Source organism: Spinacia oleracea, chromosome 3, assembly GCF_020520425.1.
Source record: "Spinacia oleracea cultivar Varoflay chromosome 3, BTI_SOV_V1, whole genome shotgun sequence".
Classification (NCBI taxonomy): Eukaryota; Viridiplantae; Streptophyta; class Magnoliopsida; order Caryophyllales; family Amaranthaceae; genus Spinacia; species Spinacia oleracea.
In genome coordinates, this window is record NC_079489.1 from 120,083,710 (window position 1) to 120,155,798 (window position 72,089).

Sequence of the window (72,089 nt, forward strand, 5' to 3'; positions counted from 1 at the left end):
AGTGACCACGAAGAAGGGATTTGGTGTGAGGATGAAAATAGTGGTGCAAATTGACCTAAAAAGCGTCCTTGTAGAGGTTGAATTGACTAACTTAATAAACCTACTTTTAGTATAAAATGCTTATATTTATCTTAATATAATGATTTGGTTATGTTGTTTACTGAAATTTGTATGTTTGTAGGTTGATGGCAAGAAAGAGAAATAAAGCAAGTGAGCCTTCTCTGAATGTGAGAATCGCAGGGGTCATACAGTAGTTGGAATAGTTGGAAAAGCAATTCGCAAGGGAGAAAAACTCTCCTTAGAATGGAACCGCAATAAAGTACCCGTTGGGGATAACAAGGACCTTTTCGCCTCTTATATTGGTGTAGTCGTTCGTGAGAGGGTGAATATCAATTATAGTGATTGGGTTGAAGTTCCCAAAGAAGTCCTTAATGCAGTTTATGAGAACATCACAGTAAGTTAATTTGTGTGCCTGCATCGAAGTTAATTTTTATTCTTTTAGCTTGTTTATGTAGATAACATATGTCCTGCTGATAATTTTGTCTTGATTCATGCAGAAGGGTTTCATTGTGCCTAAAGAACGTAGATCTTATGTGCTAAGGCGAGCTTCGATTCGGTGGAGATGTTTCAAGGCTAGATTAAGGAGTGATTTTCTGTATGACTCTAAGAATGTGATCATAAGGAGTCCACCATTGTTGTATGGATGGATTACACAAAATGATTGGGACAAATTCATTGCAACATTCACTGATCCTAAGTTCAAGGTAATCTTTTAATAATCCCTATCACTAATGCATAGTTACTAAACAACCGTAAAAGAAGAAATTTGCTCAGACTTGTATCTTTTAGTTTACTCATGAAACGATTGCAGTGATTTTTAGTATTATACTTGTATTTATGGGACTGTTTGCAACGAATTCAGTCTACTCATTCTCATTTTGTGATTCTACTCATTGTCAAACTGCTACCTTGATGTTGTCAGCTTCCGTTCTTCTACAGGTTCTCTTTTTGGAATTCAGACTGCATTATGTTGTGCTGTTCGTAATCTTCTCCTCCTGTTTGATCATGTACCTGTTTTCTGCATGTATTGGAAAGTGAATTCATGTGTAAATAACACATTTCTGGTGATTCGGATGGTGTTGTGAATCTTTCTAGTCATTTTTCTGATTAGAGGGTGATTAGGCTGTTGCTAATTTTTCATCGGTAGCATCTATGAAGTTGCTTGTTTTTTCTGGATTCTGGAAATTTCAACGATTGATTTTTTTACAATGTTGGATTCTTATGGTGTTTGGTTATGTTCTCTTAGGCTTGTGCTGGAATTTATTATCTTAATGATGTTTTTTTCTTTGTCAATTCTGTAGCCGGTGCCTTGTATTGATCATTTTGTTTTTACTATCTATATTATGAAGATTTTTACTCATTTTGTATGGAGATAGGTTGTGGTTCGATGACTTTCAATGATATGGGTCTTATTGGAGTTGGTGGCGCAGGATCTTGGTAAGAGATGTCTAGAACTGTTGATGCAGTTTCCCTTCCTGTCCTCTCCCTCCTGAAATATGGGTCTTATTAGGTTTACTTGCCTCATAATTGTTGGTGCTCAGAAACGTACGGTTGTTGGTGGCCTTGGGATGCGTTGTGGTTTACTCATAATTTTTTGTTGGGTAATTTGGCTTCGATTGGGTTGGAACATGATGGGGTGTTAGTTGCTTGTAGACTGTGTATCACAAACTTTATAGGTTGATTTTATAGCAGAAACTATGCAACTCTATTTGGTGTTTTTGATAGGGTGATACACTTTGGAGTTTGGACGTGAGTCAACTCTTGGGAGGCCATAAACATCACACTGAGGCCAGTTTGTTAAAAACCTTATTTTCCTGGCCAATTTCTAGCTTCTGCCTCTTGGTATGTGGACTTTTGGACTCTTCTTCCACTGAGGCCAGTGTTGATTTATTCTACTTTTTTTTTTCTTTTTATGCATTAGTTTGTGTTGCGAAAGAAATTGGCTTGGTTTAGTCGATTGGGTAGCTTAGGAGTAAGCGTTCTCATTCTGCTGGAGTCCTTAAAATTTCTATTCTATTATTTTGATTTTCCTTCAGTATTCCAAAGTTATTGGAGACGTTCTAGGTGTTGGCTTACTCGCAAAGTTTGATTGTAAAATTTTTAATTTGCTTTTTTGATTTGGCACTTCATGATATTTGCTTGAGCTGGTAACCGGGGGTGGACTGGTAGCGAACTGTCTTTTTCCCCCCCTTGTAGATGACAAAATTTGGTATTTGGGATGGTGTTATGCACTATTGATTGCGCTCATGTCTTTAGTCAGTAGAGTTTTTCATCTTTCCAAGCAACAATCACTTTCGTCAGAATTCGCATTTAACGACAAGAAAAAAGCTAGATAGAATTCAATAAAGTTAGGAGTGTTCTGTAGGTTGGTTCTGGTTCTTACACTCAAAATAAAATTGTTGCTACTTGCTGCTGTCTGACTCTTGCAGGGCTGCTATTGCTTTTTCCTGTCTCTTCCTGTGCCTCCTGTTATAGAACAGATGTATGAGTGGTTTGGTGGTATGATCCATTACAGTTACTTCTGTGCGAAGGCTGCTGCTGTCCCCTCATTGTCTTCTTGCTGTTTCATGTGTGTGTGTGTGTATAACTTGCAATATCTACTGGTTCTGAAACCTCTGACATCAGCAGTAACTAAAAGATACAAGTCTGGACAGCAAATTTCAGATGAATTTTGTGCACTAACTTTTATGTACATCATATTAACAGGAACTAAGTGACTTGAATCGAGAAAGAGAAAAAAGAGAATTACAACCAACCGAGGAGGTCGAAAGGGATACGTGTACTATGAAGAAGAGATTGTAAGTTTAGAATGATCGATCACAAATGACCTAACAATAAAAGACTTATATTATGTTCTTTTTATCATTAATAATCATGTATTGGTAGGCTGATAAACTTCAGAAACAAGAAGTCCAAGTCAAAGATATACCTCGACATTTGGTTTGGATAAGAGCTCAAGCAATTGTGAGAATATGTTTATATTTAAATTAAATAACTCATTTTCCTATAACAATTATGCTAACTTTATTTGGTTTCTTATTGTTAATGTCAGAAAGCATTAGAGGATCAACAAATCCAAGGAGAAATAGATGCCACGGGTCGAAATGATATCCTATCAAGAGCATTAATGACTCCCAAACATGGTGGTAGTGTTAGGGGCGTAGGATCGGGTGTTACAAATAAGCAGCACTTTGGGTAAAACAAACCAACACCACCAAGTCAAATGCGTCGCGAACTCAATGGTGTCAAATCAGAGTTAGCAACTGTGAAAAACACTCAGACTTTATTGTTGAATTACTTAATGTTTGTTGGTCAGGTCAACCAAGAACAATTGAAACAATTCGGTTTTTCAAATGATAAGTTAGCCATCGTTCTGAAAAAGAAGGTACAACTGAACAAGGACTTCAAGGTGCCCATTTCCAACTTGCCCCGAAACAAAATAAGTTTCAACAACAAGAAGTTCAAACTGAGACGTACCATGAGCCTGTGAATGAATATTTTTATGATCCCAACCAATTAAACACAACTGATCAAGGAATTCAAGGTGCCCACTTCCAACTTGCCTCAAAACAGAAAAAAGTTCAAGATCGAGAGATTCAAGTTGAGCCGTACCATGTTGCTTGGTCTGAACCCGAGAAATGAAATGTGGCTGAAGATGAGTATATATTTTGTAATGAACAAGTCAAGAGTGATCAACCATTTCCCCATGTAACATTAATTCTTTCATGCCTTTCCTTTTTTTTTGAGTCAGTGATAAACCAGACCAGAACCTGCTCATCCGCTTTCTCTAGTCTGCTCATTAACTTTATCTGGTCTTCTCATTCACATTCTTTGGTCAGCTAATTCACTTTCTGTTAACTGTTATCTGCTAATTCACTTTTTGTTATCTGTTTCTGTTTCAACTATTCACTGTTATCTGCTTATTCCTGTTTCATTGTTATCTTCACAACTGTTATATGCTTATTTCTGTTTCATTATCAAACTTGCTAGCTGCCAACTCTTAATGATGTGGACATAGGCAAACAACACAACTAAGGAAATCTCTAAGTTAGCTATGTGGGATTGGGATTCAAACTCCACTGTCTGGTGAAAACATTAACACTTAAGTTAACCACACTTGAATGACTTTGCAAAAAAAATAAGAACTTACATCCTCCATAACTTCTGTCTATAGAAAGGATGTCCAGGGTACGCAGATAGTAAACAAAAGGCTCTTGACCACTTCAAAAGATACTAGATTAAGAAATTAATTAAAACATCTCAACCACTGAAATCACCTTCAATATCAATATCAATCAATAGATTGATTAGAATCACATATTCACAGGAAAAAAAGAAAAGATTGGAAGCAGCAGTACAAGTAAACTACTATATCTGGACAGTGAGACTCACAACTAAACTATTCTAACAGCAGTTACAAACAATTACTTCAAGTGAGAAATTCTAAGCCACATACCTCTTATTTATATTTTCGACAAGCATCTTGTTGTTAACTCCCACAATATCATAAGGACTATCTGACTTCCCTGCCATTATTCTAGTAACCTGGTACAACAAATTGCACTGTGATAAGTTTGATGATCAACGAAAATATTCTGAACTAAGCTTATGTATTCTGAACTAATTCAAGATTTGACACAAAGTACCCGGTTTTCTAACTGCTCATTTTCTTTTTCTGGTTTATTCTCGTTAATTCAAGATATGTTTTCATTCTAAAGTGTTGATTAATATTGAGCGCCTCTATGACTAGGGTGTTGACAGTTTTTGTTCCTTGGCGATTGAGAATGACCAAGGCGTCCAAATAGTTGCAATAGGAACAGTGTATGTTGGGAAGGAAGGGGAAGTGGTCAAGAATCATTTTAAACCCGTGCCTAGTGGTCATTATCGAGTTTGTATTAAAGAAGATATCAACTCAAGTGCACCTTTGCCATGTCCCGAAGGGGAAACAAAATACGTTTGTCAAGGCCGGGATAGATTTTTTATTTGGCCTGCACATTTGGTTTTTCCGATAAAGAAGGTATATCGCCGAAATGTTATGTGTTTTATCTTACGATTATCTATATATAATATTTTATTCGACCTATAATTTTTACATACTTTTTCATATATGTTTTCTGTTATTGTATAACAAGGCTGATAAGAAAGTCACAGAGGAATTCACGACACCATCTCCACGCTCTCCATCATCACAATCATCATCCACTAGGAGGTATACGATCACTCCTGAAGATAGGTTAAAGTTGACGTCTAGTTTGATAAAAGTTTTCAAGGATGTAGCTATTGGAATGAAAAAGCGCGGAGAAGTCAAATCCCTCACAATCCCGGCTAGAGTGTTTCAAAATGAGCAAAGTATTAACCTTGATTATGAAGACATGCTTGATTGGTGCTTCCAAAGAGAGATAAGATCATCTCATTTTTCTATTTTAATGATGTAAGTGTGTTGTACCCTTTAGCATTTCAAGTAAATGTATATATTGGTTTTCGAAAAATGATGTTAATTGTTTTTTAATTTGCAAGGCATCTGAGTGAGATGGTTCAAGCACAAGGTATCTCCGGGCTATATGGATTTTGTGACTGCAAGTATCTATCCCAGCTAACAGATGTGGAAAAAGAGGATCATCGATGTGACTATTTGGCTAGGGTCTTTGTGTGCAATGATGGCAAAAATGTAAAACAAATATTCTTCGTGCCTTATATTGAGGAGTATGTCATTTGTTTAAATACTTGTACTAATTTTTAAATCAATATTGTGCAAAACAACCTCTAAAATCCAAAGTATATGAAATTATTTATGTTTTATATGTGTAGTCAGGAGTGGATATTAGTTGTTATTTGTCCATGGGTTGCATTGGTGCAATGGCTAGATCCGTCTGGAGCACAAACTGAACCTCCTAGATTTTCTCAAACAATAATCAACAGGTATGTTGTGCTAAATTACTTACTTTGTCATGTATTCTTCCTATCGTAAGTTTATTTACTTAACTAAACCTTTTACAATTACTTAGGGCAATCATCAAATTTAGCAAGGTACACCGAAAGGACATCACGAAAATAAAGACGAATCCTTTCATTATGTGGAAACAAATAGAGGTATTTACAATTTTGTAACACTATACATAGTTCGTTAATAAATTGTGTTATTAGGTGCTTAACTGATTTAATCTCTTTTGCGTAATAGTGCCCTCGTCAACCTCTAGGCTCCAAGGATAGTGGATATTGATCTAGGGGAAAACTAGGTCGTTTACTAGTCTCTCCTAATCAAACAAAAAACCTAAACTAACCACTAAACACAAGTAAAGCGGCAAGTAAGGGTCGAAATCCACAAGGACTAAGGTGCACTAATTTATGCTAATCGAACAACAAGCTAGGTCGGAATAGGGTTGGAAAAGTCAACTAACCAACTAAAACTAAACTAACTACCAAAGGACAAACATGGTCAAGGAATGAGATCAAACACCAACAATAATGAAACAAGTATACAAGAAACAATTAAGAATGATGATGCATAAGCAAAGTATGAATGATGCGTTGGTTAGAAATAGATCCCTAAATGACTCCCGCCTTGGATAAATTCTTAGAATAGTCAAATGCGAACTCCCGTCCTACACACAACTACCCTTAGGTCACAGTTAAGAACAAACCAAACAATATTCAACTTAGGTCACGATCCCTCGATTTTCCTAAAGTCAACTACCCCAAAATCTAAGTCATACACAAGTAGCTAATTTGCATACAACAAAGTTTGAGCATGCTCAAACAAACAATAATTTAATCATGCAACATCACCAAATTCAGACTCATTTACCCAAATCAATCATTGTTAGGTTTTCACTCAAACCCTAACCAATACACTACTCAATCAACATAAAAACAATAAATTTAAAGACTTTAATAACTAATAACATGATACTAAAAAAATAGAGCTCTTGCGCGGGTTCGAAGAGGAGACCTCCTCCTTCGACGCCATGGCAAACACACGCAAGCAAGCTAAGAAACACAACAATGGTGGAAGCAAGTCTAAGAATACGATGGCGACGGTCTCACTGAAGGTGCGACCCAATCCCAAGCTCGATACTGGGGCTGCAATGGCGGATTCCGATGACATCTCTGAGCATTCGACAAACCCAGAAAATCAATTTGATGATTTCAATCAGATTTTGACCCCAAAAGCAAGCCTGAGAGATTTGCAACAACAATCACAGATCAGAGGTGACTTTAATGTGTGGCTGAGCGGATTACACAGCGGTAAGGATGTTCGTACCCATTTTCGATCACATTCAAATATTGGCGGGAATAGCCATACTCTGTTAGATTCTTTGAATGACTGTGCTAATGAGACTGAACACAATGAGGTGCATGATAATGACAATGATGATAACACTGATTCTAATAATCAACCCCCAATTGTTCAAATTGATTTTGATGACATTAAAGATGAAATTGCCTATTGGGAGTCAGCTGTGATATGCTATGTGATTGGTGCTAATCCACCCCAGAATGTGATGGAGGGATATGTGAGAAAAATCTGGGGGAAATATGGAGTAGATAAAGTTTCACAGGTGGGGAAGGGAATCTATATGGTTCGATTCACAACAATGGAGAATTGCTCCAAAGTTTTGCAGGGAGGGTTTCAATTTTTTGATTCCAACCCATTAGTGGTGAAACCTTGGTCTGCTGATGTTAATTTCTGCAAAGAACCAATCAAGATACTGCCCATTTGGGTACAATTACATGGGTTGGATGTTAAGTACTGGGGTGAGAAGAGTTTAGGCAAGATTGTGGGTCAACTAGGGTCATTGATCAAAGTTGACCAAGCCGCAAAAAATAGGGAAAACTGATGTTTGCTAGGGTCTTGATTGAGGTTCAAGTTGATCAAGATTTCCCTACTGTGATCCACGTCAGGAATGAAATAGGAATCATGATCAATCAATCAGTCAGTTATGACTGGTTGCCTACCACTTGTTCTGTGTGTAAGGGAATGGGCCATACCCATGAACATTGTAATAAGAAACAAATTGGTCCTGTAAGGAGAGTTTGGGTGAAAAAAGCAATTCAACCTAGTGTTGTCCATGTTCCACCTCCTGTTGTACTAGGGGATGGGTTTGTTCAAGCTACCAAGTTCAGCAAGATCATTAGCAAGCAACTGAAGCCAGTGGTGATTACTAACTCTTTCCAAACTCTATCTGAATCTGAAACTGCAGATGATCATGAAGAGAGGGAGGTACAGGTTAATAATGGGAGACCATTAGACAGGGGGGTGACATCCCCTATGTATAATGGATAGAGTTCTTTTCTGGAATGTCAGAGGGCTAAACACTCACTCTAAACAGATTGCAGTGAGACAATTGATCCAATCTCACAACATCAAGTTGTTTAGCCTTCTGGAAACAAGGGTGAAAGCACCAAAAATGGGCAATATGTATCTCACAGTATGTCCTAATTGGTGTTTCACTACCAACTTAAGTTGTCATTACAATGGTAGAATAGTTCTTGCTTGAGATCCAGATGTTTTTCACATTGACATCATCCATATGGGAAGTCAGCTGATTCACACATGTATTACCCCAAGAAGCTCTGACAAGGGATTCTTTTGAACCTTCATCTATGGCTTCAATACTCCTACTGAGAGAGAGTCCATGTGGGCCTCCTTGACTTCTCTCTCCAACCTAAACCATCATCAAGCATGGTTAATAATGGGGGACTTTAACTCCATCATGGAAATGGAAGACAGGATTGGGGCACCAGTGAGACTTGCTGATATCAAGCCAATGAGGAACTGTATGGCCACCTGCAATCTCACACAGGTCAAAACAGTTGGGAGACAGTTTACATGGAACAACAAACAAGAAGGGGAGAATAGAGTTTTCTCTAGAATTTATAGAGTGTTATCCAACACTGCTTGGGATGACATGTTCCCTACTGCTGAAGCTATGTATTTGCCAGAGGGTAATTTTGACCATTGTCCAATGATCTTGAGCACCTTATCCACTTGCCAGTGAAAGAAACCTTTTAGGTTTTATAACATGTGGACTTCTTCCCCTGATTTCCTTCCCATAATAGAGAAGCACTGGCAAAAATATGTCTATGGGTGTCCCATGTTCAGGATAATCCAAAAACTCAAATGGATAAAACAGGATCTCAGGGTCCTCAACAAATCTGGTTATAATAACATTAAAGCAACCAAGATTCAGCTGCAACATCAGCTTGCTGATATTCAAAACAAGCTTCACACAGACCCTACAGATGCTTTGCTAGCTAAAGAAGAAAAAGCAATTGATGCTGCTTTCAGAACTGCTAAAGAGAATCACCTCTCTTTCCTACACCAAACATCTAAAGCTCATTGGCTTGAACAAGGAGATGAAAATAGCAGAGCCTTCTACCAGAGTATTAGGCAGAGAAGAAAATACAATACCATTCATTCTATCCAAACCTCTTCTAGAGAGTGGGTGAACTCAGTTGAGGGTGTTCAGAAGGCCTTTCTTGAGTTCTACAAAGATTTATTTATGACAAAACAAGAGTCTAGAACCTCCATCAAAAAGGAAATTATGGACAAAGGTCCAAGGCTTACTGAGGAACATGTCAACCAACTGCACTGCAACTTCACACTGAAAGATGTCAAAAGGGTATTGGATACCATTCCAAGTACTAAAGCTCCTGGTTTGGATGGTTTCAATAGCCATTTTTTCAAGAGTACCTGGGATATTATCAAAGATGATTTGCATGCTGCTATCAATGATTTCTTTCATACTGAGAAGATGCTAAAAGAGATTAATGTCACCTCCATCACCCTAGTGCCAAAGGTTAGTGTGCCTTCTTCTGTTGGTGATTTCAGACCAATAGCATGCTGTTCAGTGATCTACAAGTTCATCTCTAAGCTTCTATGTGAAAAATTAGGTAGTGTTCTACCTGATATCATCTCTACCAATCAAGGTGCATTTGTGTCAGGAAGATCCATCCTACACAATGTGCTTGTGTGCCAAGATATAGTCAAGATTTACAGGAAAAGTCAACTGCAAGCCAACTGTCTTATAAAATTGGACCTTAAAAAGGCCTATGATACTGTTGAATGGGAGTTTGTTGAAGAGATTCTTCTTGATCTTGGCTTCCCTACACACTTCATCAAGCTCATCATGACTTGTTTAACCACTACCCAATATTCTATTCTCCTTAATGGCTCACCTACTGGTCTGATTCACCCCAGGAGAGGTCTAAGGCAAGGGGACCCTTTATCTCTCTTTCTCTTCACTCTCTGTATGGAGTACTGTTCTAGAGCTATGCAAGTAGTTGGAGATCACCCCTCTTTCAGATTTCATTCTAGATGTAGGTATCTAAAGCTTAATCACTTATGCTTTGCAGATGACCTTCTCATGTTCTGCAAGGGAGAGCAGGAATCTGTTCAACTCATGCTGAATGGGTTTAGTGTTTTCTCTACCACCACTGGCCTCATGGTTAACCCCCATAAATCTTCTCTTTACTATTGTGGAATCCCAGAACACCAACTCTCCTCTTTTGCTCACTTGACTGGTTTCAAGATTGGATCTCTTCCTTTCAAGTACTTAGGTGTTCCAGTGAGCCCTTTGAAGCTAAAAGCTAGTGATTGTGATTCACTTATTGACAAGATGACTGCTAAAATCAAAACCTGGAGCTCTAGAAATCTCTCTTTTGCTGGTAGAGCTCTTCTGGTTAATACTGTCCTTATGAGTGTGACTGTGTATTGGGCTCAGATGTTTCTGTTCCCAAACGCTATCCTGAAAAGAATTAATACCATATGCAGATCCTTCCTGTGGTTTGGGAATTATGATGACAGCAGACCTGGTCCTGTGGCTTGGGACAAGCTTTGTCTCCCAAAAGCACAAGGGGGATTGGGTTTTAGAAACCTTCTGTTATGGAATCAAGCAGCTGTGGGAAAGTTGGCCTGGGCTGTCTCTAAAAAACAAGATAATCTGTGGGTGAGGTGGATCCATGCTGTTTATGTGAAAGATAAGAGTTGGGATGACTTCATTCCCCCTGCAGCTGCAAGTTGGGTTGTGAAGTTTGTTTGCAAGGTGAAGAACTACTACAACACCCATTTCCAGTCTCATCAATGGTTGAAGGCAACTAAATACTCTATCAAAGGAACCTACATTTCTCTGTGTCAACAAGTTGATAAAGTTCAGTGGCATTATTATGTGTGGAATAGACTTTCAGTGCCTAAACACAGATTTATTCTTTGGCTCACTGTGCTTGAGAGGCTGAAAACAAAAGACAGATTGTATAAGTTAAAGGTGGGGTCTGATGACCTTTGCCCCCTTTGTGGTTCAATGGCTGAAACTATCAACCATCTATTCTTTGAGTGTCACTTTGGTGCACACTGTAAAACTCAGATCATGAACTGGTTGGGGTTCCAAAACAGCAGGAACTCAGCAGCAGCTCTTCTCAAATGGATCCAAGATATGCTAAGAGCAAATTTCAGAAGGCAACTATGTACACTGCAGTAGCTTGCCTAGTTTATCACATTTGGAGGGCAAGGAACTCCTCAGTTTGGAATGCTCATGTTCCAGCTATCAAGCACACTGTCAACACTATTCAGTTTGAAGTAAAGAGTAGAATTTCAAACTTACTTAGCAAGAAAATTTGTAACAGAGATATGGTTTGGTTTGCTAGCCTTTAGAGGGTAGGGTCTACTTTGGCTAGGGGTGTCTAGCCTTTTATTGCTTTGGCTCCTGTTTGGCCTAGTTGGGCTTTCTGGTGCCTTGTTGTAAATGGTTGATTGATGTGCAATAAAATTATCACTTACTTGCCAAAAAAATAACATGATACTAAGAAAAACAACAACTAATTTAAAGATTTAATTATAAAACTAAACATGAAACTAATCTAATCAAGAAACATATAAAACAATAAATAAGACAACAAATGAAGAGAGAAAAGTAAGAAATTCTCATTGATTAATTGATGGAGATCTCCAAATCATTAATTCCCATCTTTGAATCATCGAAATCCATCTTCAACCCATTATTTCTCTCACTTTCTCTCTCCAAAAACTAACTAAAACCCTAAAAATTAGATAGAAGAAAATAAACTAATTATTTACATGGTCTTGTCATGACCTCAAAATTGGGTATTTATACTAAAAGTCTAAAATGAAAATAAAAGAGGAAAATTAAAAAGGGAAAAATAAAATCAGAAATTAATTAAAAGAAATAAGAAAAGAAAATGAAGAAAAGGAAATGAAAAAGAAAGGAAATGAAAAAGAAAAGAAAATAAGAAAAGAATTGGAAGAAAAGAAAATGAAAAAAAAGGAAATGAAAAAGAAAAGAAAATAAGAAAAGAAAAGGAAAAAGAGAAAGAAAAGGAGGAAAGTAAACCAAAATTCTTCTACCCGTGATTTCCTACATGGACCTACATAAATAAAATAAAGATAATAATAGTAAAAATATTAAATAAATAATAGAAAATAGGAATAAATTTAGAAAAATAAAATTGAACAATTAAAATAATTAAACTATAAAATTATAAAAACAAACAAATAAAGAAATTAAGGCCTAAAAACAAAGAAATGTCACTAATTACGCTAATTAAGCTTCAAAATATAAAATAAAATAAATAACGGCTAAAAATGATAAATTAGATAAATATATAATAAAATAAGCTAGAAAAATACCTAAAAACTACCCCTAGGAGTGACATAAATGTCACTCATTAGATATTATGTCTGTCGCTTCATGATCGAGACAATAGAGTCCAGACATATGATCATTCCTGACAAGGTATTTCTTCCGCTGCATGATTGTGTCTTTGAGCTGCTGGTTGTATTTCTTCTGCTGCTGCATGCATGATTTTGTGATGATTCTGTTGTGGCGTCTGTCCCTTCCTTCTTCTGGTATAAGTAATACATGACTGATCGAGACCTAGAATGTCTAATTGCTGGTTGGTTCCTTACTTGTCTTATATGACTTAGCTTAGAATTAGTAGTTCTCTTTACTTCTGTAGTAGCTAACATATCCCCAATAGTCAGTTGTGGTTTCAAGCTGAGTTTCTTTTGTTCATATCATATTTTAGCTAACATATCTCCAATAGTCAGTTTTGGTAATTTTGTGTCTATTAGAATAGTATTCAGTCGTGTATATCCCCAGAACATTAAGCATTCAAGGAAACGAAACAAAGAAAAAAGATGAATGCTAAAAGCCAATGCAAGCAAGATTTGGATTGTTGTACTGGTACTTTTGATAAAAGGCAATACAACAATCCAAATCTTGCTTTGTATTACTAATCTCCTTTTAGTGTTTGTATTGAGTGATATATCTGAAACCTCTAACGGGGCATTTGTATTACTAAATCAAATCAAGGCCCGCTAAGGTTGTTAATTGTATCATCCATCATCAACTCTAAACGGGTTCTGCCCAGCTTCCCCTTGCATATTGCCTTCGCCACTGCACTACAACTCAACTTTAAATAGGCATGTCTGTTAGCTACCCACAGGCCAAAGCGAGCAGCCATCGCTTCCCCAAGTCTTGCATCCCAGGTTGTCTCATGTCGTCTCACCCCACAGCCAACACCACCCCTTCACTTGACCTCACCACAGCCCCCGGCCCCACCCTTCCTCCAGCAAACACTGCAGCATCTACACTCACCTTCACATGCCCATATTCTGGGCTACACCACCCTGCCCTCGACGTTACACCGTTCAGATGACTTGCCTTGCCAAACACCGCACTGGCATATACTTTGCTGCAGGGTGTGAGGGGGTCGAAAAAGCACGAGGCTAATGCGTGACCTCGTCCCTCGTGGGTGTGACGATTCTTTTTATTCAATCAAGTGTAATTGGATTTCCTGTGAGTTTACACCCAATTGACTAGTAATATAGGAGTCGACATTCAGTTTTTAAGGACAATGAGAAAAACTGACAAAACCCGGTTATCGTGACATAAAGGGAGTGCAATTATGTTTGACCACGACGGCCGTAGGTTCCCTTATGATCTCTGGTGTGGGGATCTCTCAACATACACCCGCAAGGTAGAGATTGAGGGTTCGGGGGACTGTAACTACCGAGAGGAGTACTCGCTCGTCGATAACTCCAGAGGCAGGATATCCTTACTAGCTCAGCATAAATAATTGAAGGGACATGCGTTAACTATTAAACTAATCTGAGTTGATTTTAGCAATATGCAACATATAATACTAGATCGATCGTGATTATCTGATTTAAATAGTATTAAGGGACCTAGCATGATAATCCAATTTCCCAAAAATATTATATTTGTTAGGCGTGGTAGAACAATTAGATTTAGTTAGTTTAACAGTTCATAAAAAGGGCGAGGAAAGCAATTAAATCATCGAGAAGGGGCACATTACGACGCACCCTTGAGAGGTGCGTCACGGTTCTCAGAAAACTAACCACTTTGACTTTACTATTTCTCCTTTTTATTTAACGAATCTCAATTATGGGACAGGATACGTTCTGTTCGATTTATGGATCGATTGCGACAGAACGCGTGAACAATTTCGCAGCGTGAGGCTTAGGCTTATGGGTTGGAGTCAATACTCATAATATGAATTGTGTGTTCTTTTCACGTCGAATTTGGGGCTGTATTTATAGGGAAGAGTTCGTGGAAAGATAGAATTGCAGAGTTCTAATCCATAAAGAATTAGGAAAAAACACGTCCCAGGTAATTTCGGCGCCCAGCTCTGGGCGTCAAAGATTTCGGCGCCCAGGGCTGGGCGTTGATAATAGAGATCCATGCAATTTCAGCGCCCAGGGCTGGGCGTCAAAGATTTCGGCGCCCAGCTCTGGGCGTTGAAAGTGATGTCTGGGCCGAATTCTTTGTCAGATTTTGACTCTTAGAATCCGGATTGTTTGAGACTTGATCGAGTCTTTTAGTGCGTATTAATTTTATGACGGGATGAGTCTGGGCCCGCTACGAACTCTAGGCTCGTTAGGATTTTAATTAATACGTAACTAGAAATAGCAGGTTTCGGGTGAAACGAGAAGGGTGATTGAGATTCGTTATTTTATAGGAGATGCGTTGTCAAGTGGAGATTTATGTTTTCATCATCGAACCTTCCCTTTCGGGAATGGGGACAACTGTAGGTGTCTACAGTTAGCCCCCACTTTGACTGAGTCTTGGAGTAAGACGATGGTCAAAGTATTAGATGGAGTGCGTCGCACAAGCCATAGTGACCTGTTTTGGCGAGGGTCTCACGAGCCCCCGAGTGATAACATTTGACTCAAGGGTCATCACTTTGAAGTGTCGACATATCCCTCACGTGTCATTGGGATTTGTCAACTGATAGTATAGAAACTTCCTCACTTTGTCATTGGAAGGATCTAAAGGTGCGTAGAAACTCCCTCACTTTGTCATTGGGAGTAGCTACAGATGTTTTCGAAATCAAAGCTATAAAGTGTAATTGGGCCTGGCCAAGCCCAATCACGAGGTAAAAATGTTTTTAAAGATTCTCATTTTCAGGGCTAGCTAAACGAGAAAACCCCCTTGTTTTTATGGGACGTAAAACGAAGGAAAATCCAGCACATCGTTCTTTTTTGGAAAAACGGAAAACCAATCCTTTTAATTTTTGGAAAAAGGGAAAACCGAAAAAAGTTATCGCTGCAGCGACTAAGGACCTGCATGCTTAGTGACGCAGACCCCGCCGGCTAAAGATGGCGAGCCTGTCCGCTAAGGGTGGACACCCCGTCCGATAGAAGTGGACGAATCTGTTTTTGAAATTTGAAAATAAGGACCTACGCGGTTTGTGACGTAGACCCCGCCGGCTAAAGATAGCGAGCCTGTCCGCTAAGGTTGGACACCCCGTCCGATAGAAGTGGACGAATCTATTTTGAAATTTGTTTGTGCTTTTTGAAAATAAGGACCTACGCGGTTTATGACGTAGACCCCGCCGGCTAAAGATGGCGAGCCTGTCCGCTAAGGGTGGACACCCCGTCCGATAGAAGTGGACGAGGCTGTTTTGAAGTTCGTTTGTTTTTTTTGAAAATAAGGACCTACGCGGTTTGTGACGTAGACCCCGCCGGCTGACGATGGCGAGCCTATTTTGAATTTGAAGACTTTGATTTTCGAAAACTGAGGACCTGCGCGGCTAGTGACGCAGACCCCGCCCGCTGAGGGTGGGCGAGCCCTGTCCGCTGAGGGTGGACGTCCCTGAATTCGTTTTTTCGATTTGGGAACTCGCGTGGTTCGTGACGCGATCTTGCCAACTGAAGATGGGCAAGTTCTTATTTCTTTTGTTATTAGTGATTTCTTTTCAGAATTTCTTTTTATTCATTCTTGTAGGAGCGAATTCTTTCGAGGGATGCTCGGATTTAGTTGTAACCTGAATGTGGGTTGGCAACGTGTTTAGACGGACCATTGTCTTGTGGTCATCTTCCTTCATGGTTTTGAGCTAGTCCTTACGGCTCAATTTTGCCACTACCTGGGTCCTTGATTGGGGGACCATGTATAAGTATCAACGGCGACCTTTGTCTTGAGGTCGTAAACCGGTTCTTTTTCTCTTGAGATTATCCAAACACGGGACTTTGTACAGCGTAGTCTGGGAATATTGTTTTAACTTTGCATAATATATATTTTCTTTCGAGCCCCCAAGCATTCGTGCTTGACGGTCATTTCTTGTCAAAGAGGTTCCTTGGGGATACGCATTCTGTAATGTCCTTGATCGTGTTTGGGATTGTGCTCGTAAGTGCGAGCGACCTTTGTAGTGGTGTGCTACTCTTAACAAAGCCGTGAGGTGCGACTTTCAGTAAAGGAATCGGCAATTTTCAAGTCGAATAAATATGGCAGGGCACTATAGAAGTCAGAGCTGTTTTTTTGGGTCTGGAATCATTTTCGGCGCCCAGGCCTGGGCGTTGAAATAATCCACGCCCAGGTGGGGCGTTGTAAGTGTTGTTTGGGCTGGTCTTTTGATGACACGGTTGGCCTCTTGTTCATTCGTTTATTTCACTTGGAAGTTCTATGTATTCTCCTTTCTTTTGTTTTTTCTTTGTTTTTGGAACGTGATGATTTTCTTGAGAAGCCGTAGCCGATTGGTGGACTACGGTGCTTGTCGCTTTGGGGCGATTATTTTAAGGAACTGTTGCTCTTAAGGTGTACAGTTATTGCAATAGTTAGGCGAGTCTATATGGCCCGAGGAACATACCTTGAGGCGTAAGACTTTGACCGCTCTTTTGTTTTATATTTTTCCTTTTAAACGCGTTCGTGAATGTTCGATACTTAGAATGATGATATGTACGTGCGAACGAGCATTCATAGAATGGCCGTTGTGTGCGGTTCCATTAATCAGTTTTGCTTGAATCATTTTTTTTTTTGAGCAATGACTGATTTCGAATAGTTTGCTTAGAAGCTTAGTAGGGTTCAGGCCTATTCACGAGGTGGGCTCAAACATTGTGCCCTTTCGATTATTCAAACATTTGCTTCGAGATATTTTTTTTTATTATTTTGTTATGGTTGTTTCGTAGCTTGGAGCCCCCAAGTATGCATGTTGGGATGCTTCCTTTTGGCGTACGATTTTTGCAGGTTCTTTCGAGAAAGATGCCCTGGGGTTCCGCACGTGTAGGTGCGAGCTATCCCTTTCGTGGTAGGTAATATTTTGCTACCTTTAATCCTTAATGTAGAAGTCGTGTGGCTTGCATTTTGAATTTGGGCGATAAGTAGTCTTTGCCTCTTTTACACATACTCTTTGGTCGTGCCTACATTAGTGCAATATGCCTTACTCTCCTTTTTTTAGACTTGTGCCGTGGGAGGGTTGAACTTATGGTGCGACGTAGGCTTGTGTGGCCTAACCGCATGTATGAGAACATTCCTCCAGGTGTTGGGATATCATTATTATTTTTTTCATTGGAGTACTTCATCACGCCTCGTTCAGGTGCTCGAACAAGTGTAGCACCTTCTGCGTGGGTTTGCACGGCTTATTACTTCGTTCGATGCGCGGATTCATAGGTGTTTCTTTCTTATTTTTATATCTGGGCAAAATATGGCTAGCAGAAAGATTCAGCGCCCAGGCTGGGGCGTCAAAGATATCGGCGCCCAGCTCTGGGCGTTGAAAAAGGATTTCTGGGTATATTTTGACGGTTCTTATCCTTGATTTTTTTTTTCTTTCGCTTTTGCTTTGGAACGAGGTAGGCTGTGTAACGGGCGCTTATAGGGCGAGCGTTATGTGCAGTAGTTTGATCGGAGTTTTGGTGACTCGCGATTTTCAGTTACCCTTGTCAGTGGGGTGACTTTATATATTCTAAGTAGTGCTTAGAATTTGGGAGGGGTTGTAGCCATTCTAAGGTTCGTTTTACACGGTCAAAGCTTAGGATTGTGCCCCTATGACATATGTATAGCATTAGCGTCGAGAATTCGCGATGAAATCGTCATTTCGAGCATTTTTAGAGTGTTTTTCTCAAGCCCCCAATTGTAGCTACGGGATTGGCTTGGTGCTATAATGCTTTGCATACGTTTTTATGCATTCATGGTGACATGGATCATGAATAGTTTGAACCAGACTCGTTTAGTGCGAGGTACGTTCGAGTAGTGATTTTGCTACTTCTTTTGTAAATGTCGTATTGTGCGACATTGCCATGGTCAAGGTAGTCACATGTTGAAGTGTGCCTCGTCCAAAAGCTAGGTGCCTTTCTTTACCCATAATCATATTTAGAAATCTTTTTGACTCACTTGCAACATCGGGATAAACGCCGCATACTTAAATTAAACCAACGACTTTTTATTATGTTCGAAGAAGTCTTTGAAAATTATTTGGAAGTTATTTAAAATCCGAATCCTACTGTGTACAATCCGAGGTGTCCTAAGCAAGTTGATTTATAGAAGGGTTCGTACAGGATCACATGAGTGAATCAAAATACTGTTACGATTTTTGGAATGCTGTCTAAGGATTTGCTGGAAGCCAGGGTGCAAGCGTCAAGATATTACTTGTGCCCGTTTGGCATATGCTTTAGGCTTTTAGGGCCATCTTTTCCAGAATTGTGGGAACATAAACCGTTTTCAAATTGACTTAGATTTACTTGGTATATGTCTGTACAAAAGGTCAAGGTATACTTAGTTCTTTCCCTAGCTCTTTCATTTCAATTTTTTAGCCCCCAGTTGCTGTTATGTCTTCCCATTAATAATGCTTTCAGATTTCGATTTTAGATGCCCGTGTCATATGTCTGAGTAGGGTGAGCCTTGGTTAAGTGCCAAGTCTTATTGACAATGTCTGATTTTTTTTTCAAAGGGGATTAGCAAGCATTCTAAATACCATGAACGGGTGCCCTGAGTTCGAAGGAACAATGGGGCGACGCCGTAGAACAATCTTTTTCATTGCAAGCTTACTGCCTTTACTACTTGTTGGCGATTATGACTGTGTCTAGTGGTGAAAGAAGGTCTGTAAGCGAACGACTATGTCTAGTGGTGAAAGAAGGTCTTTAAGTGAGTTAGTTCGCTTTAAGGAGGGTCAAGTCGAGTAATTTAGAGGTCATGGACGCTTGCGCTAGCCCCCATTCGATTGAGGCAAAGCGATCTTTTGAGTCTTGGCTAAGTGCCTAGGAGTGTGAGTGCTCCTCCTGGCAAGGGTATGTGCCCTTATTATTTTTTGATGTGTGCTCGTTTTGGCATCTTGGTGACTTGAATTCTTTCTTTGACTTAAATTTTTTCTTTCGACTTGGATTGCAAGCAATTAAATTTCAATAAGGGACTCTATTTCTTATTCTTGTTATTCTATAGGCTATAACATTTTTGCAAATTGGTTGGACCGAATCATGGATTGCCTACGTATCCGCCTTAAATAGATTTAATTTGGAATCAGGTCTTGCGTAGTTCTTAGCCTAGAAAATGGTTTTTTAGAATGCCAATTTTAAACAAGTACGTTCTGAGGTGGAAACATATTATTTGAAACGGTAGAATAAGTGAAGTTTATTATTATTTTAATCTGCTGCCTTGCCGTTAGCCAAAAATTTATTTTATATTTTTTTTGAATACATGTATTTTTTGGTGGTACGTATATCTGAATACGTGTTGTACCCCTCCAAGTGTTCGTTATTTTTCCGTGCAGGTGCGGATAAAATGACGAGCACTTCTGAACAAAACTTGGCAGGCAGAGAGTTTCAACGCCCAGGCTGGGGCGTCAAAGTTTTCGGCGCCCAGGTGTGGGCGTTGGAAATGTTTTCTGGGCGGATCTTTTTTGGTGCGCTAAATGCTTCTTTTTCTTTTTAGACGAACTTTTAAACGCGCTTTGCAAAGTTTGCTTTTTTATTATTCATTATTGTTTTGTACTTTTCATTTGTCTTCTTTTTTTTACTCGTGACTCAAGACGGTTTGAAAAATGGGTTGAATGAGATAGGATAATTTGTATAGGTATTGGTCAAGCATGAGGATTATATCTGCTAGGACTCACAATTTGCAACCTCAAGCTAGTGTCACGAGTTTACATCAATCAAGGCCAATGAGTAGCATGGAGAAGGCTCAAGGGTATATCAACAGGATGTATCCACACAAGTTATATGGTCATTATGCTAATGGTGATGCAAGAGCAGGTTTGACGCAAGTGTCAATGGCCGTACGTGGTTTGCAGTTGATAACAAGTTCAAGAACAAGAGTCGAGGTAATGGTTTCTTGGGTTAAATGAGCTGAACAGGGCCCCTGAGCGAAGGCGTCTAAGAACATAAGGATTGGAAAGGGTGGACATCGTAGAACTTTATGTAGTTTTTGTGACATGATTTGGATTGGTTGACTCAATTCTTTTCCTTCGTTTACTTGGGTAAATTTCGCACTTCGGGAGGTACGGGCAAAGTATTTCATGGCTTGCTCTCTTCGCTCTCCCTTTTCTCTTTCTATTTTCTCTTTTTGCTTGGGATTTCTCCCCAACATAAATTTTTTTATTTGGGCTAAAAGGTAGATGGTTGTGGTCTTTGAGTTGCGAGGCGAGACTGAGTGAGCCTCGTTTGGTAGGCCTATAGTGGACCTTTAACTTTAGTGGGCCTAAGGTGGACCTTTAATTTTAGTAGGCCTAGGGTGGACCTTTAAATTGTCTTACTTTGCAAGCGTATTTAGTCGTTTCTTAAAATGTGCAAATAGCGTAGATTCAAAATGTTATTTTTACCTTATTGAAATTTAACGAAAGAATTACATCGAAAATAATTTTTGCTTCTTTTCAGATTCCAGTTTCTGGGATTTTATTGGAAGTTGTGATTTAGGCTCGAACTTTCATTAATCTTTCTGATTATAACCCGTGTATGAATACAAGGAGGTGGCCTAGACTCAAAATAATGACATGGCGTAAGCCTATAATACTTGACCAAGCGACTCTCAGACTTAGGCTAATTGGACCATAACTTTCGTTGGTTGACACTTTAGATTTTAACCCTTGGGTGTTTATTTTTCATGCGCCATTTTGCTTAATGTTGGCAAGGTAGTTAGTTGGGGAGATCAAATTTTGATTTATGCAAGACTAGAATCATTAGTGCGGCTTCTCTCTTAGTGTGTATTGCTTTACTCCAATGGTAGTCTTATGGCATGCCGATTTGGGTATTTTCATGGTTTGTCACGTTGCATTCATGGAAAATCTTTTAGTTCGTACTTTAGGAGTATTTCAAGGAGCGAGTGGCTCGAGAGGACTATGATAGTCGTGACCCAATGTGATCATAAGCCTTGAGGCCATTAATTCTTGCTAATGGTATTGACACCTTAGGTCCACTTTGGGGGTTGTGCGACTATGGGGGAATGATTTTCAGAATGTGACTGTTTCCATTTTGCAAATACTGTAATATATTCTTTTTATTGGTGAGAGAGAGTATTGAGGCCGTGGATTCTTAGCAAGGGATGACAATTACATGTGGGTGGTTATTGATTTAAATGTTAGGAAAGGAGACTCAATATGGTTTAACCTTTTAACTTGCAGAACTACACCAAGTATTAGGACCGATTCTATGGATAAGACAACTAAGACTTAGGATTTGGATTGTACTTTGGCATAGCCTAGTCTAGACTCGGATTTACTTTTTATTCGAACATTATTTTTCCTTAAAAACTTCATTTGAATATTATTTTTGAATACTTTGCCCATGTGACATTCATAATTATTAGCATGTTCGGTTTTGATGCCGAGCATTGTCGTCGTAGGAGGCCTAACAACGACACAAAGAGTTATTTATTTTTTTATAAGTCGCTTCTAGAATCGAGTGCTATTTCATACGCCCTCGTAGCAATTTTTTTTTTCACGAAAAGTTTTTTTTTGCTACGTATTTTCTTCATGCGTGGGCACCGAGGCTGTTGTGCTTGACCAAAAGGCCAGGCAGCAACTTCAGCGCCCATCTATGGGCGTGAGAAATTTCGGCGCCCAGCCAGGGGCGTTGAAAATGCGTCCCTGGCTGGTTCTCGTTTTCTGTTTGCGTCTACTTTTATTTTTGCGATTTCGATTTGCGTGCTTGCCTAATAACGTCCTTTACGCGTTGTGCAGCGTTTGTGGGATTCGTTACAGGCCATCCCGAGCGTCGCTTATTTTTGTGGCGATCATTCGGGTTTGCGGAACACGTATTTCGGTATAATTCTTTGGCGAATTCGTTCATGAATGTTTGGGCAATTTTTAAGGTCGTTGGTTTTCTAGCATTATTTGTCTAGCATTATTCGTACGCACAATTATAACATAGTCACATAGTTCGCTACACATAACTACATTACAAACAAGGATTTGAAAATTAAATATGTCACGTAGTTTATTATAGGCTTCTATGGGTAGTATTTGCGCCTGGCTTGGTACCGCTTCTATCGTAGATCCAACACATGCCCCGGTCGAGGTAGTGTCTTCAACAGACGAATTTCGCTCAAGAGGCCAACCCGCAAGTGCAAGCCAAGGGGGCATGCAAGCGAGAGGGACCTAATGAGCGAGAGATTGGGTTCGGGATAGGTGTACTACCTGCACAAGTACCGAGTGGGAAACATGCGCGGCGTATGCACCCCCCCTATTGGCGAAAAAAAGGTATCCTTAGTCCCAACTCCCGAGGGAGCCGAGATTCGTTATGCGGTTCTGCCCGTTCACATTAATATGCTGATTTTCAGGTCGTCCCAACTTGATGGGGAAATAAACGCGGGGTAGGATCGTTTCACCCTTCGGCTATTTTGATTACCTACAAGCACGAGTATTTCCTTCACTATCCCCAGCAGAGTCGCCACTGTGAGGGGGTCGAAAAAGCACGAAGCTAATGCGTGACCTCATCCCTCGTGGGTGTGACGATTCTTTTTATTCAATCAAGTGTAATTGGATTTCCTGTGAGTTTACACCCAATTGACTAGTAATATAGGAGTCGCCATTCAGTTTTTAACGACAATGAGAAAAACTGACAAAACCCGGTTATCGTGACATAAAGGGAGTGCAATTATGTTTGACCACGACGGCCGTAGGTTCCCTTGTGATCCCTGGTGTGGGGATCTCTCAACATACACCCGCAAGGTAGAGATTGAGGGTTCGGGGGACTGTAACTACCGAGAGGAGTACTCGCTCGTCGATAACTCCAGAGGCAGGATATCCTTACTAGCTCAGCATAAATAATTGAAGGGACATGCGTTAACTATTAAACTAATCTGAGTTGATTTTAGCAATATGCAACATATAATACTAGATCGATCGTGATTATCTGATTTAAATAGTATTAAGGGACCTAGCATGATAATCCAATTTCCCAAAAATATTATATTTGTTAGGCATGGTAGAACAATCAGATTTAGTTAGTTTAACAGTTCATAAAAAGGGCGAGGAAAGCAATTAAATCATCGAGAAAGGGCACATTACGACGCACCCTTGAGAGGTGCGTCACGGCTTTCATAAAACTAACCACTTTGACTTTGCTATTTCTCCTTTTTATTTAACGAATCTCAATTATGGGACAAGATACGTTCTGTTCGATTTATGGATCGATTGCGACAGAACGCGTGAACAATTTCGCAGCGTGAGGCTTAGGCTTATGGGTTGGAGTCAATACTCATAATATGAATTGTGTGTTCTTTTCACGTCGAATTTGGGGCTGTATTTATAGGGAAGAGTTCGTGGAAAGATAGAATTGCAGAGTTCTAATCCATAAAGAATTTGGAAAAAACACGTCCCAAGTAATTTCGGCGCCCAGCTCTGGGCGTCAAAGATTTCGGCGCCCAGGGCTGGGCGTTGATAATAGAGATCCATGCAATTTCAGCGCCCAGGGTTGGGCGTCAAAGATTTCGGCGTCCCAGCTCTGGGCGTTGAAAGTGATGTCTGGGCCGAATTCTTTGTCAGATCTGGACTCTTAGAATACGGAGTGTTTGAGACTTGATCGAGTCTTTTAATGCGTATTAATTTTATGACGGGATGCGTCTGGGCCCGTTACGAACTCTACGCTCATTAGGATTTTAATTAATACGTAACTCTTATTTGCGAATCATATTAGGAACAGGATTCTTATTGCAAATTCTATCTCTTTTAGGATTTATGTTGGAGTGCAACACCTAATTCTGACAGGTTTCTATCTTTTATGACTTGCCACTTTTAGAAGCTACCTTTTACGGCAGTTACTATTTTTAGCAGGTTTCCATAAATAGTAGGTTTCTATAAATAGCAGGTTTCGGGTGAAACGAGAAGGGTGATTGAGATTCGTTATTTTATAGGAGATGCGTTGTCAAGTGGAGATTTATGTTTTCATCATCGAATCTTCCCTTTCGGGAATGGGGACAAATGTAGGTGTCTACACAGGGTAGTTGTTGACAGTGTTTCAGATGAGGGTAATAAAAATGGGTATAACTTCTATTGCAGTGTGTGGAAATCAGTGCGTTGTGTGAAAAATGGATTAAAATTTACAACAGTAGCTTAATTGTGTTCATGTGATTGTCTGAAAAATGGCTTTTGGTTGTTCAAGTGGGATCTCCTGTGATTGTCAAACCTAGAAAAGAAAAAGAAAAAATAAATTTTAAACTGATCAGAAAGAGTAATCTAAAATCAGTAATATTATTATGCGATGTCTAACTTGGTTAGATGTACTGGTCAGAATTGTTGCAGTTCGAAGGTGATGCTAATCTCCTTGTATGCTTAGGTTTTGGTGCTAGTTAGGCAAATGCTCTCTCTTCTTATTTTTAATACGTGAGAGAAGTTGATCTCAAAGATCTAAGTTTGGCTTTATGTATGTGGCAGAACTGTAAACAAGTATTACTATAAGCTGCACTATATGTGCCCAGATGAGTAGTACAGGTGTGGGTAATCGGAGTTTGTGTCTTTTTTGCTTCTTACTGGTATATTTCTAGCTTGGGTATAGTTAAGTGGTAACTGAACTTAACAAGTTAACAGAGCTGGATGCTTCAGAAGATAAGACTCTTCCTTGCGCTCTTCGCCATACAATAAGCGACCTTGTTGGTAAGCCGAGCTTCAAAGATCAGGGTGGTGTTCTGTAGTGCATCAAGCTGTGCCCTGCATTCATCAATGATTGGTTTATGCCTCGAATTACAACCAGAAACATTGGTTAGCTCATTAAAAACAGCTAGATAATCTGTGGAGAGCCTGTAGTTCCTCTTCCAGCCCAGTATAAGTAAATCTCAAGAGTGCTTCCAGTTACATTGATATCAAACTCCTTAACTACCGCCTTGCCTGCCCTTCCAGCTTCACTTTCAATATTAAAGTCCTTAAGCTTTACATGCATTCCCCTATTCGACCCGCAAAAAAACAAGAAACATATTAATTAATATATGAATTAAAATTTAGGGTGATGGACAATTGAATAATCTGTAGAATTGATGGACAATGAATAATCTGTAGAATTGTGGAAGCATGACGCAGGATGATAAAATTCGGAGTTTTTCTCTTTTGTTGTTGGTGACATGATACATGAGCTAGCAGGTGCTTAGTGTGCGTTCCTTTGACCCTGGAATCTGTTTTATTTCACTTGTTGCTTGTTTGGACTGTCCAAGTATATGTCTAGTAGCTGTTTAGTTGATGGATCTGTTATCTTCAGATGTGTTAATTATCCATGTTTGATTTGTAATAAGCTGAATATTAAGTTGTACCCCCCTCCCCCAGTTTGTCCCGTTCAAGAGTGTCAAGGTTTACCAGAACCATGGTTGATAATACTATTCATATTATCGGCCCTCATTCTGGGTTTGCCATGCCATTGAATGTTGCACCCATTGTTACCTACTTCACATTGTACATTTAGCTCTAAATTATGACTAATATTGTATATTAACTTATATTTTACTTGGTCTTGTAGTATTTTAACAAAGCTCCTCCCATGTATTCTCAAAAACTGATTGACGAGCTAAGGGAGACGTGGATCTCATATGTTACCGGATATCACCAGCCAAATAACGATGAAGATGATGATGATCTATATTTGTGAGTTGGACTAGCTCAACGGATGATTAGTTAACAAACTACTTTTGTAATTTTTTTTTTTTTTTGACATTAGAATGGTCTTTGATTTTCTTTTGGTTGTATCATATATGAATCATTTTGTCAATGAATAATAGGATTTTTTATTGAATGAAAGGATTTATGGATGAATTTTTTATATATGAATATATGTTACCTTTTGGTAGATTGAGTGATATGATCGAATGTATCTATTTATATTTGGTGTATGAGGATAATATCCCAAAAAAGTGGTGACGTGGCAAACAGGTGCTGACGTGGCAAACAGGTGTTGACGTGGAATTATCGTAAATTTTGATAATATATTTTTTAAAAAACAAGCAGCAAAAATAGAGCGGTTGCCTATAACAGGCGCTCTATAAGATGATTGAAACAGGGTACTATACAGAGCGCCTATCTACAGAAACTGTTACATATGCCAATGTTTATTTAACGGTTACCTATGATAGGCGCTCTATATTCCTTCTCTATTTATTGATTTTAGGAAGGGTATATAGAGCGCCTTTCTTAAACAACTGTCATATATTAGCAGACATATAAAACGCCCCTTTCAACCGCTTTATAAACTTTATAAAGCGTTGAGCAGGAGAGCGCCTCTAAGGCGTATTATAAAGCCTATTTTAACAGTTCTATATTCCTATTTTTGTAGTAGTGATGCTTTAATTTTATTTGGTGGGTTGTGATCCGTTCCCTAAACATTGTAAATTTGATAATGTATGTTAACTGACTGTGGTAGGTCTTGAAGAACTTGATAAGCATGTCAGTAGAACTAAAAAGTATGACTTACAGTACTAAAAGAACATTTTTAGCTACCGACGAAAGCTCGAGCCTTGCTGCATCGAAGTCACCCAGATCTTCTGATTCATCACCCAAATCTTCTGATCCATCCACCCAAAACTGGGGACCGTTCAGCCCTCCAACACTTGGAGTGTCACAGCCATTTGGGTCCATATCACAACCCATCAAGAAACCAACAGCTGATACAAAACCACTTTTACTGCATCATCTCCTTCCATGGCTGCACCACAATCATCCGTGCCTCAGTCCACTTCAATGTTTTCAAAGCCACAACTTAAGACATCATCAAAACTACCTTTTACCCAGTATAAATCATCCTCCAACCCATTACAACGATCAATTTTGCCGACTCTTACCGGAGCATCACAACCACAAACAAAAGTGGCACAAAGCAGATTGTCTAAAGGACCTTTGTTTCCCAACCTGATTTAAAGTGCCACACAAAAAACAGCAACAACGAATCTTGCAGCCTCACACCAGCCTACTGTTTAGCCTACTCTGCAGCGTACTACTCAGCCTACTGTGAAGTCTATCGTCAAGCCTACTACTCAAGCTGTTGTGAAGCCTGTCAAAGTGTCACGGTCCGAGTGTTTTGACACCGGATCCGTGCGGCGCGCTCTTGCCTATGGGGCGGCAAGGGCGCAAGCCTTGTGCGGAAAGTGAATCTCAAGGCTTGGGGCACGAGCGGATGTCTGCTTTAGAATGGGCACTCTTGCCTATTGGCGACAAGAGCGAGGGTCGAGGGTCGATCGGGGCGCTTGTGTGCGCACAACAGGCACAAGCGGGACCGACGACGAGAGTGTATCTGTTTTGCAAGGGATTTTGATGGGTCTTGGAAAGCTTAAAAGCATGCGACAGCACAATATCTATAAAGGCCAGCAACAACACATGAATTAAGCAAAGGCAACTTCTGATGAGAGGTATTGGTTCATACCCCTCATAGAGGTTTATTTTGAATTAGCTAAATTGTCCCAGTGAACACTGGAATTACAGTAACATAATAATTCTTCCTAAAGCCTAGAAAACTATTAGAAAGATCCTAGAAAGCAATAGAAAGGAGAAATACAAGTAAAGGAAGGTTGGATTCTAACATCCTCCCCCACTTAAGCTGTCGACGCCCTCGTCGACTTACAAGAGTTACAAAAGATGAAAGAAAAAGCTCCTATTCTAAACTCTGTAGTCTTCTCAGCGCCGTTGGTTGATGGCGGTTGCTGGAGTCTTCTTGAATCTTGTTGTGTCTTGATAGGCTGGTGAGTCTTGTGAATCCAAGTCTTCCTTGTTTTTGGTTTCTGGCTCGGAGCGGCTTGGCTTGAGCTTGCATCTTGTCTCTTGTTTCTGGTGCGAGGGGGTATCTGAGATGTCGCCTTTCTGAGTAGCTCCATCACTCGCATTGCCGAAAGGAATCGGCCCTTCTCTTTTGTCTTTGTGGGAGTACCTGTACTTCGAACTAGACAAGTTTGTCCACCTGCTACAAGCAAAGAATTCAAGTGAGGCATTACAACTGCTTTGCTGGTGCGGAGGAACTCCAATCCAAGCACAAGGTTGAATTCGTCCATGTTGACGGCAGTGAAGTTCATTTTTCCTTCCCAGTCTCCCAACTTTGCTTCCACCTGTTCTGCCACACCGAGAATCGGCTTGGCTTTAGAGTTGACGGATTTCATGCTACCGCCTCCTTTCTTGAGCACTAACCCCAATCTTCGGGCTTCTGTTTCGGTCACAAAGTTGTGAGAGGCGCCGGTGTCTACCACGGCTCGAGCATTCCTCCCATTTACCACGAGGTCTACGTACATCATGTTTGTGGATTCCTCTCTTGTCTTCGGGCCCTCTTTCCCCATTGCATACATCATGTAGACGGAACTCATTCTGCGGGGTTCTTCATCCTCATGGCATGCTTCTTCTTCTGTCTCTTTTGGGGTTTCCTCCACGGACATGGCCGACAACTTCCTCTGTAGGTTGTCGATCTCCCCTTTGTGTTTGCATTCCCACCATTTGTGTGGGCCTCGACATAGCAAACAGTTGAGTCTACTAATGTTTCCCGAGGGCGTGCTGATCTTGGATTCCTTTGTTGATACGGGAGGTGATGACCAGGATTTCTGTGAATCTCCTCCCCCATTTCCTTTCTTGAATCCCCCGACTGAGCTGGACGACACCCTTGAGTCACTTCTCGCACTCTTGGGTGAGCTTGGAGTCGGGCCCTCCGAGCTTGTAGGCGTCCCCCTTGTTCCTTCTTCCGAGCGATGACCCCTTCCCGCGGAGTAGTCCATCAATCGCTCTGCAGCAGCCATAGCGGCCGAAAGCGTGTCCACTTTCGCCCTCAATACTTCACGCTGCGCCCATTCTTGCAGCCCGTGAACAAAGTTGAACAACCGATCTTTCTCATTCATGTCTCGGATGTCCAACATGCAGGCCGAGTATTCCTTCACATAGTCGCGTATGGAGCCCTTGTGGCGGATCTCCTGCAGCTTCATTCTTGCAACAAACTCGGTGTTCTCGGGGTAGAATTGATCTTTGAGTTCCTTCTTGAACTCCTCCCAGGTGTCTATCTTTATTTTCCCTTCTTCGATGTCGGCGTGCTTGGTGCGCCACCACAGCTTCGCATCATCCGACAAGTGCATGGTCGCGGTATCCACCTTTAGATTGTCACTCAGTTGACAAATTCTGAAATACTGCTCCATGTCGAAGAGGAAGTTATCAACTTCCTTCGAGTCTCTAGCCCCACTATAGTCTCGAGGTTTTGGAGGTTTGATCTTCATCGCACCACCCCCACTCGAGTCAGTCCTTGCAGCGCGCATCAGTGTCGCGCATTTGTCTTGGGCATCTTCAGCTTGCTTCTGGACAAAGTTGAGTTGTTCCTGAAGCGCTTCTTTCTCTTGCATGAGCTCATCGACTGCACCCTCGAGTCTTTCTATCTCTTTGGCTTGGCCAATCACAATTTCCTCGAGTCGGGTCCAGCTCTCAGACTTGCCTTCTAGCCAGGCTAGTCTTTCTTCGATCGTTTCCATCTCAAATTGCTTGCTTGGGTCTCTCGATGCCTAGGTTTGAACCTGGCTCTGATACCAACTGTCACGGTCCGAGTGTTTTGACACCGGATCCGTGCGGCGCGCTCTTGCCTATGGGGCGGCAAGGGCGCAAGCCTTGTGCGGAAAGTGAATCTCAAGGCTTGGGGCACGAGCGGATGTCTGCTTTAGAATGGGCACTCTTGCCTATTGGCGACAAGAGCGAGGGTCGAGGGTCGATCGGGGCGCTTGTGTGCGCACAGCAGGCACAAGCGGGACCGACGACGAGAGTGTATCTGTTTTGCAAGGGATTTTGATGGGTCTTGGAAAGCTTAAAAGCATGCGACAGCACAATATCTATAAAGGCCAGCAACAACACATGAATTAAGCAAAGGCAACTTCTGATGAGAGGTATTGGTTCATACCCCTCATAGAGGTTTATTTTGAATTAGCTAAATTGCCCCAGTGAACACTGGAATTACAGTAACATAATAATTCTTCCTAAAGCCTAGAAAACTATTAGAAAGATCCTAGAAAGCAATAGAAAGGAGAAATACAAGTAAAGGAAGGATGAATTCAACACATAGCTACCCGACAGCCTTCTCTGGAGCAGTACAAAGCTGCCCAACAGCTACGAAAAGTTAGACATCAACCTGAAAAAGCTTCACTCATAGGTACCAAACCAAATTTGGAAAAAAGAGCGTTTGTTGCACCCATGAGAGCAACAAAATCTGTGATGTCACGAACTCCTACACCACCGGTCACCATGTCAGGGAAAGATCAAGCCGGGAAGCTTGCTTCTGGTCAGGTGCCTTCAACTTACATGCATGTGAGTGAAAATGCATTTCAAAATAGATCTCCTCCCTCCAATCATACCGAGGTTGAAGTTTTGCCAACTTACAACTGGGAGGAATCAGAAGAATCAGCTCCCGAGAGTGACGAAGAATTGGATGCAGAGGAAGGAAGTGATACTACTATGAAAAAATCAATACCTCGACATCGGGTTATTTTTCAAAATTGGCCGTATCAGAGGGAATTTGATGAGAAGAACGAGGTTATAGCTATAGGTAAACATGTCTCTACTTTAAATATGCAAAATGTAAATCATATTGGTGATTTTTTAAATCTCATTTAACACCATATCTCTGTCAGATGCTGAAGGAATACACCACCTTGTGAAAGGTTCAGTTATGTCTCGAGACGTTTGGCATGATGCAACGGTATTTAAATACATCGTTAAGTTCAAGGAATTCAACCAAACTCTTCGAAAAGGTGGTAAAATCCTTGTGATTTTCCTTGGAGATATTGAAAAAAGAGATGATATGTGTCCAGTGGGAGTGGATAGTTGGCGTGATCTGGACGCTAACTTAAGAGCTAATATAAATAAAGCTATTCGGGTATGTGGACTATTTGGTATTTATTTAATTAGCTGAAGTGAATACTGAATTAGATGCATCCATTATCTTTCACCTTCTTCCTTCAACTACTCCTATGTCATTACATCTTCATTCCTTATTTTCCATTCTAAGGGATGCATTTACAGAAACTGTATTGCTGCTCAATCAAGGACTATACAAAAAAGAACATTGAGCTACTCATTCAAACAAGTAATGTACAGAAAATGAACCTGCTTGTTGCTATTTCAGTAACATCTAAATGCAAGGGTAGTTACTAAACCTGGCAACAACATAATATAATCTCTCAACTGGGTAAACAATTACACATTAGTTACAGAATGACTAAATTATCTTGATATATATTTCTAAATGAATAAGTTTTCTTTTTAGCTCTAGAAGTTACAGAGGATCAAGACTAAAGAAACTTTTGGAAGTGGAAAAAAATGAATAAGTTTTCCAAAGGACAGTCCTGAAGAGAGTGAGTGAAATGTCTAACGCAGGCAAATAAATCACTGAATTTACAATCCATTAAGAAAAACAACTGAATTTACAACAGTCAAAGAGAATGAATAAAATTGCTTGATAAGTATGATAACATAAACAGGAACGAATCGACTTTTAGTATTATGGTTACCTTGTATTCAGTTGCTAAACTTTTCCTAATTATCAAAAGAATAGATGAGAAAAAAATACATTTTCATGATTTTTGACAATAATAGGACAATGTTGCTAGAAAATCCACTCCCTCTGGAAACTGCAAAGAACTGCAGACACCAAATTTGTCTGGTAAGAAAGATAACCATGGATGTCCATGACATAACAACTGGTAGAACAAAGTTAACAGGGTATTTTGTCTATATTATTAAACTTATACAGGCAGAATGTGTCCAGAGTGAGAAACAACATATAATTTTGTTCAAAAGTTCGGTTAGACATATAAAAAGAGAAATTATATTGAGAGAACTGCATAAATACACCCAAACAGAAACAGAAATATGACTTTCTGCTTGTATACTACAAACTCGGGAAAAAGAAAATGATAAAAGATCATTGAACAACCCTAAACCAAAGCACATTGTCAATTGATTTTGTACAAGAATTTTGTTTATGAATCAAATTAATGTCTTTTAACAAATACAAAGTCGGATTACTTCTTAAAAATATTCTATGTGAAGTATAAGAAATATCCTAATTGACTTACAACTCCAGCTTAATATTAATGAAACATCAAAATATGAAAGATCGTGCAGATGCAATAATGCCATCTTGAGAGAAAACATGTCTGACAGTTGTAGAGGAAACTAATATTTCACTGAAACATAAGTAAGCAAGATATATTCAACACTAAAATAAGAGAGATCAGTTGCAGTGACAGATAAAGCATGGCGAAAGACAACCTTCGCATACTTGCCATAATCAGTTACCAACTTTAGAAAACCCACCACCCCCTGCTGTATTTCACCCCATGGCTCATTGAACATCACTGAATTACGGAAAGCCCACGCAGCCCATATTATAGTTGGAAAGGTTAGCAGCTCTGTTCTGTCAAGCTTTGCAAGCAGCCACGCCTCCTTGCAAGCACGCCACAGGAAGTGGCCTAACTTAGGTGGTCCTCCAACCCTCCAAACTGCCTTTCACACCGTCTGGTAGTTCTCTCCATTGAGTTGTGCACAACCCCGTAGATGGCCTAATCTGCCCATCCCCGTAGATAGCCAGTACCCTGACCGTGTCATATAGATGCTATCAGTTGTTGGTCACCAATACCTAACATCAGGTGGACATCTGTTGCTCAACGAAATCTCATCAAATTAAATAAAATGAAGTTCTAAACAATCTTAGAAGGCTAGAAAATGCAGAACTTGCTAAAATAGATTTAACATTAACAGTTAAAACCCTATTATTTTTATCTGATTTGTATTTATGTACTGAGTTGAATTGTGTACTGATTTGAACTATTTTTCGCTAATGAGTAATGACAACTATTTTTTTAACATATAGCTTTTATTTGTTTCCTTATTCAATATTTAACTAATTAATTAAAGGTAATGTGGAACATCATAGTTAATAGAAACAAAATGAAATACGGAGTATGAAATACCCATTTGCAGAACATCTTATGACTGAAAAATAAAAACAGTTACAAAAATTAGGGAAATGATTAAATAGTAAGCTTTTCCAGAAAATTAAGACAGAAAACTTAAAGCCATTGAGGTCCCAATTCCATGACATTAAGACTGTAAAATAAAATACAGTTACAAAAATTAGGGAAATGATTAAAAAAATTTACTTTGGTTGGAGATGGTCTTGATATAGAAACCCAAAGTGGGACTGATAACGCTAGTGTCTTCACCATTGATTTTGAGAACAATGGTTGTTTTTCCAGAATTGTCCAGCCCACTGCAATTTCATAGTATTACATTTCAAATTTAAATTTGATTAAAAAAGAGTGGGGTAGAGAGAACGAAAGCATACACCATTAGAATTCACATCTCTTTCTTCTTGCTCTCTAGTATAATGAAAAGTTACTAATTTGTATTATTTTCTTGGTTTTTCCTTTTTCTTTAAAAAAACATTTTGTGATACCTGATGGGGAGCTAGTTAACACAACACTTTTAAATCGCATGGACAGACCATGGAAGCATCATAGATACATATTGAAGAAAAAATATTTCAATCCAGTGAAAACTCCAGAACAAAACTTTGTCAATCTTCCTGAGGGAGTCTCCTCTAAGAGTTGGTCGGATTTGGTTAAATATTGGTTTACACCAAAGGCCGTGGTTTGTGACCTCGAAAGATCCTAAGTTTAATAAGGTTAATTTGTTTTATTCATGCTAACATTGATTTCTTGAATTTAGGTAAAATCTGAACTGGCAAAAAAATCTCGAGCATTACAAGGTCGTTTTCACAAGAGTGGTGCTACAAGCTTTGCTAATCGAAGAGTTGATTTGGTATGATTTTCTACCTTCTTTAATTTGTTTCATTTCAGTTTCTATATATTCTAAGTAGATAGGAACGTAAAACACAAATATTCTCTAATCAACCCCTACTATACAAGTTTGTTTATGTATTTGTTTCCTATAATTGCAGAAAGAGAAGAAAGGAGAGTTTAGCGAATTGACATTTTACAAATCAGTTTATGCCAAAGAATATGGAAGCTTTGAAGAGGGCACACCCTCTCATCAATTTATGGTATCCATTGCATTGAGTTTATTCAATCTTGCTCTAATCTATGCCAACTCCTTAATTCAATCTTGCTCTAATTTATGGTATCCAATTTATGCCAGCTCCTTAATACAAAAATTAGTAGGAAGATCAAGTTTGGATGAAGATTCTTCTCCCTGCACAAATGTAACTTGAATTATATTGATATTCCATTGGATTTAAACCTGCAATAAGGCATCCTGATAGAATCTACTATAACAAGGCCTCTGATATCCTGATATATATATATATATATATATATATATATATATATATATATATATATATATATATATATATGCACTGCTTGAGTAGTTAGGACAGCTTGGGATGTACTTGTGAAACGAATAGGGAAAGACGGAAGCTTTTGATTAATAACAATGAATAGTGCAAATTGAATATAACCAGTAGGTTGAGGCCACTAATCTCCAAGTTAGTAGACCTAAAATTAATTTATGTGCTTGTGTTTATATCTGTTAGTAGTTGTTGTGTGTCTTATTTAGACTTGTGTTCTCTTTGTCGTAAACTTTTGTGGTCCGTGTCTTCTGGCACCTATTCTCAAAATTGGGTGCTGGATAGACGGTGGCATAATTTTGGTCTTTGGTACTATGTGTTTTCCTGTGTTTAGTAGTCTTGTGTCAAATACCCTTTGAGGTATAGTTAATGTTAACAAAATTGCATCTGCCATTATCAAATTTAAGTACTTAATTAAGAGTGTTAATTCTTAGTGATTGTCCTGATTGAATATCGGTGTTTGAGATCTGTCATTGTTTGTTTTGAATATTGTGTAGGTCATGGACCTTTCTGTTGCATAGATCTTTCATTGTCTGTATTAATGTTGCAGTTTTATTTTGTTGTTTCTCTGTTTTTAATTTGCACTTTAGATTGAGCTCTCTTAATACTGTTTTAAGGTAACTGAGCGTTTTATGTGCTTGTGTTTCCGATGTTTTATCTTCTAGAGCTTACGCTTCTGATATTCGCTTCTCATATTATGTAACAATAGGAAGAAAACGACGAGGTCCAAGAAAACCTTGCGAGTTCCTCTTCTTCCATGTCTAGAGTTGAAATTGAGAATGAGGTCTTTAATAGGCTTATGTATAAAGGTGAAATACCTAAACATCCTCTTAATTATGGGTTTGGAGTGAAGAAAAGTGACATATTTGGAGTGGAAGGTTTTCTAAGGAAAGAAGGGTCAAGCTATTTTAACAATAGTGCCGTGGAAGTGGAGAACATAAAAGGTGAACTATCAGCCGCAAAGAAGCAAAATTAGGAACTTGCACAGCAAAATGAAGCTCTAAACACGAAGTTTGATGAAAAAACGCAGTCATTTAAAATGATTGCTTCTTTCTTAGGAATTTTTTTGAAGGAAGTACGCAAAGGAAATGTTTCATCAGACCTTTTAGATGGTGCGGAATCAGCAATACATATGGTTACTCATTCCTTGAATTATTCTGATTTAGCAACATGCATGTCTTACTGATTAAGTATTTGAATATTTGTTTCTGTACACTCAATGTAAAATCTAGTCGACTAAAACAAATGTAGGTCAGAATTGAAGAAACTTGATCAGAATTGAACAAATCTGAACAAATCAGAAATGATAAAATAGGCTAAACAGTAGTGTATTTATATTTGACATGTTAAAATACAACTGCACTACCTGAGTAATTGCATTTATATTTGACATATTAACATGGTTTTTGTAGATTAATGATGCTTCTGGTGGCAGTGGTGAAAAACAGGCCGAGACATGAGATGTGGACACTATTGCTAAAAACAAGGTAATTTTATATGGAGTTAACTATGTTGCTAAGCTTGAAATTTTTTGCGATTGTGACCATAAACATGATTTATAACCCTAGGTTGGGTAGGATTTGAGATATATACTTGTGAAATTAAAATAACTTATGCAGTCTTCCGGTAGACCCTTTATTGTTACATATTGTTGTTGTTATTGCATTTGCATTATGTGGCCCAAAATTCAAAAATGATCGGGGTTAGGGAGTGTCTCTTTGTAGGGGTGGGGGGTAGCAGGGAGTGTCTATGTGCATGGGGTGGGGGTAGCGAGGCTAGGCGAAGTCTATATTACAAGATTTAAGATGAAAAATGGTTGGTATGAGAGGTATGTATAGATAAGGCAGGCAAAGTTTAATAAATTCATGTTTTAAGAACATGATAAGTAACGAATTCATAAGAATTGTGAAGCAAAGAGACACTTCAAATATGAAATGCAAGAGAGAAAATAAACTGGTATACATGTCAGAACTATCACCCGTACAACCCATATCTCCAAATTCTAATGAGATGGAATAGAGAATCCAAGATCTTGTTTGAGTTCCTTGAATATATTTCCAAGACTGGAAGGGATCTTGATACCCTTAGGTACTGAGAAAGACAGACCCATCGCTTGTCCTGGTCCATGATATGGATCCTGACTCAAAAATATCTTCAGAGGTTCATCTTTTAATGTTATCCATACTTGGGGTCACTTTGCCCATTATAATGTCAGTACACCTCGTGTGCATAGGCTTTATGATCAGGTGTCTCTAGTTCTTTCTTTTCGCTTCATTAATACCTTCTAGTACGTTAAGCTTTTAGCTCTGTCTGTTCTTTGCTGCTGCAGTACGCGCTACAAGATCTTTCACTTCCTTCTATTCCTTCAAAGCTCCAAATCAAGTCCGTTGTATCCCCACCCTCAAACTTTCCATGAGCATTAATGACTATTCTCTCACAGGTGGTAAACACCCTATTGCGATTTAGCTGTCTTCTCTCAAATACCGGCGGCTCATCAAGATCCCTAGGCCCTTCACTGTTAGGTTATGATACATATGACAAAACATAAATTATGCGGAAAACCTTAATGCCAGGAAACATATTATTTACACATAATCATATAGCATAATTTAGATGCATACACTTTGTAGCGTGCCTTCCCTAGCTGCGCCCGAACCGAACAAGAACAAGTCTTTAGGACTCCAAGTGTCGTCCCTCCGTAGATAGTCCACAGCACGTCCGGATCCGCCTTAAGCTTGACCAACTAGAATCGCCCTTAAGGTTCCTAGGAATTTCGGGTAAATGGTTGCAAGTGTTTGGCTGATTTTTGCTTCAAAATCTTACCTTTGAATACTTCAATATTATGTATAAATTTGTGACCTTAGGCACCTATTTATAGAGTTATGGAAAAGGACTTATAATCCTATTAAAATACTAATTTAGTTTAATTAGAATCCTGCTAGGACTCTATTAAATAAACTTTATCTATTAGGATTAGGATTTAATCATATGACGAATCCCGATAGCCTTAGGATTCGTGTAGCACGCATGCACGCAGCGCCCAAGCACCGCACGCCCATGCGCAAGCCTTGCGGCCCACGCACAGGGCATAGCGCTGAGGCCCACTTGCTCGCAGCCCATCGCTGAGCTCGCGCGCGCCAAGGCTTGGCTGGGCCTGGCCTTGCCTGGGCCTGGCCTTGCGCTGGGCCTGGTCAAGCACTTGGCGTGTTGGATGCGTGTGGCTTGCTGGGCGTCGGCCTGGCTTCGTGTTGCGCCTTCGTCTAGCAAGCCTCGTCCGATGCTAATTCGTACGATACGCTTTCCGATTAAATTCCCGATTCCGGAATTCATTTCCGATACGAACAATATTTAACATTTCCGATTCCGGAATTAATTTCCGTTTCGAAAAAATATTTAATATTTTCGTTTCCGAAATTATTTTCCGATTCCGATAATATTTCCGATTCTGACAATATTTCCGTTTCCGGCAATATTTCCGATTCCGGTAATATTTCCATTTCCGATAATATTTTCCGATACGTACCATGTTTCCGTTTCCGGCAACATCTACGACTTGGATAATATTTATATTTTCGATACGATCCATATTTCCGTTTCCGGTAATGTCATCGTTTCCGGAGTATTCATTTCTTACTTTTGACGATCTCAGCTCCCACTGAAACCAAGATCCGTCGATTCCGAATATCCATAGATGGAGTATTTAATGCCATTAAATACTTGATCTGTTTACGTACTATCACTAGTAGAAAAAACCCTTATTGCAGCGGGCTTTTAGACCCCTGTTGCAGCGTACATCGTATGCTGCAACTGGGGGGCCTGCAACAAGTCTGAACTTGTTGCAGCGTACAATGTTCGCTGTAAAAAGTACTTTTTTGCAGCGTACATATGCATGTACGCTGCAACAAGTGTCAAAATTTTGGCAAAAATATTGACTTGTTGCAGCGTACAAAGAAGTAGCAAAAAACTCCACTTGTTGCAGGGTACATCTATTTGTACGCTACAACAAGTCTGAAAATTTGCCAAAATTTACACCCTTGTTGCAGCGTACACATATATATGTACGCTGCAACAAAGCACTTTTGGCGGGAAAATTCTAATTTTGTTTAGGGAATTTGCACCAAATATAGAAACCTGTCATAACAATAATAGAATATCGCAACCTGTATAACAAATATATAAACAATAACTGTAGTTTTGTATATATTCCAAAACCAAAGTGCACGTACTAATACATTTAAATATACATACGTTCCAATTTCAACGTACGCATGCATTTTAACATAAAAGATTGTTCTATACATCTAAACCAACTCGATCAAGCTTCCTCAGGTCAATAATAAATACTTGCTGGTAAAAAAACTTCGCCCATTGCTCACGAACCACATCAATTTCCTCACTACCATAAGGCGCAGTCCTCGGAGTATAGACCTTACAAAAAACAAAAATTTGATATGTATAAGTTTATTGGAATAAGTCTTGGAAACTTAAAAATAAACATAATAACCATGTACTAAGTTTAAAATGAGTCCTTAGGTTCTTTAGTTCAAAGTTGGTAGCGAAAATGTCATTTTAGGCTAAATATGACCTATAACGACCCAATGAGCCTTAAATGTGCATAAATAGATTGGAATGAGTCATAGAAAGTTATACCTAAGCATGTAAAACATTAATAAGTTTAAAATGAGTCCTTAGGTTCTTTATTTCAAATCTGGGAGAGAAAATGCTCATTTTAGCCTAAATATGGCTAATAACGACCAAACAAACCTTAAATGTGCATAAATAGATTGGAATAAGTCTTCGAAACTTCAAACTAAGCATATTAATCATGTAAAAGGTTTAAAATAAGTCCTTAGGTTCTTTATTTCAAATTTGGGAGCGAAAATATCATTTTAGCCTAAATATGACCTATAACGAACCAATTAGCCTTAAATGTGCATTAATAGATTCGAATGAGTCTTAGAAAGTTAAAACTATGCATAATAAATGTATAATAAGTATAAAATGAGTTCTTAGGTTCTTTAGTTCAAATTTGGGAGCGAAAATGTCTCATTTAAGCCTAAATATGACCTATAACGACCAAACAATCCTTAAATGTGCATAAGTAGATTGGAATAAGTCTTGCAAACTTAAAACTAAACATACAAATCATGTAATAAGTTTAAAATAAGTCCTTAAGTTCTTTAGTTCAAAGTTGGGAGCGAAAATGTCTTTTTATGCTAAATATGACCTATAATGACCCAATGAGATTTAAATGTGCATAAATAGATTGGTATGAGTCTTAGAAAGTCAAAACTAAGCATATAAAACACTTAGTAAGTTTAAAATGAGTCCTAAGGTTCTTTATTTAAAATTTGGGAGCGAAAATGCTCATTTTAGCCTAAATATGACCTATAACGACCAAACAAGCCTTTAATGTGCATAAGTAGATTGAAATGAGTTTTGGAAACTTCAAACTAAGCATATTAATCATGTAATAAGAATAAAATGAGTACTTAGGTTCTTTAGTTCAAAGTTGGGGAGCGGAAATGTCATTTTAGCTCTAAATATGACCTATAACGATCCAATGAGCCTTAAATGTGCATAAATAGATTCAAATGAGTTTTAGAAAGTTAAAGCTATGCATATTAATCATGTAATAAGAATCAAATAGTCCTTAGGTTCTTTAGTTAAAAGTAAATATGACCTATAACGACTCAATGAGCCTTAAATGTGCATACATAGATTGGAATAAGTTTTAGAAAGTTAAAACTATGCATATTAATCATGTAATAAGAATAAAATGAGTCCTTAGGACCTTTAGTTCAAAGTTGGGAGTGAAAATGTCGTTTTAGCTCTAAATATGACCTCTAACGACTCAATGAGCCTTAAAAGTGCTTACATAGATTGGAATGAGTTTTAAAAAGTTATAACTATGCATATTAATCATGTAATAAGAATAAAATGAGTCCTTAGTTTCTTTAGTTCAAAGTTGGGAGCGTAAATGTCATTTTAGCTCTAAACATGACCTATAACAACCCAATGAGCCTTAAATGTATATAAATAGATTGGAATGAGTTTTAGAAAGTTAAAACTATGCATATTAATCATGTAATAAGAATAAAAGAACACCTCTCTATACTTGGAGTTCCTTAAAGCACTAGATAGAACGAGGATTCAAAAGATGAAAATCTCCTATAGCTTTTTAAATATTTATTGAATAAAACCATTTCAACACACTTTTTTCCTCTTTCTCAACATGGATCAAAATGAACTCTTCAGTGAATCACAAGCATGTAAAAGAAGATACTAATTACTACTATAAACAAGAGATACTAATTATAAATATGTGCCTAAAATCCCAAGAAATTCCTCAAGGCTAACTTGTTACCTGAATTGACGTTAGGATAGCAGCAACATCATATATGGGACTCCATTGGTTTTATAGAATGTCAAGACAGATCTTCCATCTGCATAAACTAATAAATTCCCACCCAAAAAAAACACAGATATAGATAAGGTTAGAACAGGAAATTGGCAGGTTGATTCACTTATATAAACCACAGGTACAGACAACCAAGTACATGCAAAACAAAGTCAAAAGCAGCTAAAGAACCAAGTTACAGATGGATTTACTCCTTTCGGATCAAGAAATCAGCTTCTATATCATGGTGATTTTTTAAGACACGTGAGCATCAGCAAGTTGTTTATTGGATAAGAAGAATAGGAAAATTGCAGCAAAAACCTTAAAATACATAAATTTTAGTAAGCTGAAGCCAACAAACTAAAATAAGAAATAAGTATGAAGTTCTCAATCATCACATACTCCATGCAAGATCATCTTGAAACAATCATCATAAAACAAGCTAGTCGAAGTACAATGAAGCAACACACTACAGGTTTTTTTTATAGGTATTAGGTTACTTCCATGAATTATGATATAATCATATAAGGGTCAAAATCCTGCTTCAAATAAATTAACAAAATCCTGCCTGGCTGCCTCTACCTAAATATTCCATGATATTGTACCTTCAGCTGATGTAGACTGTATCACTTAAAAGCCTGATTCATTTCATATTCTACCATATTTCCAATATATGTTCATACTCAGGGGGTAAATTTCTAGCTAATACACAACGGGAATGCACCAATATCTCACATAACAGAACAAAAAAGCAACCAACCAAATATGAAAGTTATTTAGTTTATATTATAAACTTTTGATCGATTACTGCAAACAATGTCAACTTAGGACAAGTTGACCAAGCAGACTGCAGATATCATCTTAAGAGAGAGAGTAGCAACAATACCTTCTCTTGGAGATTTCTGCAGATATGCTCTATGGCAGAAAGTCTTAGCTGCAAAGATTGTACATTGTCCTGCAGTTTCTTTGCTTCTTTTTCATCATGCTTTGATTTCTTAGCCTATTGAAAGAAATACGAGCATAAACAGCAGGCAAAACTCAACAACAATATTATTCTAAAAAATTCTCATAGAACATACCAGATGCTTATACTTGAGGAGCTCAGAAAAATCTGTCTGCTTGCGAGCTGGACCATATTCGATTCCCTTGACTCGACTACCAAAGTTCAGGGAGCATAAAGTCTCCCCCAAGTCTGCAGCGCTAGGACTAATCTGGATAAATAAGACAGATAACTTACAGCCACATCTCAGTTCAACAAGGCTTAGTTGTAATCTGATCCTTCAAGGGATAATGCAAGCATGACTTAGTAGAGCTACTCTTGCTGCTGATTTATTGCACAACAAAATAGTGTGATTATTATGACTTATGAGTTAGCTAATAAGAAAGAGCTTCATAGGAGGAATATTTATAACTTTTATTGTTAGATGGTGCAACGGTAATGTAGTTACAAGAATGATTACATTTTCTAAAGACATCAAAGCGTCGAGGGGATATGTGAACACAAAAATTCTAACACCGGAAACCCCCATAAATTAAGTAGCTCTGCATATGCTACAGTGTTTATAACACCGGAAACAAAATCTAACTATGAATATATGATTTTTATACAAATGGAAAAAAAATGTGTTGAAATTGAACAGAAAACCAAAAAGAAAATATATCTAGCATGTTCATTTGATAAGAAAAGATATTTATATGTTAAAGAAAAACTTCATTGAAGTTTATCAGCCCAAAAAAGTTATAAATATTAAGTGTTTTTATCTAATAAGCATCGTGCTACAGTGTCAAGCACCACCTGAAGTTCCCCCAAACACTTCAGCAGACAAAAGCCACCCCTGGATAGGGCCTATATAATTGGTGTGTCCATTGAAGTGTTCAAGGGAACTCTTGAGGGCACCTAGCTGTGTTGCTTGACAATAATTAAAGCTCTCTATTACAAATTTATACTGTAACATTTTTGCTATTATTCTGGAGTAACTGAAAGATCCTGAGAATTTAAGGTAAAACGAGAAAACGTAACCAAAGATAGACTATGTACAAATGCAGAACATGAACCTAGTCTAGAATATGGCTTTGGAGAAATATGAATGTGCAGAATATAATCCTGAAGGTAGTGTTCCTTTATCCACCCTTTTTCTGTCTCCAGTCCCTCTCTTACTTCACTTCTCATGGCCAATTGACCCATACTTCATTTAAAGGAATGCAGTTGCACAGCAAGAAATAAAAACCATATGTAATGTCAACCTATGAATATCCAACAAAAAAGGCATATTGACCACAAACAATATCAACTTTGATTCTGCTTTGCACTTAACCATCAATATTAACTCAATGCATAGACAAAAAAAAAGGAACTCACAGGGGAAATGGCTTTGGGGAATATGAATAAGTATGCCCTGTGCAGGTTAGATTACTGAACATCCGACCTTGATTTCCAACAAGATACAAATAGCAACCAGAGTAGCTCCGACCTGGACATAAAAGAGATTTTAGATTCGTAAGTATAAGCGTGAAAATAAAAAATATATTGGCAGGTAAAATTGCAGTCTTTTAATTTCATCATAGCCTCATAACCCCCCAAGAACTACCTCAAACACTTCAATAGGACATCAGGACCACCAATTAAGCAGCCAAAAGAGACATGTGTGTCCTACTGAAGTGTTTGGGGGAACTCTAGGGATCATTTTTACAATTCAAAGAAACTAAACGTATAAGCTGCATTTTCTCATTAATCAAAGTACAAGTGTTGTGGGGTTTTTCCTGTATTTTAACTACAGTGGATAGACAGGAACAAATCATAGATACCTAGGTTTGGGATGTTTTATTTTATGTGAGTATTTGGATTTTGGACACTTCGATTTGTTCTTCCAATTTCTATAATTAGAATAATTCACCTAAGTAATGTCTTTCTCCTTTCTCAGAAAGATTTTAACATGGATGTGTCAGCACTTACCACTCTCATGGTTTAAGCAGTTAAGCAACCTAAACTCGTTTTTCGTTGTGTGACCTCTGGATCTAACCCAAGAAATTGAAGTGTCCAAGAACCCTAGTACCATCTCTATGTACTAGAGAGCTTAGAAGATAACTTTAGGATGTCTCACATCACCTTTCAGGATGTCTTTCAACATTGCTTATATAGTTTCTCAATACTTTTCCATTTCAGGGATCCAAGGTTTGCAACTCCAGTACATTTCCTCAAAACAACACCTTCCACTTTTAGTTACCATCAATCACTCCATGAATCCTCAAAAGAAATATCTGAGCTAGTACCGAACATCCATATACGCTGAGCATCCTAACACCAATTGTCCTCAAATAATTTCTAGAAGAAGCTTAGGTATCAAAACCCTGCCTCATGATCCCTCACAACTCACAAGAAAACCTCAAAACCATCGCTCTAATCGGGAACTCTAGAGTCTAGTCCAAGTTCTTTTCAAGCTTAATGAAGAGGTTCACTACAATCATACAGTGTTTATATAAATATCAATATCACCACTCAACTACTTGGATGTTTCCTTAGGTCAAATAGCAATATGAATTAAATGATTGGTAATTGATTATAACCTTTAATGATTGGTAATTGATTATAACCTTTGTTCAGAATCCCTTGATTCTGTGCAAACATGACTTAAATCCTATTTATCAGAAAGCATAACCCTTAAACTCTAAGTAGGATCCTTTTTGAGAGATCCTTCAATTAACCACACTATCATAAGTTATAGCCTTTGGCTTAGGGGATCAAGTCATCTCAACTTCTATTCGTTTTCAAATGCACATCACAGGTTCACTACATATGCTGTAATCTTAGAAAATCTCCACTCAACATCTTGATCTATCCAAGGTAATTATTAAGTTTCTCTTTTAGGTTGCCTCAACATATTAGTATTCTACTAAAAAAGTTTTTCTTAAAGTTTACTCGTAATAATTATGTTAAACATTTCAGATTATTACCAAGTAGATTTATGAGGCCTAATATATTATAGGTTACTGTATATAAATGGCCTGTAAACCTTCCTCTTGACAAATGAAAGCATGCCTTCCGGCCAGTAAACAGAATAATACGTTTTCTTTATCAATAAAACATCAAAGAATAGATTGACGAAGGGGGTTAACATTAACCCATTGTTTAAATTAAACTTAATTCAGAATATAGACCACATCCATGTATACATTTAAAAATAAAAATAAAAACACCCAACAGCATTTTTGCAAGAGAAATTTAGTTGTAGTTGACTTCGACCAAAATTGATAATAGAAAGAGAGTAAGCTTTGAACAGTAATGGGAACCCATGAACATAGGGGTTTCAAAATCTTACAGTAGTATACAAAGTCAGATGATATATTTCAGACTCGACACTGTACAATAACAACACTTAATATCATTAATTAGCCCCTTCCTACCTTAAACAACACTTAATATCGCCAAAAAAAACAAATTGAACAAACCCTAATTAACCCTAATTCTTAAAACGAAAATCAAGAAGGGACAGGGAAGATAATTACTTACCGCGGTGAAAATATTGACGAAGAACAGGACGCGAGCTGAACCACCGGCCGAGCAAGCTAGCTGGTTTAGCGACGGAGAAGTTAGGTGGCGAGAACCACCGACGAGGAAGCTAGATGAGGAGAACCACCGACGAGAAAAGAGAACCACCGACGCGGAGGCTAGATGGGGAGAACCATCGTCGAGAAAAGAGAACCACCAACGAGGAAGCTAGAGGGAGAGAACCACCGACGAGACCCACCAGCAGGGAAAGCTGAGGGAAGAATTGAAGAACGGAGCTGAGCGCGGGACTTTGAAAATTTGGTCTCTTGCCTTTTGAGATTATGTTGGTGTTAATTAACCAAATATCCATTGCATCGAATTTTTTTGACAACGACCTATTGCAGGGGGCTTTTACAACGTACGCTACAACAGAAAGGGCTATTGCAGGGGGCTTTTACAATGTACGCTGCAACAAACATTTTTGCAGGGGGCAATTAATTTGTACGCTGCAACAACTGTTTAAAGAGTTTGACCCGCGTTGACCGACTGGTTGTTGAAGCGTATTAATACATGTACGCTGCAACAAGGGGCTGCAACAGGGGTTTTTTCTACTAGTGTATTTGTGTGACCCTACGGGTTCAGTCAAGAGTAAGCTGTGGATTAATATCATTAATTCCACTTGAACTGAAGCGGCCTCTAGCTAGGCATTAAGCTCACTTGATCTCACTGAATTATTAACTTGTTAATTAATACTGAACCGCATTTATTAGACTTAACATTAAATGCATACTTGGACCAAGGGAATTATTTCCTTCAGTCTCCCACTTGTCCTTAGGGACAATTGTGCATTTCCTAATTCCTTTGTTGCTCGATGCTTGCTCTTGAACATAAGGTAAGAGTTGTCATCCTTATTATGTCTAGAGGTGTTTCTCGGTTTCAGAGTTCAACTGATCAAATAAACAGATAATCATAGCCTATGATTCATCTAAGCACGGCCATGCATTTTATAGTTTCTATCTCTCCGAGTGGCCTTGTACAACTTTCAGCATCTCATCTCGATTTATGGGAGGACAATCCCAATCTTGCGATCTTGAGATTAGACTTCGTTTGATAGGTGATTACCTGAGCGTTGCCTTTATAGCCTCCTTTTACGGTGCGACGGTTGGTCAACGTCAAAGTAAGCAGTTCTCAAACAAGTAATCTCAAATCACTCAGGTATTGAGGATTTAGTGTCTAATAATTTTAATGAAATTTACTTATGACAGATTTTCATCTTTTACAGTAAAGTTTCATAGGTCTGTTCGATACTAGTCTTCCCAAAGTAAGTATCTATGCAAATGATTATGACATTGCCATGTCCACATAGTTCAAGAAACAAAACTACTAGTCATCTTGCATTCTAGTCGTCTAACGTTTTCTATGCGTCCATCTTTATAGAAAACTCCGACCAGGGACCATTTTCAACTTTTGTCATTCAAGTTCACTTGATAGATATTTCTTAGTCACAGGACTGGTCCTGACAGTCTATCTTGAATATTTCGTCAAATTGAAGGGACTCATCATTTAATAAACCACAAATTAAATGGAAAAATGAATTCTATTCATTTATTGTGAATGATTAACCAATAATGTTTTACAAAGTATTAAACTCTAAAACTTTAAAACATTAAACAAGGACATCAAAGCCATTCTCCAAAATGCTCGATTCCCATAGTTGCAGTGTGCGAGTTGTGCTTCGCCTGCGGCAGAGGTTTAGTCAATGGATCTGAGATGTTGTCATTAGTTCCAATCTTGCTTATCTTGACTTCTTTTCTTTAAACGAACTCTCGTAGAAGGTGAAATCTACGAAGTACATGCTTGACTCTTTGGAGGTGTCTAAGCTCCTTTGACTGTGCAATAGCTCCGTTATTATCACAATACAGGGCCATTGGTCCTTTAATGGAGGGGACTACACCAAGTTCACCTATGAACTTCCTTAGCCATATAGCTTCCTTTGCTGGTTCATGTGCAGCAATGTACTTCGCTTCAGTTGTAGAATCCGCAATGGTGCTTTGCTTAGCACTTTTCCAGCTTACTGCACCTCCGTTGAGGCAGAAGACATACCCAGACTGTGATCTGAAATCATCTTTGTCGGTTTGGAAACTTGCATCCGTATAGCCTTTAACAATTAATTCATCATCTCCACCATAGACCAGAAAGTCATCGTTGTGCCTTTTCAGGTACTTCAGAATGTTCTTGGCAGCAGTCCAATGTGCCTCTCCAGGATCTGACTGGTATCTGCTCGTAGCACTGAGTGCATACGCAACATCCGGGCGTGTACATATCATAGCATTTATTATTGAACCAATCAATGATGCATATGGAATCCCATTCATTCGTCTACGCTCATCAAGTGTTTTTGGGCACTAAGTCTTGCTTAGAGTCATTCCATGAGACATGGGTAGGTAGCCTCGCTTGGAGTCTGCCATCTTGAACCTTTCAAGCACCTTATTGATATAAGTGCTTTGACTAAGTCCAATCATCTTTTTAGATCTATCTCTGTAAATCTTGATGCCCAGTATGTATTGTGCTTCTCCTAGATCCTTCATCGAAAAACATTTCCCAAGCCAAATCTTGACAGAGTTCAACATAGGAATGTCATTTCCGATAAGTAATATGTCGTCGACATATAATACTAGAAAAGAAATTTTGCTCCCACTGACCTTCTTGTATACACAAGATTCGTCTGCGTTCTTGATGAAACCAAAGTCACTGACTGCTTCATCAAAACGTATATTCAAGCTCCTTGATGCCTGCTTCAATCCGTAGATTGATATCTTTAGCTTGCATACCTTTTTTGCATTCTTTGGATCCTCAAAACCCTCAAGCTGTGTCATAAACACAGTTTCTGTTAAAACGTCGTTTAAGAAAGCGGTTTTGACATCCATCTGTCATATTTCGTAATCGTAATATGCAACGATTGCTAACATTATCCGAATAGACTTTAGCATTGCAACTGGTGAAAAGGTTTCATCGTAATCCACACCGTGGACTTGCCTGTAACCTTTTGCAACCAATCTAGCTTTGAAAACTTCAAGTTTCCCATCCTTGTCCTTTTTCAGTTTGAAAACCCATTCCTATGGCTTGGTAGCCATCTGGCAAATCGACCAAATCCCATACTTGGTTTTCACACATGGAGTCTAATTCAGATTGCATGGCTTCATGCCATTGCTTGGAGCTAGGGCTCGTCATAGCTTGTTTGTAAGTCGCAGGTTCATCACTTTCAAGTAATAGAACGTCATAGCTCTCGTTCGTCAAAATACCTAAGTACCTTTCCGGTTGAGATCTATATCTTTGCGATCTACGCGGGGTTACATTTCTAGATTGACCATGATTCTCACCAGATACTTCTAAAGATATCTGAGTTTCATCTTGAATGTCATCTTGAGCATTCTCTAGAGTTTGTTGTTCGACTCGAATTTCTTCGAGGTCTAATTTTCTCCCACTTGTCATTTTGGAAATGTGATTCTTTTCCAAAAAGATACCATCTCGAGCAACAAACACCTTGTTCTCAGATGTATTGTAGAAGTAATACCCCTTTGTTTCCTTTGGGTAGCCCACAAGGATACATTTGTCAGATTTTGGATGAAGTTTGTCTGAAATTAATCGTTTGACGTATACTTCACATCCCCAAATCTTAAGAAAAGACACATTTGGAGGCTTTCCAAACCATAACTCATATGGAGTCTTTTCAACAGCTTTAGACGGAGCTGTATTTATAGTGAGTGCAGCTGTATTTAGTGCATGTCCCCAAAATTCTATTGGAAGTTCGGCCTGACCCATCATTGATCTAACCATGTCTAGCAAGGTTCTGTTCCTCCGTTCCGACACACCGTTCCATTGTGGTGTTCTAGGAGGAGTCAATTCTGACAGAATTCCACATTCTTTCAGATGGTCATCAAATTCATAGCTCAGATATTCACCGCCTCTATCAGACCGCAGTGCCTTAATATTCTTGCCTAATTGATTCTCTACTTCACTCCGAGAATCTCATCATCTGTTAGGTGGGCTAACCAACCGACCGAGTTGGGCTGAAATTCCTTGAATTTGTCAAAGGATTCAGACTTATGCTTCATTAGGTAGACATAACCATATCTACTGAAGTCATCAGTGAAAGTGATAAAGTAGCTGAAACCACCTCTAGCATTTGTACTCATTGGTCCACATACATCTGTATGGATTAAACCCAATAGTTCAGTTGCTCTTTCTCCAACTTTAGAGAAAGGTTGCTTTGTCATTTTGCCAAGTAAACATGATTCGCACTTACTATAATCCTCTAAATCAAATGGTTCTAGAATTCCTTCCTTTTGAAGTCTTTCCATGCGTTTCAAGTTAATATGGCCTAATCGACAATGCCACAGATAGGTGAGATCTGAATCATCCTTTTTGGCCTTTTGGTATTTATGTTATAAACTTGTTTGTCGTGATCTAATAAATAAAGTCCATTGACTAATCTAGCAGATCCATAAAACATCTCTTTAAAATAAAACGAACAACTATTGTCTTTTATTAAAAAGGAAAATCCCTTAGCATCTAAGCAAGAAACAGAAATGATGTTTTTAGTAAGACTTGGAACATGGAAACACTCTTCCAGTTCCAAAACTAGCTCAGAGGGCAACGACAAATAATAAGTTCCTACAGCTAATGCAGTAATCCATGCTCCATTTCCCACTCGTAGGTCGACTTCACCCTTGCTTAACCTTCTACTTCTTCTTAGTCCCTGTGGATTGGAACATAAGTGTGAGCCACAACCTGTATCTAATACCCAAGAAGTTGAATTAGCAAGTATACAGTCTATAACGAAAATACCTGAAGATGGAACGACTGTTCTGTTCTTCTGATCTTCCTTTAGCTTCAAGCAATCTCTCTTCCAATGCCCCTTCTTCTGGCAGTAGAAGCATTCAGATTCAGAAGTGGGTTACTTACCTTCCTCTTTTCAGATTTGGCGCCAGTTTGCTTAGTTGGGCTGGCCTTGTTGCCACCTTTCTTAGCATTCCTCTTCTTTCCAGATTTCTTGAACTTGCCCCCACGCACCATAAGCACATCTTGCTTATCACTTTTGAGCGTCTTTTCAGCGGTCTTCAGCATACCGTGAAGCTCAGTGAGCGTTTTGTCCAGACTATTCATACTGTAGTTCATCTTGAACTGATCATACCCGCTATGAAGAGAATGGAGGATGGTGTCTACAGCCATTTCCCGAGAGAACTGCTGATCCAGCCGACTCATATTCTCAATGAGTCCAATCATTTTGAGAACATGTGGACTTACGGGCTCGCCTTTCTTAAGCTTGGTCTCAAGAATTTTCCTATGGGTCTCGAACCTTTCGAATCGAGCCAGATCTTGGAACATGTTCTTTAACTCACTGATGATCGTGAAAGCATTTGAGTTGATGAATGTTTTCTGCAGATCTGCACCCATGGTTGCAAGCATTAGACATTTCACATCCTTGTTGGCATCAATCCAACGATTGAGGGCTGCTTGAGTGACCCCTTCGCCTGCGGCTTCGGGCATCGCCTCTTCCAGGACATACTCCTTTCCTTCCTGCATAAGAACTATTTGCAAGTTCCTTTGCCAGTCAAGGAAGTTTTTCCCGTTCAACTTCTCCTTTTCGAGAATTCATCGAATGTTGAAAGAATTATTGTTTGCCATAATTAAAACTACAATTGCAAAAGAATAAACAAATAATTAATCATCATTCACAGTTTCTCTTAATAAACTTAAATTCTAGCATACATGCATAATTTAATGTTTATTAAGCATCTTATTCAAGTTATGTGTTCCGGCAGGTGTGAATAAAATGATTCCAAGACCCTAAAAACCATTGAAGAATTAAGCACATTATGTATTTAGACTAAATTCTAAAATCTTTTAGGTAAGCAAAAGCCTTTTGCTAATAGTCTAAAAACCATTGAAGAATTAAGCACATTATGTATTTAGACTCAATTCTAAAATCTTTTAGGTAAGCAAAAGCCTTTTGGTTAATAGGTACGTCTAAGAGCTTATTAGGTAAACCTATCAATTTTGCCACGACATAAAAGGACTCCTTACTTATATCGTTGAGTTTCACCAAACCTAACATGTACTCACAATTATTTGTGTACCTTACCCCTTTAGGATCAATAAGTAACACTTCTCTGAGCGTAAAACTATTACTAGATTGATGTAAAGGTTATCCAAGTAAGTGTTATTTTGGCATGGCACCTTTTAACTCAATTTTTAAAGTTTGGAACTTAAGGCTTTTACTATGTTGGTTAGATTTTAAGTGAACTAAAATCCTTAATCATGCAACATAATCAAGCTTCAATCTCATGCATATTTAAGACATATTTAAAAGCAATAAATAACTTAAAGCATGCATAAGATAAATGTGATCTAGTATGGCCCGACTTCATCTTGAAGCTTCAACTTCAAAGTCCGTCTTGAAAATGGTCTTGAATTTCACGGTGGGAGGCGCCATTTTCTCAAAATAGGATCAGCTATAATTAAACAAATTACAACTATTTGACGGCACACAGATCATATTTGAATTGAAAAACAAATTTGGTGCATTAGACCAATTACATTCAAATTAATGGTACGCAGACCATATTTTCTATCATATTTGGGCCATACTAGTCACTTCATAACCTGCAAAACAGTACATATACAATATATACCATTCACCCATTCATTATCATGAATGGCCCACATAGCTGGTTAGTAAAACACGTTGTATGCATCACATAAATATTTGCAGCAATTAATCAAGGGCACCAATAATCTACCAATTATTTAGTCCTTATTAATTCTAATCAAGTTGTTTAACCTTAAAGGATTTGAAGACCTAATCAAGAGTTTATGACTAAAAATGCTCCCACTTAAACCAATAACTTTATATGCTTTACTAAATTTAAACACAAAATTGTATTTCTAGTCTAACCGAAAACATACAAGTTTAATTAAAATTTAAAGCTCATATAAAATTATAATCGAATCCATTTATTTAATTTATTTTCAGTTGAATTAAACGAATTTAAATTAATTCAAGGTTTAATTTTAGTAAAATAATTAATATAAATTAAAATTTATAATAATTATAATATTTAAAATTAAAATCCAAGAAAACAATTTAAATTATTAATTTTAAAATTAATTAAAATTATTTCGAACTGAAAATGTCAAATTAAAATTCAAAACGACTCAATCGTAACACGACGAGCACTTGGGCTTGCGCCCAAGCCCCATCGAGTGCACGACCGACCGCACGCCCATGACACAATGCAGCAGCAGCCATGCGCAAACGCAGCCAGCCAAGCCACGCTTGTGTGCAGCCTGCTCGCCCGCATGCATCGCAGCAGCTACCGAAGAAGTGCTCACTCGCTAGGCGCAAGCAAGCTCTCGTGACGAGGCAGCGCTCGCTGGTGCGCGGAGCAGCGATCGCTGGGCTACCCAGCTTTCGCCCTCGCGCGCGCGCCTCGTCTTGTGCCACGCCCATCGCCCTTCGCCCATAGCACACAGCACACACGCCTAGGCTCCCTTGCCTCGTGCGCGCGCCATGCCTTGGTTGCTCGCTGCATTTGTACCGCACGGGCGACGAGCTCCCTTGCTCGTCGCCGCGTGCCCGCACTATACAACACCCCTTAAGGGTAACACGTAGGTTCCATTTCTTTGTGCGTGCAACATTTATGGGCGTTTTTCATAAAAATATAAAATTTTTAATTCAAAATTAACGACAAATTAATAAAACGTATTAATTTCATAATTTTAGGGCGAAAAATCGAAAATTTATTAATCAATTAATTTCCAATTAACATGGATTCAAATCTTGGTCATAAAAATTTAAAATTTAACATAAATTAACAATTTTTATGGTGGTTTTTAATCATGGATATCTAATTAAATTATTAATTAATTATGAAAAACACATCAATTCTAAATTATTCGAATTTCAACAAATTAATCATAATTACAAATTAGATTGCATAATTAACAAGGTTAGGCATTCAAACTTGTTAAACATATATAGTAGGTCAATCAAAATTCAAGATTTATCAACAAGAATCGCAAATATTTAATTTAACATCTTAAATTTACGAAATTTTGCATTCGAAAAACTAAAACCTTCGAAAAGTCATAGTTAGGCTTCGAATTTGAGATTTTTGGGTTCGGCCGAAAAATATTATGTTTGACAAAATTTTAGAATGCCTTTTACATGCGGAATTGACACAAAAATCACTCGATTTGGATGAGTAACGAAGAAACTGCCGAAAAACTGCGTACGTATAATTAAATAAACGCAATTTGCAATTAATTAACAATTACGAAAATTAATCACCCCTTTTAATTCTTGCAAATTTGTAATATTTAACCATGTTCATGCAATTTAGATTATGAAAATAATAAGAGGCTTGTGATACCACTGTTAGGTTATGATACATATGACAATTCATAAATCATGCGGAAAAAACCATAAAGCCAGGAAAGCATATTATTTACACATAATCATTTAGCATAGTTTAGATGCATACTTTTTGTTGCGTGCCTTCCCTAGCTGCGCCCGAACCGAACAAGAACAAGTCTTTAGGACTCCAAGTGTCGTCCCTCTGTAGATAGTCCACAGCACGTCCGTATCCGCCTTAAGCTTGACCAACTAGAATCGCCCTTAAGGTTCCTAGGAATTTCGGCTAAATGGTTGCAAGTGTTTGGCTGATTTTTGCTTCAAAATCTTACCTTTGAATACTTGAATATGATGTATAAATTTGTGACCATAGGCACCTATTTATAGAGTTATGGAAAAGGACTTAAAATCCTATTAGAATACTAATTTAGTTTAATTAGAATCCTGCTAGGACTCTATTAAATAAACTTTATCTATTAGGATTAGGATTTAATCATATGACGAATCCCGATAGCCTTAGGATTCGTGTAGCACGCATGCACGCAGCGCCCAAGCACCGCACGCCCATGCGCAAGCCTTGCGGCCCACGCACAGCGCACAGCGCTGAGGCCCACTTGCTCGCAGCCCATCGCTGAGCTCGCGCGCGCCAAGGCTTGGGTGGGCCTGGCCTTGCCTGGGCCTGGCCTTGCGCTGGGCCTGGTCGAGCACTTGGCGTGTTGGATGCGTGTGGCTTGCTGGGCGTCGGCCTGGCTTCGTGCTGGGCCATCGTCTAGCAAGCCTCGTCCGATGCTAATTCGTACGATACGCTTTCCGATTAAATTCCCGATTTCGGAATTCATTTCCGATACGAACAATATTTAACATTTCCGATTCCGGAATTAATTTCCGTTTCGAACAAATATTTAATATTTCCGTTTCCGGAATTATTTTCCGATTCCGATAATATTTCCGATTCTGACAATATTTCCGTTTCCGGCAATATTTCCGATTCCGGTAATATTTCCATTTCCGATAATATTTTCCGATACGTACCATGTTTCCGTTTCCGGAAACATCTACGACTTAGATAATATTTATATTTCCGATACGATCCATATTTCCGTTTCCAGCAATATCATCGTTTCCAGAGTATTCATTTCTTGCTTTTGACGATCTCAGCTCCCACTGAAACCAAGATCCGTCGATTCTGAATATCCATAGATGGAGTATTTAATGCCATTAAATACTTGATCCGTTTACGTACTATTTGTGTGACCCTACGGGTTCAGTCAAGAGTAAGCTGTGGATTAATATCATTAATTCCACTTGAACTGAAGCGACCTCTAGCTAGGCATTCAGCTCACTTGATCTTACTGAATTATTAACTTGTTAATTAATAATGAACCGCATTTATTAGAGTTAACATTAAATGAATACTTGGACCAAGGGAATTATTTCCTTCAGTCTCCCACTTGTCCTTAGGGACAAGTGTGCATTTCCTAATTCCTTTGTTGCTCGATGCTTGCTATGGGGGAACAGAGAGAATTAGAGTTCTCTGTTTTCTCCTAGGGTTGTGTGTATGAATTGTGTTATGTTGGAAAAGAGGTTAGAAGGTTATTAACATAACCTTACTAACCGACCAAGCCATAAGGCAAGGCCGGCCAGCAAACCCCGCGTGAGACAAGCACAGCGAGCTGGGCCATGGGCCTCGCTGTTGTGGCTGTGTCGCTGCTTCGGCCCGTGCGCACACGCGCAGCTCGCTCGGCCATGGGCCAGCGTTGCCGTGTTGTCGTGGCCTTGCTTGCTTGCCCAGCGCGTGTCCATGGGCCTCGAGTGCTTCGTGCACTCGGCTCGTGGGCCGCTCTTCGTATCCGCGATTAAATATATTTCGGATATATTATTTATCGTTTCGTATACGACGAATCACCGTCGTACGATACGATTTATTCGTTTCGCCTAGCTTACGAATATTAGCGATATGATATACGATTCCGATGCAAGGTTGTTTCGTATAATACGTTTTCCAAATAATTCCCGAAAAGCTATTAAATGAATTTCCGATTCATTTAATCCGGTGATCTGTTATGTGTCATTGGTGTGACCTTGTAGGTTCAGTCAAGAGTAAGCTGTGAGTTCAATATCCATTAGAACTCACTGATCGGAAGCATTGCTCCAGCTAGCTGTTCCGATCACTTGATCTCACTGAATTAATTGTTCGCAATTTATCTGAACCTTGGTATTAGACTTAATGCACCTTGGGTGAAGGACATATTTCCTTCAATCTCCCACTTGTCATTCAGACAAGTGTGCATCCACATTCCTTTGTCACTTAGTGTTACTTACTGAACATAAGGTAAGATCCAAGCCATCCTTATTAGGTCCAGAAGTGTTTCTCGGATTACAGAGTTCAACTGTCAAACTTTTGCAGAAGGTTAAGCCTAACCATTTTGAGCACGGCCATGCATTTTACAATATCTAACTCTCCAAGAGGCCTTGTTACACAACAACACCATATCCTATCAAAGATAGGAGGACCATCCATTCTTGCAATCTATGAATACTCACTTTGATTCATAGTACGCCTGATAACTACTTTTATAGCCTCCTTTTACGGTGCGACGTTTAGCTAGCATCAAAGCGAACTAATTCTCAAACGAGCAGACATAATCGTTCATGTTCTGAGGAACGGTTTCTAATCACCATTAATGAGAACTACCTATGACATGACTTTAATCTCTTAAAGTGTTCTCATGGTCAATCCGATACAAGATCCAATAAGTATCTATGCAAAAGATTCTGACATCCAGTCACTCTAGTTCAAGAAACAGAACTAAGTAATCTACTTGCAATCTAATCTTCATTAGTCATTGGTCGTCCACCTTTCAATGACCTGGATTAGGGATCCTTTGTGACTTCAATATTCAAGTTCACTTATGGGTGTTTCTTTGTCGAAGAATCCATCTTGACATCCCATTTGAATGATTAGAATCACATGGACTTATCATTTAATTCTAAACCACAATTAAATGAATATGAAATAATAAATTTCATAAATATGAAATTGTTAAACCAATTGTTTTAAACATAGATCTAACAGATGTTCTAAAACAATACTTAGAAAATCAAAGTCATTCTCCAACATGCTTGATTCCCATGGTTGCTACATGTGCGTTGTGTTTCACTTGTGGCAACGATTTAGTCAATGGATCCGCGACGTTGTCGTCAGGTCCAACCTTGCAAATCTCAATTTCCTTTCTTTCAACGATCTCTCGAAGTATATGAAATCTCCGCAGTACGTGCTTGGACTTCTGGTGGCTCCTAGGCTCCTTTGCCTGGGCAATGGCTCCGCTATTTTCGCAATACAAAGCCACTGGTCCTTTAATGGAGGGGACAACACCAAGTTCTTCGATGAACTTCCGAATCCAAACAGCTTCCTTTGCTGCTTCTGAGGCATCAATGTACTCGGCTTCAGTTGTAGAATCCGCAATAGTGCTTTGCTTAGCACTTTTCCAGCTTACTGCTCCGCCATTGAGGCAGAACACAAAGCCAGACTGTGATCTGAAATCATCTCTGTCGGTTTGAAAGCTTGCGTCCGTATAGCCCTTAACAATCAACTCATCTGTACCACCATAAACCAGAAACTGATCCTTAGTCCTTTTCAAGTACTTTAGGATGTTCTTAGCAGCAGTCCAATGCGCCTCACCTGGTTCTGACTGGTACCTGCTCGTTGCACTGAGTGCGAACGAAACATCCGGCCTTGTACAAATCATAGCATACATGATGGATCCAATAGCTGAAGCGTATGGAATTCCACTCATCTTTCTACGCTCATCAGATGTTTTGGGACACTGATTCTTGCTTAGATATACGCCATGTGACATGGGTAGATGGCCTCTCTTGGCTTCCATCATATTGAACCTAGCTAGCACTTTGTCAATGTAAGTGCTTGGGCTTAGTCCAATCATCATCTTAGATCTATCCCTATAGATCTTGATGCCCAATATGTACTGTGCCTCTCCTAAGTCCTTCATTGAGAAACACTTCCCGAGCCAAGTCTTTACAGACTCCAACATAGGAATGTCGTTTCCAATGAGCAGTATGTCGTCAACATACAAGACTAGGAATGCAATTTTACTCCCACTGACCTTCTTGTATACACAAGATTCGTCCTGATTCTTGATGAAGCCAAACTTATTGACCGCTTCATCAAATCGTTTATTCCAACTCCTTGATGCCTGCTTTAGTCCGTAGATGGACTTCTTAAGCTTGCATACCTTTCCTTGGTTCTTTTGGTCGACAAAACCCTCCGGCCGTGTCATAAACACAGTCTCTTCAAGAACACCATTCAAGAAGACAGTTTTGACATCCATTTTCCATATTTCATAGTCATGAAAAGCGGCAATCGCAAGGATTATCCGAATAGACTTAAGCATCGTGACTGGAGAAAAGGTTTCGTCGTAGTCAACGCCGTGAACTTGCCTGTAACCTTTTGCTACCAATCTAGACTTGTATATGTATACAATTCCATCTTTGTCTTTCTTCAACTTGAAGACCCATTTGCATCCGATAGGTGTGAACCCATCCGGCAAATCAACCAAATCCCAGACTTGATTTTCAGACATGGAGTCTATTTCAGATTGCATGGCCTCTAACCATTTAATGGAGCTTGGCCTCTTCATAGCTTGCTTGTAAGTCATAGGTTCATCACTATCCAATATGAGAACGTCTAAGTTTTCAGTCAAGAGGACGTCTGTCCATATGTCTGGCTGAAAAATAGTTCTATATGACCTACGAGGGGCAACAACGTTTTGAGGAACTACTCCCACTGGCTCTTCTAAAGACCTTGGAGGTTCATCAACCTGAACTGCTTCTAAAGAGTTATGAGTTCGTTGTTTGTCTCGAATCTCTTCGAGGTCTATTATTCTCCCACTTGTCAATTTGGAAATATAGTTTCTTTCCAAAAAGACACCGTCACGAGCAACGAAAACCTTGTTGTCTGACTTGTTGTAGAAATAATACCCCATAGTTTCTTTTGGATACCCAACGAAGAAACATTTGTCAGATTTAGGTTGTAGCTTGTCCGAAATTAATCGCTTGACATATGCTTCGCAACCCCAAATCTTCAGAAAAGACAACTTTGGAAGTTTCCCAGTCCATAATTCGTATGGAGTCTTTTCAACAGCTTTTGACGGAGCACGATTCAGTGTTAGTGCTGCAGTTTGCAACGCATGTCCCCAGAACTGTAAAGGAAGTTCGGCCTGACCCATCATTGACCTGACCATATCGAGTAAGGTCTTGTTTCTCCGCTCCGATACTCCATTCCATTGAGGTGTCCCAGGAGCAGTCACAACAGAAAGAATACCGCATTCTTTTAGATGGTCATCAAACTCGTGGCTAAGATATTCACCTCCTCGATCCGATCTCAGAGATTTAATATTCTTGCCATGTTGATTCTCTACTTCATTTTAAAATTCTCTGAATTTCTCAAACGATTCAGACTTGTGCTTCATTAAGTAAATATAGCCATATCTACTGAAGTCGTCCGTAAACGTTATGAAATTGCTGAACTCACCTCTAGCTTTCGTACTCATAGGCCCACATACGTCCGTATGTATTAGCCCTAGTAGTTCGCTTGCTCTTTCTCCCTGAAGGAAATAATGCCCTTGGTCCAAGTATGCATTCTATGTTAAGTCTAATAAATGCGGTTCAATATTAATTAACAAGTTAATAATTCAGTGAGATCAAGTGAGCTGAATGCCTAGCTAGAGGCCGCTTCAGTTCAAGTGGAATTAATGATATTAATCCACAGCTTACTCTTGACTGAACCCGTAGGGTCACACAAATAGTACGTAAACGGATCAAGTATTTAATGGCATTAAATACTCCATCTATGGATATTCGGAATCGACGGATCTTGGTTTCAGTGGGAGCTGAGATCGTCACAGGCAAGAAATGAATACTCCGGAAACGATGATATTGCCGGAAACGGAAATATGGATCGTATCGGAAATATAAATATTATCCAAGTCGTAGATGTTGCCGGAACCGGAAACATGGTACGTATCGGAAAATATTATCGGAAATGGAAATATTGCCGGAATCGGAAATATTGCCGGAAACGGAAATATTGTCAGAATCGGAAATATTATCGGAATCGGAAAATAATTCCCGAAACGGAAATATTAAATATTTGTTCGAAACGGAAATTAATTCCGGAATCGGAAATATTAAATGTTGTTCGTATCGGAAATGAATTCCGGAATCAGGAATTAATCGGAAGCGTATCGTACGAATTAGCATCGGACGAGGCCCGCTAGACGAAGGCCCAGCACGAAGCGAGGCCATCGCCCAGCGAGCCGCACGCAGCAACGCACGCCTCGACCAGGCCCAGCGCAAGGCCAGGCCCAGCCAAGGGCGCGCGCGCACGCAGCACCGCACATGGGCTGTGCGCTTGTCGTGGGCCGCAAGGCCTGTGCGGGTGCACGGCTTGTACGATGCGTGTGCGGGAAATCCTAATTCTATTAGGATTCGTGCGAAGATTAAAATCCTAATCTTATTAGATTTGCTTTGTTATTTAGAGTCCTAATAAAGTTCTAATTAACAAATCCACATCCTAGTAGGATTACAATTCCTTTTCCATACCTCTATAAATAAGGGCCTAGGGTCATTATTTATATACAAGTTTTCAAGTATTCAAAGCTAGGATTTTTAAGCAGAAAAATCAGCCATAACTCTTGCCCATTTAGCCGAAAATAGTAGTAGTACCTTAAGGGCGATTCTAGTTGGTCAATCTTAAGGCGGATCCGGACGTGCTGTGGACTATCTACGGAGGGACGACACTTGGAGTCCTAAAGACTTGTTCTTGTTCGGTTCGGGCGCAGCTAGGGAAGGCACGCAACAAAAAGTATGCATCTAAACTATGCTAAATGATTATGTGTAAATAATATGCTTTCCTGGCTTTATGGTTTTTTCCGCATGATTTATGAATTGTCATATGTATCATAACCTAACAGTGGTATCACAAGCCTCTTATTATTTTCATAATCTAAATTGCATGAACATGGTTAAATATTACAAATTTGCAAGAATTAAAAGGGGTGATTAATTTTTGTAATTGTTAATTAATTGCAAATTGCGTTTATTTAATTATACGTACGCAGTTTTTCGGCAGTTTCTTCGTTACTCATCCAAATCGAGTGATTTTTGTGTCAATTCCGCATGTAAAAGGCATTCTAAAATTTTGTCAAACATATTATTTTTCGGCCGAACCCAGAATTCTCAAATTCGAAGCCTAACTATGACTTTTCGAAGGTTTTAGTTTTTCGAATGCAAAATTTCGTAAATTTAAGATGTTAAATTAAATATTTGCGATTCTTGTTGATAAATCTTGAATTTTGATTGACCTACTGTATATGTTTAACGAGTTTGAATGCCTAACCTTGTTAATTATGCAATCTAATTTGTAATTATGATTAATTTGTTGAAAATTGGAATAATTTAGAATTAATTTGATTTTCATAATTAGTTATAATTTAATTAGATACCTATGATTAAAAACCACCATAAAAATTGTAAATTTATGTTAAATTTTAAATTTTTTATGACCTAGACTTGAATCCATGTTAATCGGAAATCAATTGAATAATAAATTTTCGATTTTTCGCCCTAAAATTATGAAATTAATATTATTTATTAATTTGTCATTAATTTTGAATATAAATTTTAAATTTTTATGCGATTCGCTCATATAACTTGCACCCACAGAGCAATGGACGCTACGTGTTACCCTTAAGGGGTGTTGTATAGTGCGGGCATGTGACGACGAGCAAGGGAGCTCGTCGCCCATGCGGTACGAAAGCAATGAGCAAGGCCATGGTGCACGAGCACAAGGCAGCAGCCCTGGCTTGTGTCGTGGGCTGTGTGCAATGGGCGAATGGGCGAGGGCGAGAGCAAGGCACGAGCAGTCGCGTGTGGGCAGCAAGCGAGCTGCGCCACAGCGCGCACTGCCTCGCGCAAGCGTGCGGAGCCTCGTGCGCAGCGAGCGCAAGCTCACGTGCCACGAGTGCTACGCCCAGCATCGATCGCTCGCGCGCAGCGAGCGCTGTTGTGCGTGCAACGAGCGCTGCGCCCAGCGATGGCGTGCGAGTGCTTGTTGCGACATGCGACGAGCGCTGCACCCAGCGATGGCGTGCGAGTGCTTGTTGTGCGTGCGACGAGCGCTGCGCCCAGCGATGGCGTGCGAGTGCTTGTTGCGACGTGCGACGAGCGCTGCGCCCAGCGATGGCAAGCAGCTCGCTATTGCGACGTGCGACGAGCGCTGCGCCCAGCGATGGGCTGCGGCAGCATGCTCGTGCGTCGAGCGCTGGCGCGCGCAGCGAGCACCAGCTCGCGTGATGCCTTGCGATGGTGAGCAGCAGCGATGCGACGCAGCGCATGGGCTGCGCGCACATGGCCAGCGATGGCTGTGTGCGTGTGGCCCATGGGCGTGCGTTGCGTGGGGTTGTTGCGTTACGATTAGATCGTTTTGAAATTTTAATTTGAAATTTTCAGTTTACGTAATTTTAATTAATTTTAAAATTAATAATTTAAATTATTTTCTTGGATTTTAATTTTGAATATTGTAAGTATAATAAATTTTATTTATTCTAATTATTTTACTAAAATTAAAATTATGAATTAATTTAAATACGACTGAAATTAAATTAAACTTTTTGGATTCAATTATAAATTTATATGAGCTTTAACTTTTAATTAAATTTGTATGTTTCCGGTTAGACTAGAAATACAATTTTATGTTTAAAATTAGTAAAGCATATGAATTTATTGGTTTAAGTGGGAGACCTTTTTAGTCATAAACTCTTGATTAGGTCTACAAATCCTTAAGGTTAAAACAACTTGATTAGAATTAATAAGGACTGAATAATTTGTAGATTATTGGTGCCCTTGATTAATTGCTGCAAATGTTTATGTGATGCATAATGTGTTTTACTAACCAACTATGTGGGCCATTCATGATAATGAATGGGTGAATGGTATATATTGTATATGTACTGTTTTGCAGGTTATGAAGTGACTAGTATGGCCCAAATAGGATAGAAAATATGGTCTGCGTACCATTAATTTGAATGTAATTGGTCTAAAGTACCAAAGTCGTTTTTCAATTCAAATATGGTATGCGTACCATCAAATAGTTGTAATTAGTTTTAATTATAGCTTATTCTATTTGAAGAAAATGGTGCCTCCCACGGAGATTTTCAAGACGGACTTTGAAGTTAAAGCTTCAAGATGAAGTCGGGCCATACTAGATCACATTTATCTTATGCATGTTTTAAGTTATTTATTGCTTTTAAATATGTCTTAAAATGCATGAGATCAAAAGCTTGATTATGTTGCATGATTAAGGATTTTAGTTCACTTAAGATCTAACCAACATAGTAAGAGCCTTAAGTTCCAAACTTAAAAATTGAGTTAAAAGGTGCCATGCCAAAATATACACTTGCTTGGATATCCTTTACATCAATCTAGTAATAGTTTTCGCTCAGCGAGGTGTTACTTATTGGTCCTAAAGGGGCAAGGTACACAAATAATTGTGAGTACATGTTAGTTTTGGTGAAACTCAACGATATAAGTAAGGAGTCCTTTTATGTCGTGGAAAAATCGATAGGTTTACCTAATAAGTTCTTAGACGTACCTATCAACCAAGAATAGTTTCTAGACTATTAGCAAAAGGCTTTTGCTTACCTAAGATGTTTTAGGATTAAGTCGACAAACTGTGCTTAGTTCTTCAATGATTTTAGGATCTTGGAATCATTTTATTCACACCTGCCGGAACACATAACTTGAATAAAATGCTTAATGAACATTGAATTATGCATGAATGCTAGAATTTAAGTTTATTAAGAGAAACTGTGAATGGTTATTTATTTGTTAATTCTTTTCAATTGTAGTTTTAAATATGGCAAACAACAATTCATTCAACATTCGATCAATTCTCGAAAAGGAGAAGTTGAACGGGAAAAACTTCCTTGACTGGCAAAGGAACTTGCAAGTAGTTCTTATGCAGGAAGGAAAGGAGTATGTCCTAGAAGAGGCGATGCCCGAAGCCACAGGCGACGGGGTCACTCAGGCAGCCCTCAATCGTTGGATTGATGCCAACAAGGATGTGAAATGTCTAATGCTCGCCACCATGAGTGCAGATCTGCAGAAAACGTTCATCAACTCAGATGCTTTCACAATCATCAGTGAGTTGAAGAACATGTTCCAAGATCTGGCTCGAGTCGAAAGATTCGAGACTCATAGGCAAATTCTTGAGACGAAGCTTAAGAAAGGCGAGCCCGTAAGTCCACATGTTCTCAAAATGATTGGACTCATTAAGAATATGAGTCGGCTGGATCAGCAGTTCTCTCGGGAAATGGCTGTAGACACCATCCTCCATTCTCTTCATAGCGGGTATGATCAGTTCAAGATGAACTACAGTATGAATAGTCTGGACAAAACGCTCACTGAGCTTCACGGTATGCTGAAGACCGCTGAAAAGACGCTCAAAAGTGATAAGCAGGATGTGCTTATGGTGCGTGGGGGCAAGTTCAAGAAATCTGGAAAGAAGAGGAATGCTAAGAAAGGTGGCAACAAGGCCAGCCCAACTAAGCAAACTGGCGCCAAATCTGTAAAGAGGAAGGTCAGTCAACCCACTTCTGAATCCGAATGCTTCTACTGCAAGAAGAAGGGGCATTGGAAGAGAGATTGCTTGAAGCTAAAGGAAGATCAGAAGAACGGAACAGTCGTTCCATCTTCAGGTATTTTCGTTATAGACTGTATACTTGCTAATTCAACTTCTTGGGTATTAGATACAGGTTGTGGCTCACACTTATGTTCCAATCCACAGGGACTAAGAAGAAGTAGAAAGTTAAGCAAGGGTGAAGTCGACCTACGAGTGGGAAATGGAGCACGGATTGCTGCATTAGCTGTAGGAACCTACTATTTGTCGTTGCCCTCCGGGCTAGTTTTGGAACTGGAAGAATGTTTCCATGTTCCAAGTCTTACTAAAAACATCATTTCAGTTTCTTGCTTAGATGCTAAGGGATTTTCCTTTTTAATAAAAGACAATGGTTGTTCGTTTTATTTTAAAGAGATGTTTTATGGATCTGCTAGATTAGTCAATGGACTTTATTTATTAGATCACGACAAACAAGTATATAACATAAATACCAAAAAGGCCAAAAAGGATGATTCAGATCTCACCTATCTGTGGCATTGTCGATTAGGCCATATAAACTTGAAACGCTTAGAAAGACTTCAAAAGGAAGGAATTCTAGAACCATTTGACTTAGAGGATTATGGTAAATGCGAATCATGTTTACTTGGCAAAATGACAAAGCAACCTTTCTCTAAAGTTGGAGAAAGAGCAAATGAACTATTGGGTTTAATCCATACAGATGTATGTGGACCAATGAGTACAAATGCTAGAGGTGGTTTCAGCTACTTTATCACTTTTACTGATGACTTCAATAGATATGGTTATGTCTACCTAATGAAGCATAAGTCTGAATCCTTTGACAAATTCAAGGAATTTCAGAGTGAAGTAGAGAATCAATTAGGCAAGAAGATTAAGGCACTGCGGTCTGACAGAGGCGGTGAATATCTGAGCTATGAATTTGATGACCATCTGAAAGAATGTGGAATTCTATCAGAATTGACTCCTCCTGGAACACCACAATGGAACGGTGTGTCGGAACGGAGGAACAGAACCTTGCTAGACATGGTCAGGTCAATGATGGGTCAGGCCAAACTTCCATTAGAATTTTGGGGACATGCACTAAATACAGCTGCACTCACTATAAATAGAGCTCCGTCTAAAGCTGTCGAAAAGACTCCATATGAATTATGGTTTGGAAAGCCTCCAAATGTGTCTTTTCTTAAGATTTGGGGATATGAAGTATACGTCAAACGATTAATTTCAGACAAACTTCATCCAAAATCTGACAAATGTATCCTTGTGGGCTATCCAAAGGAAACAAAGGGGTATTACTTCTACAATACATCTGAGAACAAGGTGTTTGTTGCTCGAGATGGTGTCTTTTTGGAGAAAGATCACATTTCCAAAATGACAAGTGGGAGAAAAGTAGACCTCGAAGAAATTCGAGTCGAACAACAAACTCTAAAGAATGCTCAAGATGACATTCAGGATGAAACTCAGAGATCTTTAGAAGAATCTGGTGAGAATCATGGTCAATCTAGAAATGTTACCCCGCGTAGATCGCACAGATATAGATCTCAACCGGAAAGGTACTTAGGTATTTTGACGAACGAGAGCTATGACGTTCTATTACTTGAAAGTGATGAACCTGCGACTTACAAACAAGCTATGACGAGCCCTAGCTCCAAGCAATGGCAGGAAGCCATGCAATCTGAATTAGACTCCATGTCTGAAAACCAAGTATGGGATTTGGTCGATTTGCCATATGGCTACCAAGCCATTGGAAGCAAATGGGTTTTCAAACTGAAAAAGGACAAGGATGGGAAACTTGAAGTTTTCAAAGCTAGATTGGTTGCAAAAGGTTACAGGCAAGTCCACGGTGTGGATTATGATGAAAGCTTTTCACCAGTTGCAATGCTAAAGTCTATTCGGATAATGTTAGCAATCGCTGCATATTACGATTACGAAATATGGCAGATGGATGTCAAAACTGCTTTCTTAAACGGCGTTTTAACAGAAACTGTGTTTATGACACAGCCTGAAGGTTTTGAGGATCCAAAGAATGCTAAAAAGGTATGCAAGCTAAAGAAGTCAATCTACGGATTGAAGCAGGCATCCAGGAGCTGGAATATACGTTTTGATGAAGCAGTCAGTGACTTTGGTTTCATCAAGAACGAAGACGAATCTTGTGTATACAAGAAGGTAAGTGGGAGCAAAATTGCTTTCCTAGTATTATATGTCGACGACATATTACTTATCGGAAATGACATTCCTATGTTGAACTCTGTCAAGATTTGGCTTGGGAAATGTTTTTCGATGAAAGATCTAGGAGAAGCACAGTACATATTGGGCATCAAGATTTACAGAGATAGATCTATAAGGATGATTGGACTTAGTCAAAGCACTTATATCAATAAGGTGCTTGATAGGTTCAAGATGGCGGACTCCAAGCGAGGCTACCTACCCATGTCTCATGGAATAACTCTAAGCAAGACTCAGTGCCCGAAAACACTTGATGAGCGTAGACGAATGAATGGGATTCCATATGCATCATTGATTGGTTCAATAATGTATGCTATGATATGTACACGCCCGGATGTTGCGTACGCACTCAGTGCTACGAGCAGATACCAGTCAGACCCAGGAGAGGCGCATTGGACTGCTGCCAAGAATATTCTGAAGTACCTGAAAAGGCACAAAGATGACTTCCTGGTCTATGGTGGAGATGATGAATTAATTGTTAAAGGCTATACGGACGCAAGTTTCCAAACCGACAAAGATGATTTCAGATCACAGTCTGGGTTTGTCTTCTGCCTCAACGGAGGTGCAGTAAGCTGGAAAAGTGCTAAGCAAAGCACCATTGCGGATTCTACAACTGAAGCGGAGTACATTGCTGAACATGAAGCAGCAAAGGAAGCTATATGGCTAAGGAAGTTCATAGGTGAACTTGGTGTAGTCCCCTCCATTAAAGGACCAATAGCCCTGTATTGTGCACACGGAGCTATTGCACAGGCAAAGGAGCCTAGACACCACCAGAGAGTCAAGCATGTACTTCGTAGATTTCACCTTCTACGAGAGTTCGTTGAAAGAAAAGAAGTCGAGATAAACAAGATTGGAACTGATGACAACATATCAGATCCATTAACTAAACCTCTGCCGCAGGCGAAGCACAACTCGCACACTGCAGCTATGGGAATCAAGCATATTGGAGAATGGCTTTGATGTCCCTGTTTAATGTTTTAAAGTTTTAGAGTTTAAATCTTTGTAAAACATTATTGTTTAATCATTCACAACAAATGAAAAGAATTCATTTTTCCATTTAATTAGTGGTTTATTAAATGATGAGTCCCTTCAATTTGACGATATATTCAAGATAGACTGTCAGGACCAGTCCTGTGACTAAGAAATGTCTATCAAGTGAACTTGAATGTCAAAGGTTGAAAATGGTCCCTAGTCGGAGTTTTCTATAAAATTGGACGCATAGAAAACGTTAGACGATTAGAATGCAAGATGACTAGTAGTTCTGTTTCTTGAACTATGTGGACATGGCAATGTCATAATCATTTGCATAGATACTTACTTTGGGAAGACTAGTATCGGACAAGACCTATGAAACTTTACTGTAAGAGATGAAAATCTGTCATAAGTAAATTTCATTAAAATTATTAGACACTAAATCCTCTATACCTGAGTGATTTGAGATTACTTGTTTGAGAACTGGTTGCTTTGACGTTGACCAACCGTCGCACCGTAAAAGGAGGCTATAAAGGCAACGCTCAGGTAATCACCTATCAAACGAAGTCTAATCTCAAGATCGCAAGATTGGGATTGTCCTCCCATATATCGGGATGAGATGCTTAAAAGTTGTACAAGGCCACTCGGAGAGCTAGAAACTGTGAAATGCATGGCCGTGCTCGGATGAATCATAGGCTATGATTATCTGTTTATTTGATCAGTTGAACTCTGAAACCGAGGAACACCTCTGGACATAATAAGGATGACAACTCTTACCTTATGTTCAAGAGCAAGCATCAAGCGACAAAGGAATTAGGAAATGCACACTTGTCCCTAAGGACAAGTGGGAGACTGAAGGAAATAATGCCCTTGGTCCAAGTATGCATTCTATGTTAAGTCTAATAAATGCGGTTCAGTATTAATTAACAAGTTAATAATTCAGTGAGATCAAGTGAGCTGAATGCCTAGCTAGAGGCCGCTTCAGTTCAAGTGGAATTAATGATATTAATCCACAGCTTACTCTTGACTGAACCCGTAGGGTCACACAAATAGTACGTAAACGGATCAAGTATTTAATAGCATTAAATACTCCATCTATGGATATTCGGAATCAACGGATCTTGGTTCCAGTGGGAGCTGAGATCGTCAGAGGCAAGAAATGAATACTCCGGAAAAGATGATATTGCTGGAAACGGAAATATGGATCGTATCGGAAATATAAATATTATTCAAGTCGTAGATGTTGCCGGAAAGGGAAACATGGTACGTATCGGAAAATATTATCGGAAATGGAAATATTGCCGGAATCGGAAATATTGCCGGAAACGAAAATATTGTCAGAATCGGAAATATTATCGGAATCGGAAAATAATTCCCCAAACGGAAATATTAAATATTTGTTCGAAACGGAAATTAATTCCGGAATCGGAAATATTAAATGTTGTTCGTATCGGAAATGAATTCCGGAATCAGGAACCCATGTCTCGCCTTGTACAAATCATAGCATACATGATGGATCCAATAGCTGAAGCGTATGGAATTCCACTCATCTTTCTACGCTCATCAGATGTTTTGGGACACTGATTCTTGCTTAGATATACGCCATGTGACATGGGTAGATGGCCTCTCTTGGCTTCCATCATATTGAACCTAGCTAGCACTTTGTCAATGTAAGTGCTTGGGCTTAGTCCAATCATCCTCTTAGATCTATCCCTATAGATCTTGATGCCCAATATGTACTGTGCCTCTCCTAAGTCCTTCATTGAGAAACACTTCCCGAGCCAAGTCTTTACAGACTCCAACATAGGAATGTCGTTTCCAATGAGCAGTATGTCGTCAACATACAAGACTAGGAATGCAATTTTACTCCCACTGACCTTCTTGTATACACAAGATTCGTCCTGATTCTTGATGAAGCCAAACTTATTGACCGCTTCATCAAATCGTTTATTCCAACTCCTTGATGCCTGCTTTAGTCCGTAGATGGACTTCTTAAGCTTGCATACCTTTCCTTGGTTCTTTTGGTCGACAAAACCCTCCGGCCGTGTCATAAACACAGTCTCTTCAAGAACACCATTCAAGAAGACAGTTTTGACATCCATTTTCCATATTTCATAGTCATGAAAAGCGGCAATCGCAAGGATTATCCGAATAGACTTAAGCATCGTGACTGGAGAAAAGGTTTCGTCGTAGTCAACGCCGTGAACTTGCCTGTAACCTTTTGCTACCAATCTAGACTTGTATATGTATACAATTCCATCTTTGTCTTTCTTCAACTTGAAGACCCATTTGCATCCGATAGGTGTGAACCCATCCGGCAAATCAACCAAATCCCAGACTTGATTTTCAGACATGGAGTCTATTTCAGATTGCATGGCCTCTAACCATTTAATGGAGCTTGGCCTCTTCATAGCTTGCTTGTAAGTCATAGGTTCATCACTATCCAATATGAGAACGTCTAAGTTTTCAGTCAAGAGGACGTCTGTCCATATGTCTGGCTGAAAAATAGTTCTATATGACCTACGAGGGGCAACAACGTTTTGAGGAACTACTCCCACTGGCTCTTCTAAAGACCTTGGAGGTTCATCAACCTGAACTGCTTCTAAAGAGTTATGAGTTCGTTGTTTGTCTCGAATCTCTTCGAGGTCTATTATTCTCCCACTTGTCAATTTGGAAATATAATTTCTTTCCAAAAAGACACCGTCACGAGCAACGAAAACCTTGTTGTCTGACTTGGTGTAGAAATAATACCCCATAGTTTCTTTTGGATACCCAACGAAGAAACATTTGTCAGATTTAGGTTGTAGCTTGTCCGAAATTAATCGCTTGACATATGCTTCGCAACCCCAAATCTTCAGAAAAGACAACTTTGGAAGTTTCCCAGTCCATAATTCGTATGGAGTCTTTTCAACAGCTTTTGACGGAGCACGATTCAGTGTTAGTGCTGCAGTTTGCAACGCATGTCCCCAGAACTGTAAAGGAAGTTCGGCCTGACCCATCATTGACCTGACCATATCGAGTAAGGTCTTGTTTCTCCGCTCCGACACTCCATTCCATTGAGGTGTCCCAGGAGCAGTCACAACAGAAAGAATACCGCATTATTTTAGATGGTCATCAAACTCGTGGCTAAGATATTCACCTCCTCGATCCGATCTTAGAGATTTAATATTCTTGCCATGTTGATTCTCTACTTCATTTTAAAATTCTCTGAATTTCTCAAACGATTCAGACTTGTGCTTCATTAAGTAAATATAGCCATATCTACTGAAGTCGTCCGTAAACGTTATGAAATTGCTGAACTCACCTCTAGCTTTCGTACTCATAGGCCCACATACGTCCGTATGTATTAGCCCTAGTAGTTCGCTTGCTCTTTCTCCCTGAAGGAAATAATGCCCTTGGTCCAAGTATGCATTCTATGTTAAGTCTAATAAATGCGGTTCAATATTAATTAACAAGTTAATAATTCAGTGAGATCAAGTGAGCTGAATGCCTAGCTAGAGGCCGCTTCAGTTCAAGTGGAATTAATGATATTAATCCACAGCTTACTCTTGACTGAACCCGTAGGGTCACACAAATAGTACGTAAACGGATCAAGTATTTAATGGCATTAAATACTCCATCTATGGATATTCGGAATCGACGGATCTTGGTTTCAGTGGGAGCTGAGATCGTCACAGGCAAGAAATGAATACTCCGGAAACGATGATATTGCCGGAAACGGAAATATGGATCGTATCGGAAATATAAATATTATCCAAGTCGTAGATGTTGCCGGAACCGGAAACATGG

General features: G+C 39.0%; 1 protein-coding gene across 4 annotated transcripts; it reads right to left on the bottom strand.

Annotated features, from left to right (window-relative positions):
* Positions 1–39,265: 39,265 nt before the first annotated feature.
* On the bottom strand, positions 39,266–46,323 carry LOC110780074 (kinesin-like protein KIN-14S). 4 transcript variants are annotated; one of them, XR_008930949.1, is made up of 6 exons: positions 45,997–46,323; positions 43,849–43,960; positions 42,569–42,700; positions 42,376–42,489; positions 41,457–41,544; positions 39,266–39,517 (listed from the first exon to the last, which is right to left on the bottom strand). XR_008930949.1 is itself a non-coding variant. In XM_056840720.1 (6 exons), exons 2-5 carry the CDS (start codon positions 43,908–43,910, stop codon positions 41,518–41,520), a joined length of 330 nt encoding a protein of 109 aa, XP_056696698.1. In that variant the 5' UTR covers positions 43,911–43,960; positions 45,997–46,323; the 3' UTR covers positions 39,266–39,517; positions 41,457–41,517. The 4 variants fall into 4 exon arrangements, 1 of the variants encoding a protein (XP_056696698.1); XR_008930951.1 differs by having other exon boundaries at positions 42,569–42,810; XR_008930950.1 differs by having other exon boundaries at positions 42,569–42,813.
* Between the last annotated feature and the right edge of the window lie 25,766 nt (positions 46,324–72,089).

Bases quoted from the DNA above. Each gene is read 5' to 3' on its own strand.
- LOC110780074 (XM_056840720.1), bottom strand. From the start codon at position 43,910: ATGTTCAGTAATCTAACCTGCACAGGGCATACTTATTCATATTCCCCA. The intron at 42,696-43,848 runs GTGAGTTCCTTT...TATCCAGATTAG, and splicing joins TCCCCAAAGCCATTTCCCCT to TCCTAGCGCTGCAGACTTGG. The intron at 41,545-42,375 runs GTATTGTTGCTA...GGAATTTATTAG, and splicing joins GCAGAAATCTCCAAGAGAAG to TTTATGCAGATGGAAGATCT.